Here is a 72,089-nt window from a genome sequence, read left to right as displayed (position 1 = left end):
ATTGGGGGCGGCATGCGGCCCATGGGTTTGACACCCCTGCCCTAGAGTATCAAAATTTGTTTCACGGCACCCCTAGGCCAAAGTTTTTTTTATTGAGAAATTCAGAAAAAAATATAAAATTAAGTAAATTGTGTTTATAGCATGTCATCCTCAGGTTCAGTTATGTTGTGAGGGAATGGTTTTGCCAATTTAATAAAGTATAAATAATTTTAATTGGTCCTGGACCACCAAACTATGCTACCAGTGCAAGAACCCCAGTTTGGAAACTACTGCCATAAAATAAACCTTTTTTGTTTTTTTTAAACTACATGTAATACACCTTAGAGCTCAGTTCCTAAAAGGTTTTAAACCCTTGCATACAGTAAACTACACATATTTAAAAATCCTACACCGGGCACAAGTGCTCACGGGCCAATTTCATGGCAGTCTCGGATAGGAGGGCATTGTGGATTCACCAAGGGAATGCTGATGCTGACTCCAAGAAGAAAGGGAGTCTCTTCCCTATGAAGGTGAAGCCTTGTTTGGCGACGGCCTAGTTAATTTGATCTCGGCAGCTCCCGCAGGTAAGTCATCCTTCTTGCCCTATGTTCCCTCTCAACGGATGAAGACGCATCATTATCTGACGCAGTCATTTCGGCCCAATAGATATGCAAGAAGTTAAGATTCCCCTTTCTTTGCAGGTAGAGGAAGGAAAAGAGGGAAGAGGTCTGTAGCCTCTTCAAGATCGCAGGAGCAGAGATCGTCCTCTGCTGCCAAATCCACTGCATGACGCTGGGGCTCTCTTGCAGGAGCCCGCACCAGTGGGGGGCACGTCTAAAACTCTTCAGTCAGTTCTGGATTCATTCGGACCTGGACTCGTGGGTTTTACAAATAGTGTCCCAAGGGTACAAACTGGGGTTTCAAGACGTTCCCCCTCACCGATTGTTCAAATCAGCCTTAGTCAGCAGGGAGAAGGTTTTTATTCAAGCCTCTTCGTGGTCCCGAAGCCGGACGGCTCAGTCAGACCAATCTTAAATCTGAAATCCCTTAATTTCTACCTAAAGAAATTCAATTTCAAGATGGAATCTCTCAGGGTAGTGATCTCCAGTCCGGGGGATAAAGGAGATTTCATGGTTTTGGTAGACATAAAGGATGCCTACTTATATGTTCCCATTTAGCCACTGCATCAAGCTACCTGAGGTTTGCAATTCAGGATTGTCATTACCAATTTCAGACGTTGCCGTTTGGTCTGTCCACGGCTCCGAGGATTTTCACCAGGGTGATGGCGGAAATGATGGTTCTCCTTCGCAAGCAAGGAGTCACAATTATCCCGTACTTGGATGATCTCCTGATAAAGGCGAGATCCAGGGACCAGTTGGTGCAAAACATCTACTCTCCCTGACAGTTCTTCAACAACATGGTTGGCTCCTAAACTTGCCAAAATCGCAGTTGGTCCCAATGACGCGGTTGTTGTTTTTGGGAGTGATACTGGACACAGAAGAGGTTTTCTTCTAGTGGAAAGGCTCTGGAGATCCAGAGTCTGGTCAAACAAATTCTGAAACCAGCAAGAGTGTTAATCCATCAATGCATTCAGTTGCTGGGGAAGATGGTTGCGGCCTACGAGGCCATTCAGTTTGGCAGGTTCCATGCCAGAGTGTTCCAGTGGGACCTGTTGGACAAGTGGTCCGGATCCCACCTACACATGCACCGGAGGATAATCCTGTCTTCCAAGACCAGAATCTCACTCCATTGGTGGCTGCACAGTTCTCACCACCTAGAGGGGCGATGGTTCGGGATCCAGGACGGGATCCTAGGGACCACGGATGCAACCCTCCGAGGCTGGAGAGCAGTCACACAGGGGGAAAACATCCAAGGAAGATGGTCAAGTCTTCCTTGGATGTTTTCATCTCCACATAAATGTTCTGGAGTTAAGGGCCATTTAATAACTGCAGACACAGTACGCACTGGGACGGGTGCCCAGCATCCTCTACGGACTAAGAGAAAAGGATTTACCGGTAGGTATTAAAATCCTATTTTCTCTAACGTCCTAGAGGATGCTGTGGACTCCGTAAGGACCATGGGGATAGACGGGCTCCGCAGGAGACATGGGCACTTTAAGAAAGACTTTAGTTCTGGGTGTGCACTGGCTCCTCCCTCTATGCCCCTCCTCCAGAACTCCAGAATCCTCCAAGTTCCGAGTAGCCGCAGGCACCACAATAGGTTGGTTCAAATGAAACGCTGAAACCACCTTAGGCAGAAATTGGGGATGAGTCCTCAATTCCGCCCTATCCATATGGAAAATCACATAAGGGCTTTTACATGACAAAGCCGCCAACTCTGACACACGCCTGGCCGAAGCCAGGGCCAATAGCATGACCACTTTCGACGTGAGATATTTTAACTCCACGGTTTTAAGTGGCTCAAACCAATGTGATTTAAGGAAATCCAACACCACGTTGAGATCCCAAGGTGCCACTGGAGGCACAAAAGGAGGCTGAATATGCAGCACTCCTTTAACAAAAGTCTGAACTTCCGGCAGGGAAGCCAGTTCTTTTTGGAAGAAAATCGACAGAGCCGAAATCTGGACCTTAATGGACCCCAATTTGAGGCCCATATTCACCCCTGACTGTAGGAAGTGCAGGAATCGACCCAGTTGAAATTCCTCCGTTGGGGCCTTCCTGTCCTCACACCAAGCAACATATTTTCGCCATATGTGGTGATAATGTTTTGCGGTCACGTCCTTCCTGGCTTTGATCAGCGTAGGAATGACTTCCTCCGGAATGCCCTTTTCCTTCAGGATCCGGTGTTCAACAGCCATGCCGTCAAACGCAGCCGCGGTAAGTCTTGGAACAGACAAGGCCCCTGCTGCAGCAGGTCTTGTCTGAGCGGTAGAGGCCATGGGTCCTCCGAGATCATTTCTTGAAGTTCTGGGTACCAAGCTCTTCTTGGCCAATCCGGAATAATTAGTATAGTTCTTACTCTTCTCCTTCTTATTATCCTCAGCACCCTTGGTATGAGAGGAAGAGGAGGAAACACATAAACCGACCGGTACACCCACGGTGTCACTAGAGCGACCAACGCTATCGCCTGAGGGTCCCTTGACCTGGCGCAATAGTTTTCTAGCTTTTTGTTGAGGCGGGACGCCATCATGTCCACCTGTGGCCATTCCCATCGGTTTGTAATCAGCCGGAAGACTTCTGGATGAAGTCCCCACTCTCCCGTATCTGCTGAGGAAGTCTGCTTCCCAGTTGTCCACTCCCGGAATAAACACTGCCGACAGTGCTAACACGTGATTTTCCGCCCATCGGAGAATCTTCGTGGCTTCTGCCATCGCCATCCTGCTTCTCGTGCCGCCTTGTCGGTTTACATGGGCGACCGCCGTGATGTTGTCTGACTGAATCAGTACTGGCTGACTTTGAAGCAGGGGTCTTGCCTGACTTAGGGCATTGTAAATAGCTCTTAGTTCCAGAATATTTATGTGTAGGGACATTTCCTGGCTTGACCATAGTCCCTGGAAATTTCTTCCCTGTGTGACTGCTCCCCAGCCTCGAAGGCTGGCGTCCGTGGTTACCAGGACCCAGTCCTGTATGCCGAATCTGCGGCCCTCCAGAAGATGAGCACTCTGCAGCCACCACAGTAGAGACACCCTGGTCCTTGCAGACAGGGTTATCCTCTGATGCATCTGAAGATGCGATCCGGACCACTTGTCCAACAGATCCCACTGAAAGATCCGTGCATGGAACCTTCCGAACGGAATTGCTTCGTAAGAAGCTACCATCTTTCCCAGGACTCGCGTGCAGTGGTGCACCGACACCTGTTTTGGTCTTAGGAGGTCTCTGACTAGCGATGACAACTCCTTGTCCTTCTCCTCCGGGAGAAACACCCTTTTCTGTTCTGTGTCCAGAACCATCCCCAGGAACAATAGACGTGTTGCAGGAACCAGCTGCGACTTTGGAATATTCAGGATCCAGCCGTGCTGTTGTAGCACCTGCCGAGCAAGTGCTACTCCGATCAACAACTGTTCCTTGGAACTCGCCTTTATCAGGAGATCGTCCAAGTACGGGATAATTATAACTCCCTTTTTTCGCAGGAGTATCATCATCTCGGCCATTACCTTGGTAAACACCCTCGGTGCTGTGGACAGACCAAACGGCAGCGTCTGGAATTGGTAATGACAGTCCTGTACCACAAATCTGAGGTACTCCTGGTGAGGAGAGTAAATGGGGACATGCAGGTAAGCATCCTTGATGTCCAGTGATACCATGTAATCCCCTTCCTCCAGGCTTGAGATAACCGCCCTGAGCGATTCCATCTTGAACTTGAACCGTTTTATATACGTGTTCAAAGATTTAAAATTTAAAATGGGTCTCACCGAACCGTCCGGTTTCGGTACCACAAACATTGTGGAATAGTAACCCCTTCCTTGTTGAAGGAGGGGTACCTTGACTATCACCTGCTGCAAATACAGCTTGTGAATTTGCCTCTATCACAGCCTCCCTGTCCAAGGGAGATGTTGGCAAGGCAGATTTTAGGAAACGGCGAGGGGGAGACGTCTCGAATTCCAGCTTGAATCCCTGAGACACTACTTGTAGAATCCAGGGATCCACCTGTGAGCAAGCCCACTGATTGCTGAAGCACTTGAGACGGGCCCCCACCGCACCTGGCTCCACCAGTGGAGCCCCAGCGTCATGCTGTGGACTTAGCGGAAGCTGGGGAGGACTTTTGTTCCTGGGAACTGGCTGTATATATATATATATATATATGCACACACACTCATGTATATACATGTATACACAAATACACGTATGTACATGTTTATGTATGTATAATACACTGATAGAGTACATTGTATTTATGAATTAATTGCTTCCCGATTCTGCAGCAGCATCATCAGCACCATCAGTGTTACACACAGTCACTTCACACTGACTGCTGCACAACACATCACTTAATTTCCGGGCCGCCCGCCACCTGGTGAAGAGACATGGGAGATGAAGGACCAGCAGTGCCACGTTGAGCGGAAGTATTGTGAATTAGTTACCCACACACTCCTTGTGACACCTGCTCCCCGTCTGCCCTCCCACCCGCCGCCTGCCATCCGGAACCCGCACTGACAAGTAAGTCTCAGCAGAATGTGTCTGCCGGCGGCTCCCAGTCCCCCCTAGAGGAACACTGCCAGTGGTGTGGCAGCCGCGGCAAACTAGGACTGAGAGACCGCAGCGGGAGGAAAGCACGGGTGGGCGGGAGGAGAGCATAGGCGGACATCACCACGTCACATTGCAAGGTGACACCAGTCCCCCCAGTGAGGCCGCCGACGAATGCACTCAGCATAGTATTAGCAGCAGGCAGAGGGGGGGCGGGCGCAGCGGTGGTGGGAGGTACGGAAATGAGCTACAGGCTAGGCTCCACCGATCACACACTCAGCGATCACTGTGCCACAGCAAGCGTGGCGTGCAGCGGTGCTGGACATTAGGGAGTGCCTGTGCGCACCAGGCACCCCCTGTACGCACGCCTATGCGCTACCACCCCCCATATGCCACACTACATCACTATGCTATAGCCCTCCCATATGCTGCACTTCATAGTTACACTATACCCCCCATACAACATACTACATCACCACCCTACACTACTCACAATAAAATTAAAACATCCCAGTTCCTCTTTCTTAATGAGCTCACGTGAGTTCTCTCCCCAACGGAGCTCCAGACCAAGTAACAATGAAGACACCAGCAGCGTGTAGGGGGCAGGCCTGGTCCACTTGTCAGGAGAGAGCAGTCACTGGAGGGTAAGAAGGGGGCGGGGCCTAGTCCTACAGACGGGAGAGAGCACAGACAGGAGAGAGCAAGGTACAGGGGTAGAAGGGGACGGCTGATGTGAAGAAGGGGGCGGGGCCTATTCTGCATCCTTTCAAAATTCGACTTTTTAAAATTCGACATTTGACAAATTCGACTTTTCTGCAATGGTACAAATGCGGCAATTCAACAAAAGTATATTCAATTGAAGTTTGTAAATTCGACAACAGTGCTTTTAAACAGTAAATTCGTCATTTTCAATCCGCCACACTTTGCAGGCGGAATCTAATAAAAAAAATTTAAAACATGTTTTTTTTGGGGTAATAGCATATCTATTTATATTAGAAGGGATTAGGTACTTGGTTTGTCTTTTTTGGAGGCACAAGTATTAAAAACCCGGAAAAGAAAAATTGCGTGGGGTCCCCCCTCCAAAGCATAACCAGCCTCGGGCTCTTCGAGCCGGTCCTGGTTCTAAAAATCCGGGGGAAAAACGGACAGGGGATCCCCCGTATTTTTAAAACCAGCTCCGGGCTCTGCGCCTGGTGCAAAAAATACGGGGGACAAAAAGAGTAGGGTCCCCCATTATTTTTACACCAGCATCGGGCTCCACTAGCTGGACAGATAATGCCACAGCCGGGGGTCACTTTTATACAGTGCCCTGCGGCCGTGGCATTAAATATCCAACTAGTCACCCCTGGCCGGGGTACCCTGGGGGAGTGGGGACCCCTTCAATCAAGGGGTCCCCCCCCAGCCACCCAAGGGCCAGGGGTGAAGCCCGAGGCTGTCCCCCCCATCCAAGGGCTGCGGATGGGAGGCTGATAGCCTTGAGAAAATTGAAAGAATATTGTTTTTTCCAGTAGTACTACAAGTCCCAGCAAGCCTCCCCCGCAATCTGGTACTTTGAGAACCACAAGTACCAGCATGCGGGAGAAAAACGGGCCCGCTGGTACCTGTAGTTCTACTGGGGAAAAAATACCCAAATAAAAACAGGACACAGACACCGTGAAAGTATAACTTTATTTCACACCTGCCGACACACACATACTTACCTATGTTGACACGAAGCAGTCGGTCCTCTTCTCCAAGTAGAATCCACGGGTACCTGAAAATAAAAGATAATTATACTCACCTGATCCAGGTTCCAGATTAAATCCACGTACTTGGCAAAACAACAAACCGAACACCCGGACCAGACGGACTGAAAGGGGTCCCATGTTTACACATGGGACCCCTTTCCACGAATGCAGACATCCGAATCTCGCGGGAATCCGACAGCGGGATGATGACGTTCGGGCGCGCTCGGGTTAGCCGAGCAAGGCGGGAAGGTTCGAACCTGCCTCGGACCCATGTAAAATGGGTGAAGTTCGGGGGGTCCGGATTCCGACGAACCGAACCCACTCATCACTAGTATGTACGTGTGTGTCAGGTGTCGTGCGCGTACGTGTACGTGTGTGTGTGTCAGGTGGCGCGTACCTACATGTGTGTATGTCAGGTGCTGTGCATGTGTGTACGTACACGCGTGTATGTGTCAGGTGCCGCGCGTGTGCGTGTGTGTGTGTGTGTGTGTGTGCCAGGAGCCACGCGTGTACATGCGTGAGGGTGTCAGGAGCCGCGCGTATACGTACATACGTGTAGGTTTCAGGTGCCGGGCGTATACACACGTGTGTGTGTCAGGAGCCGAGCGTGTACGTACATGTGTGTGTGTCAGGAGCAACGCGCGTGTGTGTCAGGAGCCACACGTGTGCATACGTGTGTGTCAGGTGCCACACATGTACGTACGTACGTACGTACGTACGTACGTATGTACGTACGTACGTACGTACGTGTGTGTGTGTGTCAGGTGACGCGCGTGTACGTGTGTGTGTCAAGTGCCGCGTGTGTACGTACGTATGTGTGTGCCTGGAGCGTGTGTGTGTGTGTGTGTGTGTCAGGTGCCGCGCGTGTACGTGTGTGTGTCAAATGCCGCGCGTGTACATACATGTAAGGCTTTAAAATTTTCTTTGCAAAAGAGAGATATTGGCAAGGAAAAGCTGTCTTGTACCTTTGCATTTTTCTCCCAAACGAAGGACACTAGAATTAAAATTTTAAAGCCTCCTGTTAGGCCATCATCTACACGACATAGCCCTGAATTTTCCAATGCGCAGCTCTTTGCAAAAGAGAGATATTGGCAAGGAAAAGCTGTCTTGTACCTTTGCATTTTTCTCCCAAACGAAGGACACTAGAAAGATAATTTTAAAGCCTCCTGTTAGGCCATCATCTACACGACATAGCTCTGAATTTTCCAATGCGCAGCTCTTTGCAAAAGAGAGATATTGGCAAGGAAAAGCTGTCTTGTACCTTTGCATTTTTCTCCCAAACGAAGGACACTAGAAAGAAAATTTTAAAGCCTCCTGTTAGGCCATCATCTACACGACATAGCCCTGAATTTTCCAATGCGCAGCTCTTTGCAAAAGAGAGATATTGGCAAGGAAAAGCTGTCTTGTACCTTTGCATTTTTCTCCCAAACGAAGGACACTAGAAAGAAAATTTGAAAGCCTCCTGTTAGGCCATCATCTACACGACATAGCCCTGAATTTTCCAATGCGCAGCTCTTTGCAAAAGAGAGATATTGGCAAGGAAAAGCTGTCTTGTACCTTTGCATTTTTCTCCCAAACGAAGGACACTAGAATTAAAATTTTAAAGCCTCCTGTTAGTGCTTCATCTACACGGCATAGCCCTGAATTTTCCAATGCGTAGCTCTTTGCAATAGAGAGATATTGGCAAGGAAAAGCTGTCTTGTACCTTTGCATTTTTCTCCCAAACGAAGGACACTAGAATTAAAATTTTAAAGCCTCCTGTTAGGACATCATCTACACGACATAGCCCTGAATTTTCCAATGCGCAGCTCTTTGCAAAAGAGAGATATTGGCAAGGAAAAGCTGTCTTGTACCTTTGCATTTTTCTCCCAAACGAAGGACACTAGAATTAAAATTTTAAAGCCTCCTGTTAGGCCATCATCTACACGACATAGCCCTGAATTTTCCAATGCGCAGCTCTTTGCAAAAGAGAGATATTGGCAAGGAAAAGCTGTCTTGTACCTTTGCATTTTTCTCCCAAACGAAGGACACTAGAATTAAAATTTTAAAGCCTCCTGTTAGGCCATCATCTACACGACATAGCCCTGAATTTTCCAATGCGCAGCTCTTTGCAAAAGAGAGATATTGGCAAGGAAAAGCTGTCTTGTACCTTTGCATTTTTCTCCCAAACGAAGGACACTAGAAAGATAATTTTAAAGCCTCCTGTTAGGCCATCATCTACACGACATAGCCCTGAATTTTCCAATGCGCAGCTCTTTGCAAAAGAGAGATATTGGCAAGGAAAAGCTGTCTTGTACCTTTGCATTTTTCTCCCAAACGAAGGACACTAGAAAGATAATTTTAAAGCCTCCTGTTAGGCCATCATCTACACGACATAGCCCTGAATTTTCCAATGCGCAGCTCTTTGCAAAAGAGAGATATTGGCAAGGAAAAGCTGTCTTGTACCTTTGCATTTTTCTCCCAAACGAAGGACACTAGAAAGAAAATTTTAAAGCCTCCTGTTAGGCCATCATCTACACGACATAGCCCTGAATTTTCCAATGCGCAGCTCTTTGCAAAAGAGAGATATTGGCAAGGAAAAGCTGTCTTGTACCTTTGCATTTTTCTCCCAAACGAAGGACACTAGAATTAAAATTTTAAAGCCTCCTGTTAGGCCATCATCTACACGACATAGCCCTGAATTTTCCAATGCGCAGCTCTTTGCAAAAGAGAGATATTGGCAAGGAAAAGCTGTCTTGTACCTTTGCATTTTTCTCCCAAACGAAGGACACTAGAATTAAAATTTTAAAGCCTCCTGTTAGGCCATCATCTACACGACATAGCCCTGAATTTTCCAATGCGCAGCTCTTTGCAAAAGAGAGATATTGGCAAGGAAAAGCTGTCTTGTACCTTTGCATTTTTCTCCCAAACGAAGGACACTAGAAAGATAATTTTAAAGCCTCCTGTTAGGCCATCATCTACACGACATAGCTCTGAATTTTCCAATGCGCAGCTCTTTGCAAAAGAGAGATATTGGCAAGGAAAAGCTGTCTTGTACCTTTGCATTTTTCTCCCAAACGAAGGACACTAGAAAGAAAATTTTAAAGCCTCCTGTTAGGCCATCATCTACACGACATAGCCCTGAATTTTCCAATGCGCAGCTCTTTGCAAAAGAGAGATATTGGCAAGGAAAAGCTGTCTTGTACCTTTGCATTTTTCTCCCAAACGAAGGACACTAGAAAGATAATTTTAAAGCCTCCTGTTAGGCCATCATCTACACGACATAGCTCTGAATTTTCCAATGCGCAGCTCTTTGCAAAAGAGAGATATTGGCAAGGAAAAGCTGTCTTGTACCTTTGCATTTTTCTCCCAAACGAAGGACACTAGAATTAAAATTTTAAAGCCTCCTGTTAGGCAATCATCTACACGACATAGCCCGGAATTTTCCAATGCGCAGCTCTTTGCAAAAGAGAGATATTGGCAAGGAAAACCTGTCTTGTACCTTTGCATTTTTCTCCCAAACGAAGGACACTAGAAAGAAAATTTTAAAGCCTCCTGTTAGGCCATCATCTACACGACATAGCCCTGAATTTTCCAATGCGCAGCTCTTTGCAAAAGAGAGATATTGGCAAGGAAAAGCTGTCTTGTACCATTGCATTTTTCACCCAAACGAAGGACACTAGAAAGAAAATTTTAAAGCCTCCTGTTAGACCATCATCTACACGGCATAGCTATGAATTTTCCAATGCGCAGCTCTTTGCAAAAGAGAGATATTGGCAAGGAAAAGCTGTCTTGTACCATTGCATTTTTCACCCAAACGAAGGACACTAGAAAGAAAATTTTAAAGCCTCCTGTTAGGCCATCATCTACACGACATAGCCCTGAATTTTCCAATGCGCAGCTCTTTGCAAAAGAGAGATATTGGCAAGGAAAAGCTGTCTTGTACCATTGCATTTTTCACCCAAACGAAGGACACTAGAAAGAAAATTTTAAAGCCTCCTGTTAGACCATCATCTACACGGCATAGCTATGAATTTTCCAATGCGCAGCTCTTTGCAAAAGAGAGATATTGGCAAGGAAAAGCTGTCTTGTACCTTTGCATTTTTCTCCCAAACGAAGGTCACTAGAAAGAAAATTTTAAAGCCTCCTGTTAGGCCATCATCTACACGACATAGCCCTGAATTTTCCAATGCGTAGCTCTTTGCAAAAGAGAGATATTGGCAAGGAAAAGCTGTCTTGTACCTTTGCATTTTTCTCCCAAACGAAGGACACTAGAAAGAAAATTTTAAAGCCTCCTGTTAGGCCATCATCTACACGACATAGCCCTGAATTTTCCAATGCGCAGCTCTTTGCAAAAGAGAGATATTGGCAAGGAAAAGCTGTCTTGTACCTTTGCATTTTTCTCCCAAACGAAGGACACTAGAATTAAAATTTTAAAGCCTCCTGTTAGTGCTTTATCTACAAGGCATAGCCCTGAATTTTCCAATGCGTAGCTCTTTGCAATAGAGAGATATTGGCAAGGAAAAGCTGTCTTGTACCTTTGCATTTTTCTCCCAAACGAAGGACACTAGAATTAAAATTTTAAAGCCTCCTGTTAGGCCATCATCTACACGACATAGCCCTGAATTTTCCAATGCGCAGCTCTTTGCAAAAGAGAGATATTGGCAAGGAAAAGCTGTCTTGTACCTTTGCATTTTTCTCCCAAACGAAGGACACTAGAATTAAAATTTTAAAGCCTCCTGTTAGGCCATCATCTACACGACATAGCCCTGAATTTTCCAATGCGCAGCTCTTTGCAAAAGAGAGATATTGGCAAGGAAAAGCTGTCTTGTACCTTTGCATTTTTCTCCCAAACGAAGGACACTAGAATTAAAATTTTAAAGCCTCCTGTTAGGCCATCATCTACACGACATAGCCCTGAATTTTCCAATGCGCAGCTCTTTGCAAAAGAGAGATATTGGCAAGGAAAAGCTGTCTTGTACCTTTGCATTTTTCTCCCAAACGAAGGACACTAGAATTAAAATTTTAAAGCCTCCTGTTAGGCCATCATCTACACGACATAGCCCTGAATTTTCCAATGCGCAGCTCTTTGCAAAAGAGAGATATTGGCAAGGAAAAGCTGTCTTGTACCTTTGCATTTTTCTCCCAAACGAAGGACACTAGAAATAAAATTTTAAAGCCTCCTGTTAGGCCATCATCTACACGACATAGCCCTGAATTTTCCAATGCGCAGCTCTTTGCAAAAGAGAGATATTGGCAAGGAAAAGCTGTCTTGTACCTTTGCATTTTTCTCCCAAACGAAGGACACTAGAATTAAAATTTTAAAGCCTCCTGTTAGTGCTTTATCTACAAGGCATAGCCCTGAATTTTCCAATGCGTAGCTCTTTGCAATAGAGAGATATTGGCAAGGAAAAGCTGTCTTGTACCTTTGCATTTTTCTCCCAAACGAAGGACACTAGAATTAAAATTTTAAAGCCTCCTGTTAGGCCATCATCTACACGACATAGCCCTGAATTTTCCAATGCGCAGCTCTTTGCAAAAGAGAGATATTGGCAAGGAAAAGCTGTCTTGTACCTTTGCATTTTTCTCCCAAACGAAGGACACTAGAATTAAAATTTTAAAGCCTCCTGTTAGGCCATCATCTACACGACATAGCCCTGAATTTTCCAATGCGCAGCTCTTTGCAAAAGAGAGATATTGGCAAGGAAAAGCTGTCTTGTACCTTTGCATTTTTCTCCCAAACGAAGGACACTAGAATTAAAATTTTAAAGCCTCCTGTTAGGCCATCATCTACACGACATAGCCCTGAATTTTCCAATGCGCAGCTCTTTGCAAAAGAGAGATATTGGCAAGGAAAAGCTGTCTTGTACCTTTGCATTTTTCTCCCAAACGAAGGACACTAGAATTAAAATTTTAAAGCCTCCTGTTAGGCCATCATCTACACGACATAGCCCTGAATTTTCCAATGCGCAGCTCTTTGCAAAAGAGAGATATTGGCAAGGAAAAGCTGTCTTGTACCTTTGCATTTTTCTCCCAAACGAAGGACACTAGAAATAAAATTTTAAAGCCTCCTGTTAGGCCATCATCTACACGACATAGCCCTGAATTTTCCAATGCGCAGCTCTTTGCAAAAGAGAGATATTGGCAAGGAAAAGCTGTCTTGTACCTTTGCATTTTTCTCCCAAACGAAGGACACTAGAAAGATAATTTTAAAGCCTCCTGTTAGGCCATCATCTACACGACATAGCCCTGGATTTTCCAATGCGCAGCTCTTTGCAAAAGAGAGATATTGGCAAGGAAAAGCTGTCTTGTACCTTTGCATTTTTCTCCCAAACGAAGGACACTAGAAAGAAAATTTTAAAGCCTGCTGTTAGGCCATCATCTACACGACATAGCCCTGAATTTTCCAATGCGCAGCTCTTTGCAAAAGAGAGATATTGGCAAGGAAAAGCTGTCTTGTACCTTTGCATTTTTCTCCCAAACGAAGGACACTAGAATTAAAATTTTAAAGCCTCCTGTTAGAACATCATCTACACGACATAGCCCTGAATTTTCCAATGCGCAGCTCTTTGCAAAAGAGAGATATTGGCAAGGAAAAGCTGTCTTGTACCTTTGCATTTTTCTCCCAAACGAAGGACACTAGAATTAAAATTTTAAAGCCTCCTGTTAGGCCATCATCTACACGACATAGCCCTGAATTTTCCAATGCGCAGCTCTTTGCAAAAGAGAGATATTGGCAAGGAAAAGCTGTCTTGTACCTTTGCATTTTTCTCCCAAACGAAGGACACTAGAAAGATAATTTTAAAGCCTCCTGTTAGGCCATCATCTACACGACATAGCCCTGAATTTTCCAATGCGCAGCTCTTTGCAAAAGAGAGATATTGGCAAGGAAAAGCTGTCTTGTACCTTTGCATTTTTCTCCCAAACGAAGGACACTAGAAAGAAAATTTTAAAGCCTCCTGTTAGGCCATCATCTACACGACATAGCCCTGAATTTTCCAATGCGCAGCTCTTTGCAAAAGAGAGATATTGGCAAGGAAAAGCTGTCTTGTACCTTTGCATTTTTCTCCCAAACGAAGGTCACTAGAAAGAAAATTTTAAAGCCTCCTGTTAGGCCATCATCTACACGACATAGCCCTGAATTTTCCAATGCGCAGCTCTTTGCAAAAGAGAGATATTGGCAAGGAAAAGCTGTCTTGTACCTTTGCATTTTTCTCCCAAACGAAGGACACTAGAATTAAAATTTTAAAGCCTCCTGTTAGGCCATCATCTACACGACATAGCCCTGAATTTTCCAATGCGCAGCTCTTTGCAAAAGAGAGATATTGGCAAGGAAAAGCTGTCTTGTACCTTTGCATTTTTCTCCCAAACGAAGGACACTAGAAAGAACATTTTAAAGCCTCCTGTTAGGCCATCATCTACACGACATAGCCCTGAATTTTCCAATGCGCAGCTCTTTGCAAAAGAGAGATATTGGCAAGGAAAAGCTGTCTTGTACCTTTGCATTTTTCTCCCAAACGAAGGACACTAGAAATAAAATTTTAAAGCCTCCTGTTAGGCCATCATCTACACGACATAGCCCTGAATTTTCCAATGCACAGCTCTTTGCAAAAGAGAGATATTGGCAAGGAAAAGCTGTCTTGTACCATTGCATTTTTCTCCCAAACGAAGGACACTAGAAAGAAAATTTTAAAGCCTCCTGTTAGGCCATCATCTACACGACATAGCCCTGAATTTTCCAATGCGCAGCTCTTTGCAAAAGAGAGATATTGGCAAGGAAAAGCTGTCTTGTACCTTTGCATTTTTCTCCCAAACGAAGGTCACTAGAAAGAAAATTTTAAAGCCTCCTGTTAGGCCATCATCTACACGACATAGCCCTGAATTTTCCAATGCGCAGCTCTTTGCAAAAGAGAGATATTGGCAAGGAAAAGCTGTCTTGTACCTTTGCATTTTTCTCCCAAAAGAAGGACTCTAGAATTAAAATTTTAAAGCCTCCTGTTAGACCATCATCTACACGGCATAGCCATGAATTTTCCAATGCGCAGCTCTTTGCAAAAGATAGATATTGGCAAGGAAAAGCTGTCTTGTACCTTTGCATTTTTCTCCCAAACGAAGGTCACTAGAAAGAAAATTTTAAAGCCTCCTGTTAGGCCATCATCTACACGACATAGCCCTGAATTTTCCAATGCGCAGCTCTTTGCAAAAGAGAGATATTGGCAAGGAAAAGCTGTCTTGTACCTTTGCATTTTTCTCCCAAACGAAGGTCACTAGAAAGAAAATTTTAAAGCCTCCTGTTAGGCCATCATCTACACGGCATAGCCATGAATTTTCCAATGCGCAGCTCTTTGCAAAAGAGAGATATTGGCAAGGAAAAGCTGTCTTGTACCTTTGCATTTTTCTCCCAAACGAAGGACACTAGAATTAAAATTTTAAAGCCTTCTGTTAGGCCATCATCTACACGACATAGCCCTGAATTTTCCAATGCGCAGCTCTTTGCAAAAGAGAGATATTGGCAAGGAAAAGCTGTCTTGTACCTTTGCATTTTTCTCCCAAACGAAGGACACTAGAAAGAACATTTTAAAGCCTCCTGTTAGGCCATCATCTACACGACATAGCCCTGAATTTTCCAATGCGCAGCTCTTTGCAAAAGAGAGATATTGGCAAGGAAAAGCTGTCTTGTACCTTTGCATTTTTCTCCCAAACGAAGGACACTAGAAAGAAAATTTTAAAGCCTCCTGTTAGGCCATCATCTACACGACATAGCCCTGAATTTTCCAATGCGCAGCTCTTTGCAAAAGAGAGATATTGGCAAGGAAAAGCTGTCTTGTACCTTTGCATTTTTCTCCCAAACGAAGGTCACTAGAAAGAAAATTTTAAAGCCTCCTGTTAGGCCATCATCTACACGACATAGCCCTGAATTTTCCAATGCGTAGCTCTTTGCAAAAGAGAGATATTGGCAAGGAAAAGCTGTCTTGTACCTTTGCATTTTTCTCCCAAACGAAGGACACTAGAAAGAAAATTTTAAAGCCTCCTGTTAGGCCATCATCTACACGACATAGCCCTGAATTTTCCAATGCGCAGCTCTTTGCAAAAGAGAGATATTGGCAAGGAAAAGCTGTCTTGTACCTTTGCATTTTTCTCCCAAACGAAGGACACTAGAATTAAAATTTTAAAGCCTCCTGTTAGGCCATCATCTACACGACATAGCCCTGAATTTTCCAATGCGCAGCTCTTTGCAAAAGAGAGATATTGGCAAGGAAAAGCTGTCTTGTACCTTTGCATTTTTCTCCCAAACGAAGGTCACTAGAAAGAAAATTTTAAAGCCTCCTGTTAGGCCATCATCTACACGACATAGCCCTGAATTTTCCAATGCGTAGCTCTTTGCAAAAGAGAGATATTGGCAAGGAAAAGCTGTCTTGTACCTTTGCATTTTTCTCCCAAACGAAGGACACTAGAAAGAAAATTTTAAAGCCTCCTGTTAGGCCATCATCTACACGACATAGCCCTGAATTTTCCAATGCGCAGCTCTTTGCAAAAGAGAGATATTGGCAAGGAAAAGCTGTCTTGTACCTTTGCATTTTTCTCCCAAACGAAGGACACTAGAATTAAAATTTTAAAGCCTCCTGTTAGGCCATCATCTACACGACATAGCCCTGAATTTTCCAATGCGCAGCTCTTTGCAAAAGAGAGATATTGGCAAGGAAAAGCTGTCTTGTACCTTTGCATTTTTCTCCCAAACGAAGGACACTAGAATTAAAATTTTAAAGCCTCCTGTTAGGCCATCATCTACACGACATAGCCCTGAATTTTCCAATGCGCAGCTCTTTGCAAAAGAGAGATATTGGCAAGGAAAAGCTGTCTTGTACCTTTGCATTTTTCTCCCAAACGAAGGACACTAGAATTAAAATTTTAAAGCCTCCTGTTAGGCCATCATCTACACGACATAGCCCTGAATTTTCCAATGCGCAGCTCTTTGCAAAAGAGAGATATTGGCAAGGAAAAGCTGTCTTGTACCTTTGCATTTTTCTCCCAAACGAAGGACACTAGAATTAAAATTTTAAAGCCTCCTGTTAGGCCATCATCTACACGACATAGCCCTGAATTTTCCAATGCGCAGCTCTTTGCAAAAGAGAGATATTGGCAAGGAAAAGCTGTCTTGTACCTTTGCATTTTTCTCCCAAACGAAGGACACTAGAAAGATAATTTTAAAGCCTCCTGTTAGGCCATCATCTACACGACATAGCCCTGAATTTTCCAATGCGCAGCTCTTTGCAAAAGAGAGATATTGGCAAGGAAAAGCTGTCTTGTACCTTTGCATTTTTCTCCCAAACGAAGGACACTAGAAAGAAAATGTTAAAGCCTCCTGTTAGGCCATCATCTACACGACATAGCCCTGAATTTTCCAATGCGTAGCTCTTTGCAAAAGAGAGATATTGGCAAGGAAAAGCTGTCTTGTACCTTTGCATTTTTCTCCCAAACGAAGGACACTAGAAAGAAAATGTTAAAGCCTCCTGTTAGGCCATCATCTACACGACATAGCCCTGAATTTTCCAATGCGCAGCTCTTTGCAAAAGAGAGATATTGGCAAGGAAAAGCTGTCTTGTACCTTTGCATTTTTCTCCCAAACGAAGGACACTAGAAAGAAAATTTTAAAGCTTCCTGTTAGGCCATCATCTACACGACATAGCCCTGAATTTTCCAATGCGCAGCTCTTTGCAAAAGAGAGATATTGGCAAGGAAAAGCTGTCTTGTACCTTTGCATTTTTCTCCCAAACGAAGGACACTAGAATTAAAATTTTAAAGCCTCCTGTTAGTGCTTCATCTACACGGCATAGCCCTGAATTTTCCAATGCGTAGCTCTTTGCAATAGAGAGATATTGGCAAAGAAAAGCTGTCTTGTACCTTTGCATTTTTCTCCCAAACGAAGGACACTAGAATTAAAATTTTAAAGCCTCCTGTTAGGCCATCATCTACACGACATAGCCCTGAATTTTCCAATGCGCAGCTCTTTGCAAAAGAGAGATATTGGCAAGGAAAAGCTGTCTTGTACCTTTGCATTTTTCTCCCAAACGAAGGACACTAGAAAGAAAATTTTAAAGCCTCCTGTTAGGCCATCATCTACACGACATAGCCCTGAATTTTCCAATGCGCAGCTCTTTGCAAAAGAGAGATATTGGCAAGGAAAAGCTGTCTTGTACCTTTGCATTTTTCTCCCAAACGAAGGTCACTAGAAAGAAAATTTTAAAGCCTCCTGTTAGGCCATCATCTACACGACATAGCCCTGAATTTTCCAATGCGCAGCTCTTTGCAAAAGAGAGATATTGGCAAGGAAAAGCTGTCTTGTACCTTTGCATTTTTCTCCCAAACGAAGGACACTAGAATTAAAATTTTAAAGCCTCCTGTTAGGCCATCATCTACACGACATAGCCCTGAATTTTCCAATGCGCAGCTCTTTGCAAAAGAGAGATATTGGCAAGGAAAAGCTGTCTTGTACCTTTGCATTTTTCTCCCAAACGAAGGACACTAGAAAGATAATTTTAAAGCCTCCTGTTAGGCCATCATCTACACGACATAGCTCTGAATTTTCCAATGCGCAGCTCTTTGCAAAAGAGAGATATTGGCAAGGAAAAGCTGTCTTGTACCTTTGCATTTTTCTCCCAAACGAAGGACACTAGAAAGAAAATTTTAAAGCCTCCTGTTAGGCCATCATCTACACGACATAGCCCTGAATTTTCCAATGCGCAGCTCTTTGCAAAAGAGAGATATTGGCAAGGAAAAGCTGTCTTGTACCTTTGCATTTTTCTCCCAAACGAAGGACACTAGAAAGAAAATTTGAAAGCCTCCTGTTAGGCCATCATCTACACGACATAGCCCTGAATTTTCCAATGCGCAGCTCTTTGCAAAAGAGAGATATTGGCAAGGAAAAGCTGTCTTGTACCTTTGCATTTTTCTCCCAAACGAAGGACACTAGAATTAAAATTTTAAAGCCTCCTGTTAGTGCTTCATCTACACGGCATAGCCCTGAATTTTCCAATGCGTAGCTCTTTGCAATAGAGAGATATTGGCAAGGAAAAGCTGTCTTGTACCTTTGCATTTTTCTCCCAAACGAAGGACACTAGAATTAAAATTTTAAAGCCTCCTGTTAGGACATCATCTACACGACATAGCCCTGAATTTTCCAATGCGCAGCTCTTTGCAAAAGAGAGATATTGGCAAGGAAAAGCTGTCTTGTACCTTAGCATTTTTCTCCCAAACGAAGGACACTAGAATTAAAATTTTAAAGCCTCCTGTTAGGCCATCATCTACACGACATAGCCCTGAATTTTCCAATGCGCAGCTCTTTGCAAAAGAGAGATATTGGCAAGGAAAAGCTGTCTTGTACCTTTGCATTTTTCTCCCAAACGAAGGACACTAGAATTAAAATTTTAAAGCCTCCTGTTAGGCCATCATCTACACGACATAGCCCTGAATTTTCCAATGCGCAGCTCTTTGCAAAAGAGAGATATTGGCAAGGAAAAGCTGTCTTGTACCTTTGCATTTTTCTCCCAAACGAAGGACACTAGAAAGATAATTTTAAAGCCTCCTGTTAGGCCATCATCTACACGACATAGCCCTGAATTTTCCAATGCGCAGCTCTTTGCAAAAGAGAGATATTGGCAAGGAAAAGCTGTCTTGTACCTTTGCATTTTTCTCCCAAACGAAGGACACTAGAATTAAAATTTTAAAGCCTCCTGTTAGGCCATCATCTACACGACATAGCCCTGAATTTTCCAATGCGCAGCTCTTTGCAAAAGAGAGATATTGGCAAGGAAAAGCTGTCTTGTACCTTTGCATTTTTCTCCCAAACGAAGGACACTAGAAAGATAATTTTAAAGCCTCCTGTTAGGCCATCATCTACACGACATAGCCCTGAATTTTCCAATGCGCAGCTCTTTGCAAAAGAGAGATATTGGCAAGGAAAAGCTGTCTTGTACCTTTGCATTTTTCTCCCAAACGAAGGACACTAGAAAGAAAATTTTAAAGCCTCCTGTTAGGCCATCATCTACACGACATAGCCCTGAATTTTCCAATGCGCAGCTCTTTGCAAAAGAGAGATATTGGCAAGGAAAAGCTGTCTTGTACCTTTGCATTTTTCTCCCAAACGAAGGACACTAGAATTAAAATTTTAAAGCCTCCTGTTAGGCCATCATCTACACGACATAGCCCTGAATTTTCCAATGCGCAGCTCTTTGCAAAAGAGAGATATTGGCAAGGAAAAGCTGTCTTGTACCTTTGCATTTTTCTCCCAAACGAAGGACACTAGAATTAAAATTTTAAAGCCTCCTGTTAGGCCATCATCTACACGACATAGCCCTGAATTTTCCAATGCGCAGCTCTTTGCAAAAGAGAGATATTGGCAAGGAAAAGCTGTCTTGTACCTTTGCATTTTTCTCCCAAACGAAGGACACTAGAAAGATAATTTTAAAGCCTCCTGTTAGGCCATCATCTACACGACATAGCCCTGAATTTTCCAATGCGCAGCTCTTTGCAAAAGAGAGATATTGGCAAGGAAAAGCTGTCTTGTACCTTTGCATTTTTCTCCCAAACGAAGGACACTAGAATTAAAATTTTAAAGCCTCCTGTTAGGCCATCATCTACACGACATAGCCCTGAATTTTCCAATGCGCAGCTCTTTGCAAAAGAGAGATATTGGCAAGGAAAAGCTGTCTTGTACCTTTGCATTTTTCTCCCAAACGAAGGACACTAGAAAGATAATTTTAAAGCCTCCTGTTAGGCCATCATCTACACGACATAGCCCTGAATTTTCCAATGCGCAGCTCTTTGCAAAAGAGAGATATTGGCAAGGAAAAGCTGTCTTGTACCTTTGCATTTTTCTCCCAAACGAAGGACACTAGAAAGAAAATTTTAAAGCCTCCTGTTAGGCCATCATCTACACGACATAGCCCTGAATTTTCCAATGCGCAGCTCTTTGCAAAAGAGAGATATTGGCAAGGAAAAGCTGTCTTGTACCTTTGCATTTTTCTCCCAAACGAAGGACACTAGAATTAAAATTTTAAAGCCTCCTGTTAGGCCATCATCTACACGACATAGCCCTGAATTTTCCAATGCGCAGCTCTTTGCAAAAGAGAGATATTGGCAAGGAAAAGCTGTCTTGTACCTTTGCATTTTTCTCCCAAACGAAGGACACTAGAATTAAAATTTTAAAGCCTCCTGTTAGGCCATCATCTACACGACATAGCCCTGAATTTTCCAATGCGCAGCTCTTTGCAAAAGAGAGATATTGGCAAGGAAAAGCTGTCTTGTACCTTTGCATTTTTCTCCCAAACGAAGGACACTAGAAAGATAATTTTAAAGCCTCCTGTTAGGCCATCATCTACACGACATAGCCCTGAATTTTCCAATGCGCAGCTCTTTGCAAAAGAGAGATATTGGCAAGGAAAAGCTGTCTTGTACCTTTGCATTTTTCTCCCAAACGAAGGACACTAGAAAGAAAATTTTAAAGCCTCCTGTTAGGCCATCATCTACACGACATAGCCCTGAATTTTCCAATGCGCAGCTCTTTGCAAAAGAGAGATATTGGCAAGGAAAAGCTGTCTTGTACCTTTGCATTTTTCTCCCAAACGAAGGACACTAGAATTTAAATTTTAAAGCCTCCTGTTAGGCCATCATCTACACGACATAGCCCTGAATTTTCCAATGCGCAGCTCTTTGCAAAAGAGAGATATTGGCAAGGAAAAGCTGTCTTGTACCTTTGCATTTTTCTCCCAAACGAAGGACACTAGAATTAAAATTTTAAAGCCTCCTGTTAGGCCATCATCTACACGACATAGCCCTGAATTTTCCAATGCGCAGCTCTTTGCAAAAGAGAGATATTGGCAAGGAAAAGCTGTCTTGTACCTTTGCATTTTTCTCCCAAACGAAGGACACTAGAAAGATAATTTTAAAGCCTCCTGTTAGGCCATCATCTACACGACATAGCTCTGAATTTTCCAATGCGCAGCTCTTTGCAAAAGAGAGATATTGGCAAGGAAAAGCTGTCTTGTACCTTTGCATTTTTCTCCCAAACGAAGGACACTAGAAAGAAAATTTTAAAGCCTCCTGTTAGGCCATCATCTACACGACATAGCCCTGAATTTTCCAATGCGCAGCTCTTTGCAAAAGAGAGATATTGGCAAGGAAAAGCTGTCTTGTACCTTTGCATTTTTCTCCCAAACGAAGGTCACTAGAAAGAAAATTTTAAAGCCTCCTGTTAGGCCATCATCTACACGACATAGCCCTGAATTTTCCAATGCGCAGCTCTTTGCAAAAGAGAGATATTGGCAAGGAAAAGCTGTCTTGTACCTTTGCATTTTTCTCCCAAACGAAGGACACTAGAATTAAAATTTTAAAGCCTCCTGTTAGGCCATCATCTACACGACATAGCCCTGAATTTTCCAATGCGCAGCTCTTTGCAAAAGAGAGATATTGGCAAGGAAAAGCTGTCTTGTACCTTTGCATTTTTCTCCCAAACGAAGGACACTAGAATTAAAATTTTAAAGCCTCCTGTTAGGCCATCATCTACACGACATAGCCCTGAATTTTCCAATGCGCAGCTCTTTGCAAAAGAGAGATATTGGCAAGGAAAAGCTGTCTTGTACCTTTGCATTTTTCTCCCAAACGAAGGACACTAGAAAGATAATTTTAAAGCCTCCTGTTAGGCCATCATCTACACGACATAGCTCTGAATTTTCCAATGCGCAGCTCTTTGCAAAAGAGAGATATTGGCAAGGAAAAGCTGTCTTGTACCTTTGCATTTTTCTCCCAAACGAAGGACACTAGAATTAAAATTTTAAAGCCTCCTGTTAGGCAATCATCTACACGACATAGCCCGGAATTTTCCAATGCGCAGCTCTTTGCAAAAGAGAGATATTGGCAAGGAAAACCTGTCTTGTACCTTTGCATTTTTCTCCCAAACGAAGGACACTAGAAAGAAAATTTTAAAGCCTCCTGTTAGGCCATCATCTACACGACATAGCCCTGAATTTTCCAATGCGCAGCTCTTTGCAAAAGAGAGATATTGGCAAGGAAAAGCTGTCTTGTACCATTGCATTTTTCACCCAAACGAAGGACACTAGAAAGAAAATTTTAAAGCCTCCTGTTAGACCATCATCTACACGGCATAGCTATGAATTTTCCAATGCGCAGCTCTTTGCAAAAGAGAGATATTGGCAAGGAAAAGCTGTCTTGTACCTTTGCATTTTTCTCCCAAACGAAGGACACTAGAAATAAAATTTTAAAGCCTCCTGTTAGGCCATCATCTACACGACATAGCCCTGAATTTTCCAATGCGCAGCTCTTTGCAAAAGAGAGATATTGGCAAGGAAAAGCTGTCTTGTACCTTTGCATTTTTCTCCCAAACGAAGGACACTAGAAAGATAATTTTAAAGCCTCCTGTTAGGCCATCATCTACACGACATAGCCCTGAATTTTCCAATGCGCAGCTCTTTGCAAAAGAGAGATATTGGCAAGGAAAAGCTGTCTTGTACCTTTGCATTTTTCTCCCAAACGAAGGACACTAGAAAGAAAATTTTAAAGCCTCCTGTTAGGCCATCATCTACACGACATAGCCCTGAATTTTCCAATGCGCAGCTCTTTGCAAAAGAGAGATATTGGCAAGGAAAAGCTGTCTTGTACCTTTGCATTTTTCTCCCAAACGAAGGTCACTAGAAAGAAAATTTTAAAGCCTCCTGTTAGAACATCATCTACACGACATAGCTCTGAATTTTCCAATGCGCAGCTCTTTGCAAAAGAGAGATATTGGCAAGGAAAAGCTGTCTTGTACCTTTGCATTTTTCTCCCAAACGAAGGACACTAGAATTAAAATTTTAAAGCCTCCTGTTAGGCAATCATCTACACGACATAGCCCGGAATTTTCCAATGCGCAGCTCTTTGCAAAAGAGAGATATTGGCAAGGAAAACCTGTCTTGTACCTTTGCATTTTTCTCCCAAACGAAGGACACTAGAAAGAAAATTTTAAAGCCTCCTGTTAGGCCATCATCTACACGACATAGCCCTGAATTTTCCAATGCGCAGCTCTTTGCAAAAGAGAGATATTGGCAAGGAAAAGCTGTCTTGTACCATTGCATTTTTCACCCAAACGAAGGACACTAGAAAGAAAATTTTAAAGCCTCCTGTTAGACCATCATCTACACGGCATAGCTATGAATTTTCCAATGCGCAGCTCTTTGCAAAAGAGAGATATTGGCAAGGAAAAGCTGTCTTGTACCTTTGCATTTTTCTCCCAAACGAAGGACACTAGAAATAAAATTTTAAAGCCTCCTGTTAGGCCATCATCTACACGACATAGCCCTGAATTTTCCAATGCGCAGCTCTTTGCAAAAGAGAGATATTGGCAAGGAAAAGCTGTCTTGTACCTTTGCATTTTTCTCCCAAACGAAGGACACTAGAAAGATAATTTTAAAGCCTCCTGTTAGGCCATCATCTACACGACATAGCCCTGAATTTTCCAATGCGCAGCTCTTTGCAAAAGAGAGATATTGGCAAGGAAAAGCTGTCTTGTACCTTTGCATTTTTCTCCCAAACGAAGGACACTAGAAAGAAAATTTTAAAGCCTCCTGTTAGGCCATCATCTACACGACATAGCCCTGAATTTTCCAATGCGCAGCTCTTTGCAAAAGAGAGATATTGGCAAGGAAAAGCTGTCTTGTACCTTTGCATTTTTCTCCCAAACGAAGGTCACTAGAAAGAAAATTTTAAAGCCTCCTGTTAGAACATCATCTACACGACATAGCCCTGAATTTTCCAATGCGCAGCTCTTTGCAAAAGAGAGATATTGGCAAGGAAAAGCTGTCTTGTACCTTTGCATTTTTCTCCCAAACGAAGGACACTAGAATTAAAATTTTAAAGCCTCCTGTTAGGCCATCATCTACACGACATAGCCCTGAATTTTCCAATGCGCAGCTCTTTGCAAAAGAGAGATATTGGCAAGGAAAAGCTGTCTTGTACCTTTGCATTTTTCTCCCAAACGAAGGACACTAGAAAGATAATTTTAAAGCCTCCTGTTAGGCCATCATCTACACGACATAGCCCTGAATTTTCCAATGCGCAGCTCTTTGCAAAAGAGAGATATTGGCAAGGAAAAGCTGTCTTGTACCTTTGCATTTTTCTCCCAAACGAAGGACACTAGAAAGAAAATTTTAAAGCCTCCTGTTAGGCCATCATCTACACGACATAGCCCTGAATTTTCCAATGCGCAGCTCTTTGCAAAAGAGAGATATTGGCAAGGAAAAGCTGTCTTGTACCTTTGCATTTTTCTCCCAAACGAAGGTCACTAGAAAGAAAATTTTAAAGCCTCCTGTTAGGCCATCATCTACACGACATAGCCCTGAATTTTCCAATGCGCAGCTCTTTGCAAAAGAGAGATATTGGCAAGGAAAAGCTGTCTTGTACCTTTGCATTTTTCTCCCAAACGAAGGACACTAGCATTAAAATTTTAAAGCCTCCTGTTAGGCCATCATCTACACGACATAGCCCTGAATTTTCCAATGCGCAGCTCTTTGCAAAAGAGAGATATTGGCAAGGAAAAGCTGTCTTGTACCTTTGCATTTTTCTCCCAAACGAAGGACACTAGAAAGAACATTTTAAAGCCTCCTGTTAGGCCATCATCTACACGACATAGCCCTGAATTTTCCAATGCGCAGCTCTTTGCAAAAGAGAGATATTGGCAAGGAAAAGCTGTCTTGTACCTTTGCATTTTTCTCCCAAACGAAGGTCACTAGAAAGAAAATTTTAAAGCCTCCTGTTAGGCCATCATCTACACGGCATAGCCATGAATTTTCCAATGCGCAGCTCTTTGCAAAAGAGAGATATTGGCAAGGAAAAGCTGTCTTGTACCATTGCATTTTTCTCCCAAACGAAGGACACTAGAAAGAAAATTTTAAAGCCTCCTGTTAGGCCATCATCTACACGACATAGCCCTGAATTTTCCAATGCGCAGCTCTTTGCAAAAGAGAGATATTGGCAAGGAAAAGCTGTCTTGTACCTTTGCATTTTTCTCCCAAACGAAGGTCACTAGAAAGAAAATTTTAAAGCCTCCTGTTAGGCCATCATCTACACGGCATAGCCATGAATTTTCCAATGCGCAGCTCTTTGCAAAAGAGAGATATTGGCAAGGAAAAGCTGTCTTGTACCTTTGCATTTTTCTCCCAAACGAAGGACACTAGAATTAAAATTTTAAAGCCTTCTGTTAGGCCATCATCTACACGACATAGCCCTGAATTTTCCAATGCGCAGCTCTTTGCAAAAGAGAGATATTGGCAAGGAAAAGCTGTCTTGTACCTTTGCATTTTTCTCCCAAACGAAGGTCACTAGAAAGAAAATTTTAAAGCCTCCTGTTAGGCCATCATCTACACGACATAGCCCTGAATTTTCCAATGCGCAGCTCTTTGCAAAAGAGAGATATTGGCAAGGAAAAGCTGTCTTGTACCTTTGCATTTTTCTCCCAAACGAAGGACACTAGAATTAAAATTTTAAAGCCTCCTGTTAGAACATCATCTACACGACATAGCCCTGAATTTTCCAATGCGCAGCTCTTTGCAAAAGAGAGATATTGGCAAGGAAAAGCTGTCTTGTACCTTTGCATTTTTCTCCCAAACGAAGGACACTAGAATTAAAATTTTAAAGCCTCCTGTTAGGCCATCATCTACACGACATAGCCCTGAATTTTCCAATGCGCAGCTCTTTGCAAAAGAGAGATATTGGCAAGGAAAAGCTGTCTTGTACCTTTGCATTTTTCTCCCAAACGAAGGACACTAGAATTAAAATTTTAAAGCCTCCTGTTAGGCCATCATCTACACGACATAGCCCTGAATTTTCCAATGCGCAGCTCTTTGCAAAAGAGAGATATTGGCAAGGAAAAGCTGTCTTGTACCTTTGCATTTTTCTCCCAAACGAAGGACACTAGAAAGATAATTTTAAAGCCTCCTGTTAGGCCATCATCTACACGACATAGCCCTGAATTTTCCAATGCGCAGCTCTTTGCAAAAGAGAGATATTGGCAAGGAAAAGCTGTCTTGTACCTTTGCATTTTTCTCCCAAACGAAGGTCATTAGAAAGAAAATTTTAAAGCCTCCTGTTAGGCCATCATCTACACGACATAGCCCTGAATTTTCCAATGCGCAGCTCTTTGCAAAAGAGAGATATTGGCAAGGAAAAGCTGTCTTGTACCTTTGCATTTTTCTCCCAAACGAAGGACACTAGAATTAAAATTTTAAAGCCTCCTGTTAGGCCATCATCTACACGACATAGCCCTGAATTTTCCAATGCGCAGCTCTTTGCAAAAGAGAGATATTGGCAAGGAAAAGCTGTCTTGTACCTTTGCATTTTTCTCCCAAACGAAGGACACTAGAAAGAACATTTTAAAGCCTCCTGTTAGGCCATCATCTACACGACATAGCCCTGAATTTTCCAATGCGCAGCTCTTTGCAAAAGAGAGATATTGGCAAGGAAAAGCTGTCTTGTACCTTTGCATTTTTCTCCCAAACGAAGGACACTAGAAATAAAATTTTAAAGCCTCCTGTTAGGCCATCATCTACACGACATAGCCCTGAATTTTCCAATGCACAGCTCTTTGCAAAAGAGAGATATTGGCAAGGAAAAGCTGTCTTGTACCATTGCATTTTTCTCCCAAACGAAGGACACTAGAAAGAAAATTTTAAAGCCTCCTGTTAGGCCATCATCTACACGACATAGCCCTGAATTTTCCAATGCGCAGCTCTTTGCAAAAGAGAGATATTGGCAAGGAAAAGCTGTCTTGTACCTTTGCATTTTTCTCCCAAACGAAGGTCACTAGAAAGAAAATTTTAAAGCCTCCTGTTAGGCCATCATCTACACGACATAGCCCTGAATTTTCCAATGCGCAGCTCTTTGCAAAAGAGAGATATTGGCAAGGAAAAGCTGTCTTGTACCTTTGCATTTTTCTCCCAAACGAAGGACACTAGAATTAAAATTTTAAAGCCTCCTGTTAGACCATCATCTACACGGCATAGCCATGAATTTTCCAATGCGCAGCTCTTTGCAAAAGAGAGATATTGGCAAGGAAAAGCTGTCTTGTACCTTTGCATTTTTCTCCCAAACGAAGGTCACTAGAAAGAAAATTTTAAAGCCTCCTGTTAGGCCATCATCTACACGACATAGCCCTGAATTTTCCAATGCGCAGCTCTTTGCAAAAGAGAGATATTGGCAAGGAAAAGCTGTCTTGTACCTTTGCATTTTTCTCCCAAACGAAGGTCACTAGAAAGAAAATTTTAAAGCCTCCTGTTAGGCCATCATCTACACGGCATAGCCATGAATTTTCCAATGCGCAGCTCTTTGCAAAAGAGAGATATTGGCAAGGAAAAGCTGTCTTGTACCTTTGCATTTTTCTCCCAAACGAAGGTCACTAGAAAGAAAATTTTAAAGCCTCCTGTTAGGCCATCATCTACACGGCATAGCCATGAATTTTCCAATGCGCAGCTCTTTGCAAAAGAGAGATATTGGCAAGGAAAAGCTGTCTTGTACCATTGCATTTTTCTCCCAAACGAAGGACACTAGAAAGAAAATTTTAAAGCCTCCTGTTAGGCCATCATCTACACGACATAGCCCTGAATTTTCCAATGCGCAGCTCTTTGCAAAAGAGAGATATTGGCAAGGAAAAGCTGTCTTGTACCTTTGCATTTTTCTCCCAAACGAAGGTCACTAGAAAGAAAATTTTAAAGCCTCCTGTTAGGCCATCATCTACACGGCATAGCCATGAATTTTCCAATGCGCAGCTCTTTGCAAAAGAGAGATATTGGCAAGGAAAAGCTGTCTTGTACCTTTGCATTTTTCTCCCAAACGAAGGACACTAGAATTAAAATTTTAAAGCCTTCTGTTAGGCCATCATCTACACGACATAGCCCTGAATTTTCCAATGCGCAGCTCTTTGCAAAAGAGAGATATTGGCAAGGAAAAGCTGTCTTGTACCTTTGCATTTTTCTCCCAAACGAAGGTCACTAGAAAGAAAATTTTAAAGCCTCCTGTTAGGCCATCATCTACACGACATAGCCCTGAATTTTCCAATGCGCAGCTCTTTGCAAAAGAGAGATATTGGCAAGGAAAAGCTGTCTTGTACCTTTGCATTTTTCTCCCAAACGAAGGACACTAGAATTAAAATTTTAAAGCCTCCTGTTAGAACATCATCTACACGACATAGCCCTGAATTTTCCAATGCGCAGCTCTTTGCAAAAGAGAGATATTGGCAAGGAAAAGCTGTCTTGTACCTTTGCATTTTTCTCCCAAACGAAGGACACTAGAATTAAAATTTTAAAGCCTCCTGTTAGGCCATCATCTACACGACATAGCCCTGAATTTTCCAATGCGCAGCTCTTTGCAAAAGAGAGATATTGGCAAGGAAAAGCTGTCTTGTACCTTTGCATTTTTCTCCCAAACGAAGGACACTAGAATTAAAATTTTAAAGCCTCCTGTTAGGCCATCATCTACACGACATAGCCCTGAATTTTCCAATGCGCAGCTCTTTGCAAAAGAGAGATATTGGCAAGGAAAAGCTGTCTTGTACCTTTGCATTTTTCTCCCAAACGAAGGACACTAGAAAGATAATTTTAAAGCCTCCTGTTAGGCCATCATCTACACGACATAGCCCTGAATTTTCCAATGCGCAGCTCTTTGCAAAAGAGAGATATTGGCAAGGAAAAGCTGTCTTGTACCTTTGCATTTTTCTCCCAAACGAAGGTCATTAGAAAGAAAATTTTAAAGCCTCCTGTTAGGCCATCATCTACACGACATAGCCCTGAATTTTCCAATGCGCAGCTCTTTGCAAAAGAGAGATATTGGCAAGGAAAAGCTGTCTTGTACCTTTGCATTTTTCTCCCAAACGAAGGACACTAGAATTAAAATTTTAAAGCCTCCTGTTAGGCCATCATCTACACGACATAGCCCTGAATTTTCCAATGCGCAGCTCTTTGCAAAAGAGAGATATTGGCAAGGAAAAGCTGTCTTGTACCTTTGCATTTTTCTCCCAAACGAAGGACACTAGAAAGAACATTTTAAAGCCTCCTGTTAGGCCATCATCTACACGACATAGCCCTGAATTTTCCAATGCGCAGCTCTTTGCAAAAGAGAGATATTGGCAAGGAAAAGCTGTCTTGTACCTTTGCATTTTTCTCCCAAACGAAGGACACTAGAAATAAAATTTTAAAGCCTCCTGTTAGGCCATCATCTACACGACATAGCCCTGAATTTTCCAATGCACAGCTCTTTGCAAAAGAGAGATATTGGCAAGGAAAAGCTGTCTTGTACCATTGCATTTTTCTCCCAAACGAAGGACACTAGAAAGAAAATTTTAAAGCCTCCTGTTAGGCCATCATCTACACGACATAGCCCTGAATTTTCCAATGCGCAGCTCTTTGCAAAAGAGAGATATTGGCAAGGAAAAGCTGTCTTGTACCTTTGCATTTTTCTCCCAAACGAAGGTCACTAGAAAGAAAATTTTAAAGCCTCCTGTTAGGCCATCATCTACACGACATAGCCCTGAATTTTCCAATGCGCAGCTCTTTGCAAAAGAGAGATATTGGCAAGGAAAAGCTGTCTTGTACCTTTGCATTTTTCTCCCAAACGAAGGACACTAGAATTAAAATTTTAAAGCCTCCTGTTAGACCATCATCTACACGGCATAGCCATGAATTTTCCAATGCGCAGCTCTTTGCAAAAGAGAGATATTGGCAAGGAAAAGCTGTCTTGTACCTTTGCATTTTTCTCCCAAACGAAGGTCACTAGAAAGAAAATTTTAAAGCCTCCTGTTAGGCCATCATCTACACGACATAGCCCTGAATTTTCCAATGCGCAGCTCTTTGCAAAAGAGAGATATTGGCAAGGAAAAGCTGTCTTGTACCTTTGCATTTTTCTCCCAAACGAAGGTCACTAGAAAGAAAATTTTAAAGCCTCCTGTTAGGCCATCATCTACACGGCATAGCCATGAATTTTCCAATGCGCAGCTCTTTGCAAAAGAGAGATATTGGCAAGGAAAAGCTGTCTTGTACCTTTGCATTTTTCTCCCAAACGAAGGACACTAGAATTAAAATTTTAAAGCCTTCTGTTAGGCCATCATCTACACGACATAGCCCTGAATTTTCCAATGCGCAGCTCTTTGCAAAAGAGAGATATTGGCAAGGAAAAGCTGTCTTGTACCTTTGCATTTTTCTCCCAAACGAAGGACACTAGAAAGAACATTTTAAAGCCTCCTGTTAGGCCATCATCTACACGACATAGCCCTGAATTTTCCAATGCGCAGCTCTTTGCAAAAGAGAGATATTGGCAAGGAAAAGCTGTCTTGTACCTTTGCATTTTTCTCCCAAACGAAGGTCACTAGAAAGAAAATTTTAAAGCCTCCTGTTAGGCCATCATCTACACGACATAGCCCTGAATTTTCCAATGCGTAGCTCTTTGCAAAAGAGAGATATTGGCAAGGAAAAGCTGTCTTGTACCTTTGCATTTTTCTCCCAAACGAAGGACACTAGAAAGAAAATTTTAAAGCCTCCTGTTAGGCCATCATCTACACGACATAGCCCTGAATTTTCCAATGCGCAGCTCTTTGCAAAAGAGAGATATTGGCAAGGAAAAGCTGTCTTGTACCTTTGCATTTTTCTCCCAAACGAAGGACACTAGAATTAAAATTTTAAAGCCTCCTGTTAGGCCATCATCTACACGACATAGCCCTGAATTTTCCAATGCGCAGCTCTTTGCAAAAGAGAGATATTGGCAAGGAAAAGCTGTCTTGTACCTTTGCATTTTTCTCCCAAACGAAGGTCACTAGAAAGAAAATTTTAAAGCCTCCTGTTAGGCCATCATCTACACGACATAGCCCTGAATTTTCCAATGCGTAGCTCTTTGCAAAAGAGAGATATTGGCAAGGAAAAGCTGTCTTGTACCTTTGCATTTTTCTCCCAAACGAAGGACACTAGAAAGAAAATTTTAAAGCCTCCTGTTAGGCCATCATCTACACGACATAGCCCTGAATTTTCCAATGCGCAGCTCTTTGCAAAAGAGAGATATTGGCAAGGAAAAGCTGTCTTGTACCTTTGCATTTTTCTCCCAAACGAAGGACACTAGAATTAAAATTTTAAAGCCTCCTGTTAGGCCATCATCTACACGACATAGCCCTGAATTTTCCAATGCGCAGCTCTTTGCAAAAGAGAGATATTGGCAAGGAAAAGCTGTCTTGTACCTTTGCATTTTTCTCCCAAACGAAGGACACTAGAATTAAAAATTTAAAGCCTCCTGTTAGGCCATCATCTACACGACATAGCCCTGAATTTTCCAATGCGCAGCTCTTTGCAAAAGAGAGATATTGGCAAGGAAAAGCTGTCTTGTACCTTTGCATTTTTCTCCCAAACGAAGGTCACTAGAAAGAAAATTTTAAAGCCTCCTGTTAGGCCATCATCTACACGACATAGCCCTGAATTTTCCAATGCGTAGCTCTTTGCAAAAGAGAGATATTGGCAAGGAAAAGCTGTCGTACAAGACCTTTGCATTTTTCTCCCAAACGAAGGACACTAGAAAGAAAATTTTAAAGCCTCCTGTTAGGCCATCATCTACACGACATAGCCCTGAATTTTCCAATGCGCAGCTCTTTGCAAAAGAGAGATATTGGCAAGGAAACGCTGTCTTGTACCATTGCATTTTTCTCCCAAACGAAGGACACTAGAAAGACAATTTTAAAGCCTCCTGTTAGACCATCATCTACACGGCATAGCCATGAATTTTCCAATGCGCAGCTCTTTGCAAAAGAGAGATATTGGCAAGGAAAAGCTGTCTTGTACCTTTGCATTTTTCTCCCAAACGAAGGACACTAGAATTAAAATTTTAAAGCCTCCTGTTAGGCCATCATCTACACGACATAGCCCTGAATTTTCCAATGCGCAGCTCTTTGCAAAAGAGAGATATTGGCAAGGAAAAGCTGTCTTGTACCTTTGCATTTTTCTCCCAAACGAAGGACACTAGAAAGAACATTTTAAAGCCTCCTGTTAGGCCATCATCTACACGACATAGCCCTAAATTTTCCAATGCGCAGCTCTTTGCAAAAGAGAGATATTGGCAAGGAAAAGCTGTCTTGTACCTTTGCATTTTTCTCCCAAACGAAGGACACTAGAAAGAAAATTTTAAAGCCTCCTGTTAGGCCATCATCTACACGACATAGCCCTGAATTTTCCAATGCGCAGCTCTTTGCAAAAGAGAGATATTGGCAAGGAAAAGCTGTCTTGTACCTTTGCATTTTTCTCCCAAACGAAGGACACTAGAATTAAAATTTTAAAGCCTCCTGTTAGGCCATCATCTACACGACATAGCCCTGAATTTTCCAATGCGCAGCTCTTTGCAAAAGAGAGATATTGGCAAGGAAAAGCTGTCTTGTACCATTGCATTTTTCTCCCAAACGAAGGACACTAGAAAGACAATGTTAAAGCCTCCTGTTAGACCATCATCTACACGGCATAGCCATGAATTTTCCAATGCGCAGCTCTTTGCAAAAGAGAGATATTGGCAAGGAAAAGCTGTCTTGTACCTTTGCATTTTTCTCCCAAACGAAGGACACTAGAATTAAAATTTTAAAGCCTCCTGTTAGGCCATCATCTACACGACATAGCCCTGAATTTTCCAATGCGCAGCTCTTTGCAAAAGAGAGATATTGGCAAGGAAAAGCTGTCTTGTACCTTTGCATTTTTCTCCCAAACGAAGGACACTAGAAAGAACATTTTAAAGCCTCCTGTTAGGCCATCATCTACACGACATAGCCCTAAATTTTCCAATGCGCAGCTCTTTGCAAAAGAGAGATATTGGCAAGGAAAAGCTGTCTTGTACCTTTGCATTTTTCTCCCAAACGAAGGACACTAGAATTAAAATTTTAAAGCCTCCTGTTAGACCATCATCTACACGGCATAGCCCTGAATTTTCCAATGCGCAGCTCTTTGCAAAAGAGAGATATTGGCAAGGAAAAGCTGTCTTGTACCTTTGCATTTTTCTCCCAAACGAAGGACACTAGAATTAAAATTTTAAAGCCTCCTGTTAGGCCATCATCTACACGACATAGCCCTGAATTTTCCAATGCGCAGCTCTTTGCAAAAGAGAGATATTGGCAAGGAAAAGCTGTCTTGTACCTTTGCATTTTTCTCCCAAACGAAGGACACTAGAATTAAAATTTTAAAGCCTCCTGTTAGGCCATCATCTACACGACATAGCCCTGAATTTTCCAATGCGCAGCTCTTTGCAAAAGAGAGATATTGGCAAGGAAAAGCTGTCTTGTACCTTTGCATTTTTCTCCCAAACGAAGGACACTAGAAAGATAATTTTAAAGCCTCCTGTTAGGCCATCATCTACACGACATAGCCCTGAATTTTCCAATGCGCAGCTCTTTGCAAAAGAGAGATATTGGCAAGGAAAAGCTGTCTTGTACCTTTGCATTTTTCTCCCAAACGAAGGACACTAGAAAGAAAATGTTAAAGCCTCCTGTTAGGCCATCATCTACACGACATAGCCCTGAATTTTCCAATGCGTAGCTCTTTGCAAAAGAGAGATATTGGCAAGGAAAAGCTGTCTTGTACCTTTGCATTTTTCTCCCAAACGAAGGACACTAGAAAGAAAATGTTAAAGCCTCCTGTTAGGCCATCATCTACACGACATAGCCCTGAATTTTCCAATGCGCAGCTCTTTGCAAAAGAGAGATATTGGCAAGGAAAAGCTGTCTTGTACCTTTGCATTTTTCTCCCAAACGAAGGTCACTAGAAAGAAAATTTTAAAGCCTCCTGTTAGGCCATCATCTACACGACATAGCCCTGAATTTTCCAATGCGTAGCTCTTTGCAAAAGAGAGATATTGGCAAGGAAAAGCTGTCTTGTACCTTTGCATTTTTCTCCCAAACGAAGGACACTAGAAAGAAAATTTTAAAGCTTCCTGTTAGGCCATCATCTACACGACATAGCCCTGAATTTTCCAATGCGCAGCTCTTTGCAAAAGAGAGATATTGGCAAGGAAAAGCTGTCTTGTACCTTTGCATTTTTCTCCCAAACGAAGGACACTAGAATTAAAATTTTAAAGCCTCCTGTTAGTGCTTCATCTACACGGCATAGCCCTGAATTTTCCAATGCGTAGCTCTTTGCAATAGAGAGATATTGGCAAAGAAGAGCTGTCTTGTACCTTTGCATTTTTCTCCCAAACGAAGGACACTAGAATTAAAATTTTAAAGCCTCCTGTTAGGCCATCATCTACACGACATAGCCCTGAATTTTCCAATGCGCAGCTCTTTGCAAAAGAGAGATATTGGCAAGGAAAAGCTGTCTTGTACCTTTGCATTTTTCTCCCAAACGAAGGACACTAGAATTAAAATTTTAAAGCCTCCTGTTAGACCATCATCTACAAGGCATAGCCATGAATTTTCCAATGCGCAGCTCTTTGCAAAAGAGAGATATTGGCAAGGAAAAGCTGTCTTGTACCTTTGCATTTTTCTCCCAAACGAAGGATACTAGAATTAAAATTTTAAAGCCTCCTGTTAGGCCATCATCTACACGACATAGCCCTGAATTTTCCAATGCGCAGCTCTTTGCAAAAGAGAGATATTGGCAAGGAAAAGCTGTCTTGTACCTTTGCATTTTTCTCCCAAACGAAGGACACTAGAAAGATAATTTTAAAGCCTCCTGTTAGGCCATCATCTACACGACATAGCCCTGAATTTTCCAATGCGCAGCTCTTTGCAAAAGAGAGATATTGGCAAGGAAAAGCTGTCTTGTACCTTTGCATTTTTCTCCCAAACGAAGGACACTAGAGCTGCGCATTGGAAAATTCAGGGCTATGTCGTGTAGATGATGGCCTAACAGGAGGCTTTAACATTTTCTTTCTAGTGACCTTCGTTTGGGAGAAAAAATGCAAAGGTACAAGACAGCTTTTCCTTGCCAATATCTCTCTTTTGCAAAGAGCTGCGCATTGGAAAATTCATGGCTATGCCGTGTAGATGATGGTCTAACAGGAGGCTTTAAAATTTTAATTCTAGTGTCCTTCGTTTGGGAGAAAAATGCAAAGGTACAAGACAGCTTTTCCTTGCCAATATCTCTCTTTTGCAAAGAGCTGCGCATTGGAAAATTCATGGCTATGCCGTGTAGATGATGGTCTAACAGGAGGCTTTAAAATTTTAATTCTAGTGTCCTTCGTTTGGGAGAAAAATGCAAAGGTACAAGACAGCTTTTCCTTGCCAATATCTCTCTTTTGCAAAGAGCTGCGCATTGGAAAATTCAGGGCTATGTCGTGTAGATGATGGCCTAACAGGAGGCTTTAAAATTTTCTTTCTAGTGTCCTTCGTTTGGGAGAAAAATGCAAAGGTACAAGACAGCTTTTCCTTGCCAATATCTCTCTTTTGCAAAGAGCTGCGCATTGGAAAATTCAGGGCTATGTCGTGTAGATGATGGCCTAACAGGAGGCTTTAAAATTTTCTTTCTAGTGTCCTTCGTTTGGGAGAAAAATGCAATGGTACAAGACAGATTTTCCTTGCCAATATCTCTCTTTTGCAAAGAGCTGCGCATTGGAAAATTCAGGGCTATGTCGTGTAGATGATGGCCTAACAGGAGGCTTTAAAATTTTCTTTCTAGTGTCCTTCGTTTGGGAGAAAAATGCAAAGGTACAAGACAGCTTTTCCTTGCCAATATCTCTCTTTTGCAAAGAGCTGCGCATTGGAAAATTCAGGGCTATGTCGTGTAGATGATGGCCTAACAGGAGGCTTTAAAATTTTAATTCTAGTGTCCTTCGTTTGGGAGAAAAATGCAAAGGTACAAGACAGCTTTTCCTTGCCAATATCTCTCTTTTGCAAAGAGCTGCGCATTGGAAAATTCATGGCTATGCCGTGTAGATGATGGTCTAACAGGAGGCTTTAAAATTTTAATTCTAGTGTCCTTCGTTTGGGAGAAAAATGCAAAGGTACAAGACAGCTTTTCCTTGCCAATATCTCTCTTTTGCAAAGAGCTGCGCATTGGAAAATTCAGGGCTATGTCGTGTAGATGATGGCCTAACAGGAGGCTTTAAAATTTTCTTTCTAGTGTCCTTCGTTTGGGAGAAAAATGCAAAGGTACAAGACAGCTTTTCCTTGCCAATATCTCTCTTTTGCAAAGAGCTGCGCATTGGAAAATTCAGGGCTATGTCGTGTAGATGATAGCCTAACAGGAGGCTTTAAAATTTTCTTTCTAGTGTCCTTCGTTTGGGAGAAAAATGCAAAGGTACAAGACAGCTTTTCCTTGCCAATATCTCTCTTTTGCAAAGAGCTGCGCATTGGAAAATTCAGGGCTATGTCGTGTAGATGATGGCCTAACAGGAGGCTTTAAAATTTTCTTTCTAGTGTCCTTCGTTTGGGAGAAAAATACAAAGGTACAAGACAGCTTTTCCTTGCCAATATCTCTCTTTTGCAAAGAGCTACGCATTGGAAAATTCAGGGCTATGTCGTGTAGATGATGGCCTAACAGAAGGCTTTAAAATGTTCTTTCTAGTGACCTTCGTTTGGGAGAAAAATGCAAAGGTTCAAGACAGCTTTTCCTTGCCAATATCTCTCTTTTGCAAAGAGCTGCGCATTGGAAAATTCAGGGCTATGTCGTGTAGATGATGGCCTAACAGGAGGCTTTAAAATTTTCTTTCTAGTGACCTTCGTTTGGGAGAAAAATGCAAAGGTACAAGACAGCTTTTCCTTGCCAATATCTCTCTTTTGCAAAGAGCTGCGCTTTGGAAAATTCAGGGCTATGTCGTGTAGATGATGGCCTAACAGGAGGCTTTAAAATTTTCTTTCTAGTGTCCTTCGTTTGGGAGAAAAATGCAATGGTACAAGACAGCTTTTCCTTGCCAATATCTCTCTTTTGCAAAGAGCTGCGCATTGGAAAATTCAGGGCTATGTCGTGTAGATGATGGCCTAACAGGAGGCTTTAAAATTTTCTTTCTAGTGTCCTTCGTTTGGGAGAAAAATGCAAAGGTACAAGACAGCTTTTCCTTGCCAATATCTCTCTTTTGCAAAGAGCTGCGCATTGGAAAATTCAGGGCTATGTCGTGTAGATGATGGCCTAACAGGAGGCTTTAAAATGTTCTTTCTAGTGTCCTTCGTTTGGGAGAAAAATGCAATGGTACAAGACAGCTTTTCCTTGCCAATATCTCTCTTTTGCAAAGAGCTGCGCATTGGAAAATTCAGGGCTATGTCGTGTAGATGATGGCCTAACAGGAGGCTTTAAAATTTTCTTTCTAGTGTCCTTCGTTTGGGAGAAAAATGCAAAGGTACAAGACAGCTTTTCCTTGCCAATATCTCTCTTTTGCAAAGAGCTGCGCATTGGAAAATTCAGGGCTATGTCGTGTAGATGATGGCCTAACAGGAGGCTTTAAAATTTTAATTCTAGTGTCCTTCGTTTGGGAGAAAAATGCAAAGGTACAAGACAACTTTTCCTTGCCAATATCTCTCTATTGCAAAGAGCTACGCATTGGAAAATTCAGGGCTATGCCGTGTAGATGAAGCACTAACAGGAGGCTTTAAAATTTTATTTCTAGTGTCCTTCGTTTGGGAGAAAAATGCAAAGGTACAAGACAGCTTTTCCTTGCCAATATCTCTCTTTTGCAAAGAGCTGCGCATTGGAAAATTCAGGGCTATGTCGTGTAGATGATGGCCTAACAGGAGGCTTTAAAATTTTCTTTCTAGTGTCCTTCGTTTGGGAGAAAAATGCAAAGGTACAAGACAGCTTTTCCTTGCCAATATCTCTCTTTTGCAAAGAGCTACGCATTGGAAAATTCAGGGCTATGTCGTGTAGATGATGGCCTAACAGGAGGCTTTAACATTTTCTTTCTAGTGTCCTTCGTTTGGGAGAAAAATGCAAAGGTACAAGACAGCTTTTCCTTGCCAATATCTCTCTTTTGCAAAGAGCTGCGCATTGGAAAATTCAGGGCTATGTCGTGTAGATGATGGCCTAACAGGAGGCTTTAAAATTATCTTTCTAGTGTCCTTCGTTTGGGAGAAAAATGCAAAGGTACAAGACAGCTTTTCCTTGCCAATATCTCTCTTTTGCAAAGAGCTGCGCATTGGAAAATTCAGGGCTATGTCGTGTAGATGATGGCCTAACAGGAGGCTTTAAAATTTTAATTCTAGTGTCCTTCGTTTGGGAGAAAAATGCAAAGGTACAAGACAGCTTTTCCTTGCCAATATCTCTCTTTTGCAAAGAGCTGCGCATTGGAAAATTCATGGCTATGCCGTGTAGATGATGGTCTAACAGGAGGCTTTAAAATTTTAATTCTAGTGTCCTTCGTTTGGGAGAAAAATGCAAAGGTACAAGACAGCTTTTCCTTGCCAATATCTCTCTTTTGCAAAGAGCTGCGCATTGGAAAATTCAGGGCTATGTCGTGTAGATGATGGCCTAACAGGAGGCTTTAAAATTTTCTTTCTAGTGTCCTTCGTTTGGGAGAAAAATGCAAAGGTACAAGACAGCTTTTCCTTGCCAATATCTCTCTTTTGCAAAGAGCTGCGCATTGGAAAATTCATAGCTATGCCGTGTAGATGATGGTCTAACAGGAGGCTTTAAAATTTTCTTTCTAGTGTCCTTCGTTTGGGAGAAAAATGCAATGGTACAAGACAGATTTTCCTTGCCAATATCTCTCTTTTGCAAAGAGCTGCGCATTGGAAAATTCAGGGCTATGTAGTGTAGATGATGGCCTAACAGGAGGCTTTAAAATTTTAATTCTAGTGTCCTTCGTTTGGGAGAAAAATGCAAAGGTACAAGACAGCTTTTCCTTGCCAATATCTCTCTTTTGCAAAGAGCTGCGCATTGGAAAATTCAGGGCTATGTCGTGTAGATGATGGCCTAACAGGAGGCTTTAAAATTTTCTTTCTAGTGTCCTTCGTTTGGGAGAAAAATGCAAAGGTACAAGACAGCTTTTCCTTGCCAATATCTCTTTTGCAAAGAGCTACGCATTGGAAAATTCAGGGCTATGTCGTGTAGATGATGGCCTAACAGAAGGCTTTAAAATGTTCTTTCTAGTGACCTTCGTTTGGGAGAAAAATGCAAAGGTACAAGACAGCTTTTCCTTGCCAATATCTCTCTTTTGCAAAGAGCTGCGCATTGGAAAATTCAGGGCTATGTCGTGTAGATGATGGCCTAACAGGAGGCTTTAAAATTTTCTTTCTAGTGACCTTCGTTTGGGAGAAAAATGCAAAGGTACAAGACAGCTTTTCCTTGCCAATATCTCTCTTTTGCAAAGAGCTGCGCATTGGAAAATTCAGGGCTATGTCGTGTAGATGATGGCCTAACAGGAGGCTTTAAAATTTTCTTTCTAGTGTCCTTCGTTTGGGAGAAAAATGCAATGGTACAAGACAGCTTTTCCTTGCCAATATCTCTCTTTTGCAAAGAGCTGCGCATTGGAAAATTCAGGGCTATGTCGTGTAGATGATGGCCTAACAGGAGGCTTTAAAATTTTCTTTCTAGTGTCCTTCGTTTGGGAGAAAAATGCAAAGGTACAAGACAGCTTTTCCTTGCCAATATCTCTCTTTTGCAAAGAGCTGCGCATTGGAAAATTCAGGGCTATGTCGTGTAGATGATGGCCTAACAGGAGGCTTTAAAATGTTCTTTCTAGTGTCCTTCGTTTGGGAGAAAAATGCAATGGTACAAGACAGCTTTTCCTTGCCAATATCTCTCTTTTGCAAAGAGCTGCGCATTGGAAAATTCAGGGCTATGTCGTGTAGATGATGGCCTAACAGGAGGCTTTAAAATTTTAATTCTAGTGTCCTTCGTTTGGGAGAAAAATGCAAAGGTACAAGACAGCTTTTCCTTGCCAATATCTCTCTATTGCAAAGAGCTACGCATTGGAAAATTCAGGGCTATGCCGTGTAGATGAAGCACTAACAGGAGGCTTTAAAATTTTATTTCTAGTGTCCTTCGTTTGGGAGAAAAATGCAAAGGTACAAGACAGCTTTTCCTTGCCAATATCTCTCTTTTGCAAAGAGCTGCGCATTGGAAAATTCAGGGCTATGTCGTGTAGATGATGGCCTAACAGGAGGCTTTAAAATTTTCTTTCTAGTGTCCTTCGTTTGGGAGAAAAATGCAAAGGTACAAGACAGCTTTTCCTTGCCAATATCTCTCTTTTGCAAAGAGCTACGCATTGGAAAATTCAGGGCTATGTCGTGTAGATGATGGCCTAACAGGAGGCTTTAAAATTTTCTTTCTAGTGACCTTCGTTTGGGAGAAAAATGCAAAGGTACAAGACAGCTTTTCCTTGCCAATATCTCTCTTTTGCAAAGAGCTGCGCATTGGAAAATTCAGGGCTATGTCGTGTAGATGATGGCCTAACAGGAGGCTTTAACATTTTCTTTCTAGTGTCCTTCGTTTGGGAGAAAAATGCAAAGGTACAAGACAGCTTTTCCTTGCCAATATCTCTCTTTTGCAAAGAGCTGCGCATTGGAAAATTCAGGGCTATGTCGTGTAGATGATGGCCTAACAGGAGGCTTTAAAATTATCTTTCTAGTGTCCTTCGTTTGGGAGAAAAATGCAAAGGTACAAGACAGCTTTTCCTTGCCAATATCTCTCTTTTGCAAAGAGCTGCGCATTGGAAAATTCAGGGCTATGTCGTGTAGATGATGGCCTAACAGGAGGCTTTAAAATTTTAATTCTAGTGTCCTTCGTTTGGGAGAAAAATGCAAAGGTACAAGACAGCTTTTCCTTGCCAATATCTCTCTTTTGCAAAGAGCTGCGCATTGGAAAATTCAGGGCTATGTCGTGTAGATGATGGCCTAACAGGAGGCTTTAAAATTTTAATTCTAGTATCCTTCGTTTGGGAGAAAAATGCAAAGGTACAAGACAGCTTTTCCTTGCCAATATCTCTCTTTTGCAAAGAGCTGCGCATTGGAAAATTCATGGCTATGCCTTGTAGATGATGGTCTAACAGGAGGCTTTAAAATTTTAATTCTAGTGTCCTTCGTTTGGGAGAAAAATGCAAAGGTACAAGACAGCTTTTCCTTGCCAATATCTCTCTTTTGCAAAGAGCTGCGCATTGGAAAATTCAGGGCTATGTCGTGTAGATGATGGCCTAACAGGAGGCTTTAAAATTTTATTTCTAGTGTCCTTCGTTTGGGAGAAAAATGCAAAGGTACAAGACAGCTTTTCTTTGCCAATATCTCTCTATTGCAAAGAGCTACGCATTGGAAAATTCAGGGCTATGCCGTGTAGATGAAGCACTAACAGGAGGCTTTAAAATTTTAATTCTAGTGTCCTTCGTTTGGGAGAAAAATGCAAAGGTACAAGACAGCTTTTCCTTGCCAATATCTCTCTTTTGCAAAGAGCTGCGCATTGGAAAATTCAGGGCTATGTCGTGTAGATGATGGCCTAACAGGAGGCTTTAAAATTTTCTTTCTAGTGTCCTTCGTTTGGGAGAAAAATGCAAAAGTACAAGACAGCTTTTCCTTGCCAATATCTCTCTTTTGCAAAGAGCTACGCATTGGAAAATTCAGGGCTATGTCGTGTAGATGATGGCCTAACAGGAGGCTTTAAAATTTTCTTTCTAGTGACCTTCGTTTGGGAGAAAAATGCAAAGGTACAAGACAGCTTTTCCTTGCCAATATCTCTCTTTTGCAAAGAGCTGCGCATTGGAAAATTCAGGGCTATGTCGTGTAGATGATGGCCTAACAGGAGGCTTTAACATTTTCTTTCTAGTGTCCTTCGTTTGGGAGAAAAATGCAAAGGTACAAGACAGCTTTTCCTTGCCAATATCTCTCTTTTGCAAAGAGCTACGCATTGGAAAATTCAGGGCTATGTCGTGTAGATGATGGCCTAACAGGAGGCTTTAACATTTTCTTTCTAGTGTCCTTCGTTTGGGAGAAAAATGCAAAGGTACAAGACAGCTTTTCCTTGCCAATATCTCTCTTTTGCAAAGAGCTGCGCATTGGAAAATTCAGGGCTATGTCGTGTAGATGATGGCCTAACAGGAGGCTTTAAAATTATCTTTCTAGTGTCCTTCGTTTGGGAGAAAAATGCAAAGGTACAAGACAGCTTTTCCTTGCCAATATCTCTCTTTTGCAAAGAGCTGCGCATTGGAAAATTCAGGGCTATGTCGTGTAGATGATGGCCTAACAGGAGGCTTTAAAATTTTAATTCTAGTGTCCTTCGTTTGGGAGAAAAATGCAAAGGTACAAGACAGCTTTTCCTTGCCAATATCTCTCTTTTGCAAAGAGCTGCGCATTGGAAAATTCAGGGCTATGTCGTGTAGATGATGGCCTAACAGGAGGCTTTAAAATTTTAATTCTAGTGTCCTTCGTTTGGGAGAAAAATGCAAAGGTACAAGACAGCTTTTCCTTGCCAATATCTCTCTTTTGCAAAGAGCTGCGCATTGGAAAATTCATGGCTATGCCGTGTAGATGATGGTCTAACAGGAGGCTTTAAAATTTTAATTCTAGTGTCCTTCGTTTGGGAGAAAAATGCAAAGGTACAAGACAGCTTTTCCTTGCCAATATCTCTCTTTTGCAAAGAGCTGCGCATTGGAAAATTCAGGGCTATGTCGTGTAGATGATGGCCTAACAGGAGGCTTTAAAATTTTATTTCTAGTGTCCTTCGTTTGGGAGAAAAATGCAAAGGTACAAGACAGCTTTTCCTTGCCAATATCTCTCTTTTGCAAAGAGCTGCGCATTGGAAAATTTAGGGCTATGTCGTGTAGATGATGGCCTAACAGGAGGCTTTAAAATTTTAATTCTAGTGTCCTTCGTTTGGGAGAAAAATGCAAAGGTACAAGACAGCTTTTCCTTGCCAATATCTCTCTTTTGCAAAGAGCTGCGCATTGGAAAATTCAGGGCTATGTCGTGTAGATGATGGCCTAACAGGAGGCTTTAAAATTTTAATTCTAGTGTCCTTCGTTTGGGAGAAAAATGCAAAGGTACAAGACAGCTTTTCCTTGCCAATATCTCTCTTTTGCAAAGAGCTGCGCATTGGAAAATTCAGGGCTATGTCGTGTAGATGATGGCCTAACAGGAGGCTTTAAAATTTTCTTTCTAGTGACCTTCGTTTGGGAGAAAAATGCAAAGGTACAAGACAGCTTTTCCTTGCCAATATCTCTCTTTTGCAAAGAGCTGCGCATTGGAAAATTCAGGGCTATGTCGTGTAGATGATGGCCTAACAGGAGGCTTTAAAATTTTCTTTCTAGTGTCCTTCGTTTGGGAGAAAAATGCAAAGGTACAAGACAGCTTTTCCTTGCCAATATCTCTCTTTTGCAAAGAGCTGCGCATTGGAAAATTCAGGGCTATGTCGTGTAGATGATGGCCTAACAGGAGGCTTTAAAATTTTCTTTCTAGTGTCCTTCGTTTGGGAGAAAAATGCAATGGTACAAGACAGCTTTTCCTTGCCAATATCTCTCTTTTGCAAAGAGCTGCGCATTGGAAAATTCAGGGCTATGTCGTGTAGATGATGGCCTAACAGGAGGCTTTAAAATTTTCTTTCTAGTGTCCTTCGTTTGGGAGAAAAATGCAAAGGTACAAGACAGCTTTTCCTTGCCAATATCTCTCTTTTGCAAAGAGCTGCGCATTGGAAAATTCAGGGCTATGTCGTGTAGATGATGGCCTAACAGGAGGCTTTAAAATTTTCTTTCTAGTGTCCTTCGTTTGGGAGAAAAATGCAAAGGTACAAGACAGCTTTTCCTTGCCAATATCTCTCTTTTGCAAAGAGCTGCGCATTGGAAAATTCAGGGCTATGTCGTGTAGATGATGGCCTAACAGGAGGCTTTAAAATTTTAATTCTAGTGTCCTTCGTTTGGGAGAAAAATGCAATGGTACAAGACAGCTTTTCCTTGCCAATATCTCTCTTTTGCAAAGAGCTGCGCATTGGAAAATTCAGGGCTATGTCGTGTAGATGATGGCCTAACAGGAGGCTTTAAAATTTTCTTTCTAGTGTCCTTCGTTTGGGAGAAAAATGCAAAGGTACAAGACAGCTTTTCCTTGCCAATATCTCTCTTTTGCAAAGAGCTGCGCATTGGAAAATTCAGGGCTATGTCGTGTAGATGATGGCCTAACAGGAGGCTTTAACATTTTCTTTCTAGTGTCCTTCGTTTGGGAGAAAAATGCAAAGGTACAAGACAGCTTTTCCTTGCCAATATCTCTCTTTTGCAAAGAGCTACGCATTGGAAAATTCAGGGCTATGTCGTGTAGATGATGGCCTAACAGGAGTCTTTAACATTTTCTTTCTAGTGTCCTTCGTTTGGGAGAAAAATGCAAAGGTACAAGACAGCTTTTCCTTGCCAATATCTCTCTTTTGCAAAGAGCTGCGCATTGGAAAATTCAGGGCTATGTCGTGTAGATGATGGCCTAACAGGAGGCTTTAAAATTATCTTTCTAGTGTCCTTCGTTTGGGAGAAAAATGCAAAGGTACAAGACAGCTTTTCCTTGCCAATATCTCTCTTTTGCAAAGAGCTGCGCATTGGAAAATTCAGGGCTATGTCGTGTAGATGATGGCCTAACAGGAGGCTTTAAAATTTTAATTCTAGTGTCCTTCGTTTGGGAGAAAAATGCAAAGGTACAAGACAGCTTTTCCTTGCCAATATCTCTCTTTTGCAAAGAGCTGCGCATTGGAAAATTCAGGGCTATGTCGTGTAGATGATGGCCTAACAGGAGGCTTTAAAATTTTAATTCTAGTGTCCTTCGTTTGGGAGAAAAATGCAAAGGTACAAGACAGCTTTTCCTTGCCAATATCTCTCTTTTGCAAAGAGCTGCGCATTGGAAAATTCAGGGCTATGTCGTGTAGATGATGGCCCAACAGGAGGCTTTAAAATTTTCTTTCTAGTGACCTTCGTTTGGGAGAAAAATGCAAAGGTACAAGACAGCTTTTCCTTGCCAATATCTCTCTTTTGCAAAGAGCTGCGCATTGGAAAATTCAGGGCTATGTCGTGTAGATGATGGCCTAACAGGAGGCTTTAAAATTTTCTTTCTAGTGTCCTTCGTTTGGGAGAAAAATGCAAAGGTACAAGACAGCTTTTCCTTGCCAATATCTCTCTTTTGCAAAGAGCTGCGCATTGGAAAATTCAGGGCTATGTCGTGTAGATGATGGCCTAACAGGAGGCTTTAACATTTTCTTTCTAGTGTCCTTCGTTTGGGAGAAAAATGCAAAGGTACAAGACAGCTTTTCCTTGCCAATATCTCTCTTTTGCAAAGAGCTACGCATTGGAAAATTCAGGGCTATGTCGTGTAGATGATGGCCTAACAGGAGTCTTTAACATTTTCTTTCTAGTGTCCTTCGTTTGGGAGAAAAATGCAAAGGTACAAGACAGCTTTTCCTTGCCAATATCTCTCTTTTGCAAAGAGCTGCGCATTGGAAAATTCAGGGCTATGTCGTGTAGATGATGGCCTAACAGGAGGCTTTAAAATTATCTTTCTAGTGTCCTTCGTTTGGGAGAAAAATGCAAAGGTACAAGACAGCTTTTCCTTGCCAATATCTCTCTTTTGCAAAGAGCTGCGCATTGGAAAATTCAGGGCTATGTCGTGTAGATGATGGCCTAACAGGAGGCTTTAAAATTTTAATTCTAGTGTCCTTCGTTTGGGAGAAAAATGCAAAGGTACAAGACAGCTTTTCCTTGCCAATATCTCTCTTTTGCAAAGAGCTGCGCATTGGAAAATTCAGGGCTATGTCGTGTAGATGATGGCCTAACAGGAGGCTTTAAAATTTTAATTCTAGTGTCCTTCGTTTGGGAGAAAAATGCAAAGGTACAAGACAGCTTTTCCTTGCCAATATCTCTCTTTTGCAAAGAGCTGCGCATTGGAAAATTCAGGGCTATGTCGTGTAGATGATGGCCCAACAGGAGGCTTTAAAATTTTCTTTCTAGTGACCTTCGTTTGGGAGAAAAATGCAAAGGTACAAGACAGCTTTTCCTTGCCAATATCTCTCTTTTGCAAAGAGCTGCGCATTGGAAAATTCAGGGCTATGTCGTGTAGATGATGGCCTAACAGGAGGCTTTAAAATTTTCTTTCTAGTGTCCTTCGTTTGGGAGAAAAATGCAAAGGTACATGACAGCTTTTCCTTGCCAATATCTCTCTTTTGCAAAGAGCTGCGCATTGGAAAATTCAGGGCTATGTCGTGTAGATCATGGTCTAACAGGAGGCTTTAAAATTTTCTTTCTAGTGTCCTTCGTTTGGGAGAAAAATGCAATGGTACAAGACAGCTTTTCCTTGCCAATATCTCTCTTTTGCAAAGAGCTGCGCATTGGAAAATTCAGGGCTATGTCGTGTAGATGATGGCCTAACAGGAGGCTTTAAAATTTTCTTTCTAGTGTCCTTCGTTTGGGAGAAAAATGCAAAGGTACAAGACAGCTTTTCCTTGCCAATATCTCTCTTTTGCAAAGAGCTACGCATTGGAAAATTCAGGGCTATGTCGTGTAGATGATGGCCTAACAGGTGGCTTTAAAATTTTCTTTCTAGTGACCTTCGTTTGGGAGAAAAATGCAAAGGTACAAGACAGCTTTTCCTTGCCAATATCTCTCTTTTGCAAAGAGCTGCGCATTGGAAAATTCAGGGCTATGTCGTGTAGATGATGGCCTAACAGGAGGCTTTAAAATTTTCTTTCTAGTGACCTTCTTTTGGGAGAAAAATGCAAAGGTACAAGACAGCTTTTCCTTGCCAATATCTCTCTTTTGCAAAGAGCTGCGCATTGGAAAATTCAGGGCTATGTCGTGTAGATGATGGCCTAACAGGAGGCTTTAAAATTTTCTTTCTAGTGTCCTTCGTTTGGGAGAAAAATGCAAAGGTACAAGACAGCTTTTCCTTGCCAATATCTCTCTTTTGCAAAGAGCTGCGCATTGGAAAATTCATAGCTATGCCGTGTAGATGATGGTCTAACAGGAGGCTTTAAAATTTTCTTTCTAGTGTCCTTCGTTTGGGAGAAAAATGCAATGGTACAAGACAGATTTTCCTTGCCAATATCTCTCTTTTGCAAAGAGCTGCGCATTGGAAAATTCAGGGCTATGTCGTGTAGATGATGGCCTAACAGGAGGCTTTAAAATTTTCTTTCTAGTGTCCTTCGTTTGGGAGAAAAATGCAAAGGTACAAGACAGCTTTTCCTTGCCAATATCTCTCTTTTGCAAAGAGCTGCGCATTGGAAAATTCAGGGCTATGTCGTGTAGATGATGGCCTAACAGGAGGCTTTAAAATTTTCTTTCTAGTGTCCTTCGTTTGGGAGAAAAATGCAAAGGTACAAGACAGCTTTTCCTTGCCAATATCTCTCTTTTGCAAAGAGCTACGCATTGGAAAATTCAGGGCTATGTCGTGTAGATGATGGCCTAACAGGAGGCTTTAAAATTTTCTTTCTAGTGACCTTAGTTTGGGAGAAAAATGCAAAGGTACAAGACAGCTTTTCCTTGCCAATATCTCTCTTTTGCAAAGAGCTGCGCATTGGAAAATTCAGGGCTATGTAGTGTAGATGATGGCCTAACAGGAGGCTTTAAAATTTTAATTCTAGTGTCCTTCGTTTGGGAGAAAAATGCAAAGGTACAAGACAGCTTTTCCTTGCCAATATCTCTCTTTTGCAAAGAGCTGCGCATTGGAAAATTCAGGGCTATGTCGTGTAGATGATGGCCTAACAGGAGGCTTTAAAATTTTCTTTCTAGTGTCCTTCGTTTGGGAGAAAAATGCAAAGGTACAAGACAGCTTTTCCTTGCCAATATCTCTCTTTTGCAAAGAGCTACGCATTGGAAAATTCAGGGCTATGTCGTGTAGATGATGGCCTAACAGAAGGCTTTAAAATGTTCTTTCTAGTGACCTTCGTTTGGGAGAAAAATGCAAAGGTACAAGACAGCTTTTCCTTGCCAATATCTCTCTTTTGCAAAGAGCTGCGCATTGGAAAATTCAGGGCTATGTCGTGTAGATGATGGCCTAACAGGAGGCTTTAAAATTTTCTTTCTAGTGACCTTCGTTTGGGAGAAAAATGCAAAGGTACAAGACAGCTTTTCCTTGCCAATATCTCTCTTTTGCAAAGAGCTGCGCATTGGAAAATTCAGGGCTATGTCGTGTAGATGATGGCCTAACAGGAGGCTTTAAAATTTTCTTTCTAGTGTCCTTCGTTTGGGAGAAAAATGCAATGGTACAAGACAGCTTTTCCTTGCCAATATCTCTCTTTTGCAAAGAGCTGCGCATTGGAAAATTCAGGGCTATGTCGTGTAGATGATGGCCTAACAGGAGGCTTTAAAATTTTCTTTCTAGTGTCCTTCGTTTGGGAGAAAAATGCAAAGGTACAAGACAGCTTTTCCTTGCCAATATCTCTCTTTTGCAAAGAGCTGCGCATTGGAAAATTCAGGGCTATGTCGTGTAGATGATGGCCTAACAGGAGGCTTTAAAATGTTCTTTCTAGTGTCCTTCGTTTGGGAGAAAAATGCAATGGTACAAGACAGCTTTTCCTTGCCAATATCTCTCTTTTGCAAAGAGCTGCGCATTGGAAAATTCAGGGCTATGTCGTGTAGATGATGGCCTAACAGGAGGCTTTAAAATTTTAATTCTAGTGTCCTTCGTTTGGGAGAAAAATGCAAAGGTACAAGACAGCTTTTCCTTGCCAATATCTCTCTATTGCAAAGAGCTACGCATTGGAAAATTCAGGGCTATGCCGTGTAGATGAAGCACTAACAGGAGGCTTTAAAATTTTATTTCTAGTGTCCTTCGTTTGGGAGAAAAATGCAAAGGTACAAGACAGCTTTTCCTTGCCAATATCTCTCTTTTGCAAAGAGCTGCGCATTGGAAAATTCAGGGCTATGTCGTGTAGATGATGGCCTAACAGGAGGCTTTAAAATTTTCTTTCTAGTGTCCTTCGTTTGGGAGAAAAATGCAAAGGTACAAGACAGCTTTTCCTTGCCAATATCTCTCTTTTGCAAAGAGCTACGCATTGGAAAATTCAGGGCTATGTCGTGTAGATGATGGCCTAACAGGAGGCTTTAAAATTTTCTTTCTAGTGACCTTCGTTTGGGAGAAAAATGCAAAGGTACAAGACAGCTTTTCCTTGCCAATATCTCTCTTTTGCAAAGAGCTGCGCATTGGAAAATTCAGGGCTATGTCGTGTAGATGATGGCCTAACAGGAGGCTTTAACATTTTCTTTCTAGTGTCCTTCGTTTGGGAGAAAAATGCAAAGGTACAAGACAGCTTTTCCTTGCCAATATCTCTCTTTTGCAAAGAGCTGCGCATTGGAAAATTCAGGGCTATGTCGTGTAGATGATGGCCTAACAGGAGGCTTTAAAATTATCTTTCTAGTGTCCTTCGTTTGGGAGAAAAATGCAAAGGTACAAGACAGCTTTTCCTTGCCAATATCTCTCTTTTGCAAAGAGCTGCGCATTGGAAAATTCAGGGCTATGTCGTGTAGATGATGGCCTAACAGGAGGCTTTAAAATTTTAATTCTAGTATCCTTCGTTTGGGAGAAAAATGCAAAGGTACAAGACAGCTTTTCCTTGCCAATATCTCTCTTTTGCAAAGAGCTGCGCATTGGAAAATTCATGGCTATGCCTTGTAGATGATGGTCTAACAGGAGGCTTTAAAATTTTAATTCTAGTGTCCTTCGTTTGGGAGAAAAATGCAAAGGTACAAGACAGCTTTTCCTTGCCAATATCTCTCTTTTGCAAAGAGCTGCGCATTGGAAAATTCAGGGCTATGTCGTGTAGATGATGGCCTAACAGGAGGCTTTAAAATTTTAATTCTAGTGTCCTTCGTTTGGGAGAAAAATGCAAAGGTACAAGACAGCTTTTCTTTGCCAATATCTCTCTATTGCAAAGAGCTACGCATTGGAAAATTCAGGGCTATGCCGTGTAGATGAAGCACTAACAGGAGGCTTTAAAATTTTAATTCTAGTGTCCTTCGTTTGGGAGAAAAATGCAAAGGTACAAGACAGCTTTTCCTTGCCAATATCTCTCTTTTGCAAAGAGCTGCGCATTGGAAAATTCAGGGCTATGTCGTGTAGATGATGGCCTAACAGGAGGCTTTAAAATTTTCTTTCTAGTGTCCTTCGTTTGGGAGAAAAATGCAAAAGTACAAGACAGCTTTTCCTTGCCAATATCTCTCTTTTGCAAAGAGCTACGCATTGGAAAATTCAGGGCTATGTCGTGTAGATGATGGCCTAACAGGAGGCTTTAAAATTTTCTTTCTAGTGACCTTCGTTTGGGAGAAAAATGCAAAGGTACAAGACAGCTTTTCCTTGCCAATATCTCTCTTTTGCAAAGAGCTGCGCATTGGAAAATTCAGGGCTATGTCGTGTAGATGATGGCCTAACAGGAGGCTTTAACATTTTCTTTCTAGTGTCCTTCGTTTGGGAGAAAAATGCAAAGGTACAAGACAGCTTTTCCTTGCCAATATCTCTCTTTTGCAAAGAGCTACGCATTGGAAAATTCAGGGCTATGTCGTGTAGATGATGGCCTAACAGGAGGCTTTAACATTTTCTTTCTAGTGTCCTTCGTTTGGGAGAAAAATGCAAAGGTACAAGACAGCTTTTCCTTGCCAATATCTCTCTTTTGCAAAGAGCTGCGCATTGGAAAATTCAGGGCTATGTCGTGTAGATGATGGCCTAACAGGAGGCTTTAAAATTATCTTTCTAGTGTCCTTCGTTTGGGAGAAAAATGCAAAGGTACAAGACAGCTTTTCCTTGCCAATATCTCTCTTTTGCAAAGAGCTGCGCATTGGAAAATTCAGGGCTATGTCGTGTAGATGATGGCCTAACAGGAGGCTTTAAAATTTTCTTTCTAGTGTCCTTCGTTTGGGAGAAAAATGCAAAGGTACAAGACAGCTTTTCCTTGCCAATATCTCTCTTTTGCAAAGAGCTACGCATTGGAAAATTCAGGGCTATGTCGTGTAGATGATGGCCTAACAGGAGGCTTTAAAATTTTCTTTCTAGTGACCTTAGTTTGGGAGAAAAATGCAAAGGTACAAGACAGCTTTTCCTTGCCAATATCTCTCTTTTGCAAAGAGCTGCGCATTGGAAAATTCAGGGCTATGTAGTGTAGATGATGGCCTAACAGGAGGCTTTAAAATTTTAATTCTAGTGTCCTTCGTTTGGGAGAAAAATGCAAAGGTACAAGACAGCTTTTCCTTGCCAATATCTCTCTTTTGCAAAGAGCTGCGCATTGGAAAATTCAGGGCTATGTCGTGTAGATGATGGCCTAACAGGAGGCTTTAAAATTTTCTTTCTAGTGTCCTTCGTTTGGGAGAAAAATGCAAAGGTACAAGACAGCTTTTCCTTGCCAATATCTCTCTTTTGCAAAGAGCTACGCATTGGAAAATTCAGGGCTATGTCGTGTAGATGATGGCCTAACAGAAGGCTTTAAAATGTTCTTTCTAGTGACCTTCGTTTGGGAGAAAAATGCAAAGGTACAAGACAGCTTTTCCTTGCCAATATCTCTCTTTTGCAAAGAGCTGCGCATTGGAAAATTCAGGGCTATGTCGTGTAGATGATGGCCTAACAGGAGGCTTTAAAATTTTCTTTCTAGTGACCTTCGTTTGGGAGAAAAATGCAAAGGTACAAGACAGCTTTTCCTTGCCAATATCTCTCTTTTGCAAAGAGCTGCGCATTGGAAAATTCAGGGCTATGTCGTGTAGATGATGGCCTAACAGGAGGCTTTAAAATTTTCTTTCTAGTGTCCTTCGTTTGGGAGAAAAATGCAATGGTACAAGACAGCTTTTCCTTGCCAATATCTCTCTTTTGCAAAGAGCTGCGCATTGGAAAATTCAGGGCTATGTCGTGTAGATGATGGCCTAACAGGAGGCTTTAAAATTTTCTTTCTAGTGTCCTTCGTTTGGGAGAAAAATGCAAAGGTACAAGACAGCTTTTCCTTGCCAATATCTCTCTTTTGCAAAGAGCTGCGCATTGGAAAATTCAGGGCTATGTCGTGTAGATGATGGCCTAACAGGAGGCTTTAAAATGTTCTTTCTAGTGTCCTTCGTTTGGGAGAAAAATGCAATGGTACAAGACAGCTTTTCCTTGCCAATATCTCTCTTTTGCAAAGAGCTGCGCATTGGAAAATTCAGGGCTATGTCGTGTAGATGATGGCCTAACAGGAGGCTTTAAAATTTTAATTCTAGTGTCCTTCGTTTGGGAGAAAAATGCAAAGGTACAAGACAGCTTTTCCTTGCCAATATCTCTCTATTGCAAAGAGCTACGCATTGGAAAATTCAGGGCTATGCCGTGTAGATGAAGCACTAACAGGAGGCTTTAAAATTTTATTTCTAGTGTCCTTCGTTTGGGAGAAAAATGCAAAGGTACAAGACAGCTTTTCCTTGCCAATATCTCTCTTTTGCAAAGAGCTGCGCATTGGAAAATTCAGGGCTATGTCGTGTAGATGATGGCCTAACAGGAGGCTTTAAAATTTTCTTTCTAGTGTCCTTCGTTTGGGAGAAAAATGCAAAGGTACAAGACAGCTTTTCCTTGCCAATATCTCTCTTTTGCAAAGAGCTACGCATTGGAAAATTCAGGGCTATGTCGTGTAGATGATGGCCTAACAGGAGGCTTTAAAATTTTCTTTCTAGTGACCTTCGTTTGGGAGAAAAATGCAAAGGTACAAGACAGCTTTTCCTTGCCAATATCTCTCTTTTGCAAAGAGCTGCGCATTGGAAAATTCAGGGCTATGTCGTGTAGATGATGGCCTAACAGGAGGCTTTAACATTTTCTTTCTAGTGTCCTTCGTTTGGGAGAAAAATGCAAAGGTACAAGACAGCTTTTCCTTGCCAATATCTCTCTTTTGCAAAGAGCTGCGCATTGGAAAATTCAGGGCTATGTCGTGTAGATGATGGCCTAACAGGAGGCTTTAAAATTATCTTTCTAGTGTCCTTCGTTTGGGAGAAAAATGCAAAGGTACAAGACAGCTTTTCCTTGCCAATATCTCTCTTTTGCAAAGAGCTGCGCATTGGAAAATTCAGGGCTATGTCGTGTAGATGATGGCCTAACAGGAGGCTTTAAAATTTTAATTCTAGTATCCTTCGTTTGGGAGAAAAATGCAAAGGTACAAGACAGCTTTTCCTTGCCAATATCTCTCTTTTGCAAAGAGCTGCGCATTGGAAAATTCATGGCTATGCCTTGTAGATGATGGTCTAACAGGAGGCTTTAAAATTTTAATTCTAGTGTCCTTCGTTTGGGAGAAAAATGCAAAGGTACAAGACAGCTTTTCCTTGCCAATATCTCTCTTTTGCAAAGAGCTGCGCATTGGAAAATTCAGGGCTATGTCGTGTAGATGATGGCCTAACAGGAGGCTTTAAAATTTTAATTCTAGTGTCCTTCGTTTGGGAGAAAAATGCAAAGGTACAAGACAGCTTTTCTTTGCCAATATCTCTCTATTGCAAAGAGCTACGCATTGGAAAATTCAGGGCTATGCCGTGTAGATGAAGCACTAACAGGAGGCTTTAAAATTTTAATTCTAGTGTCCTTCGTTTGGGAGAAAAATGCAAAGGTACAAGACAGCTTTTCCTTGCCAATATCTCTCTTTTGCAAAGAGCTGCGCATTGGAAAATTCAGGGCTATGTCGTGTAGATGATGGCCTAACAGGAGGCTTTAAAATTTTCTTTCTAGTGTCCTTCGTTTGGGAGAAAAATGCAAAAGTACAAGACAGCTTTTCCTTGCCAATATCTCTCTTTTGCAAAGAGCTACGCATTGGAAAATTCAGGGCTATGTCGTGTAGATGATGGCCTAACAGGAGGCTTTAAAATTTTCTTTCTAGTGACCTTCGTTTGGGAGAAAAATGCAAAGGTACAAGACAGCTTTTCCTTGCCAATATCTCTCTTTTGCAAAGAGCTGCGCATTGGAAAATTCAGGGCTATGTCGTGTAGATGATGGCCTAACAGGAGGCTTTAACATTTTCTTTCTAGTGTCCTTCGTTTGGGAGAAAAATGCAAAGGTACAAGACAGCTTTTCCTTGCCAATATCTCTCTTTTGCAAAGAGCTACGCATTGGAAAATTCAGGGCTATGTCGTGTAGATGATGGCCTAACAGGAGGCTTTAACATTTTCTTTCTAGTGTCCTTCGTTTGGGAGAAAAATGCAAAGGTACAAGACAGCTTTTCCTTGCCAATATCTCTCTTTTGCAAAGAGCTGCGCATTGGAAAATTCAGGGCTATGTCGTGTAGATGATGGCCTAACAGGAGGCTTTAAAATTATCTTTCTAGTGTCCTTCGTTTGGGAGAAAAATGCAAAGGTACAAGACAGCTTTTCCTTGCCAATATCTCTCTTTTGCAAAGAGCTGCGCATTGGAAAATTCAGGGCTATGTCGTGTAGATGATGGCCTAACAGGAGGCTTTAAAATTTTAATTCTAGTGTCCTTCGTTTGGGAGAAAAATGCAAAGGTACAAGACAGCTTTTCCTTGCCAATATCTCTCTTTTGCAAAGAGCTGCGCATTGGAAAATTCAGGGCTATGTCGTGTAGATGATGGCCTAACAGGAGGCTTTAAAATTTTAATTCTAGTGTCCTTCGTTTGGGAGAAAAATGCAAAGGTACAAGACAGCTTTTCCTTGCCAATATCTCTCTTTTGCAAAGAGCTGCGCATTGGAAAATTCATGGCTATGCCGTGTAGATGATGGTCTAACAGGAGGCTTTAAAATTTTAATTCTAGTGTCCTTCGTTTGGGAGAAAAATGCAAAGGTACAAGACAGCTTTTCCTTGCCAATATCTCTCTTTTGCAAAGAGCTGCGCATTGGAAAATTCAGGGCTATGTCGTGTAGATGATGGCCTAACAGGAGGCTTTAAAATTTTCTTTCTAGTGTCCTTCGTTTGGGAGAAAAATGCAAAGGTACAAGACAGCTTTTCCTTGCCAATATCTCTCTTTTGCAAAGAGCTGCGCATTGGAAAATTTAGGGCTATGTCGTGTAGATGATGGCCTAACAGGAGGCTTTAAAATTTTAATTCTAGTGTCCTTCGTTTGGGAGAAAAATGCAAAGGTACAAGACAGCTTTTCCTTGCCAATATCTCTCTTTTGCAAAGAGCTGCGCATTGGAAAATTCAGGGCTATGTCGTGTAGATGATGGCCTAACAGGAGGCTTTAAAATTTTAATTCTAGTGTCCTTCGTTTGGGAGAAAAATGCAAAGGTACAAGACAGCTTTTCCTTGCCAATATCTCTCTTTTGCAAAGAGCTGCGCATTGGAAAATTCAGGGCTATGTCGTGTAGATGATGGCCTAACAGGAGGCTTTAAAATTTTCTTTCTAGTGACCTTCGTTTGGGAGAAAAATGCAAAGGTACAAGACAGCTTTTCCTTGCCAATATCTCTCTTTTGCAAAGAGCTGCGCATTGGAAAATTCAGGGCTATGTCGTGTAGATGATGGCCTAACAGGAGGCTTTAAAATTTTCTTTCTAGTGTCCTTCGTTTGGGAGAAAAATGCAAAGGTACAAGACAGCTTTTCCTTGCCAATATCTCTCTTTTGCAAAGAGCTGCGCATTGGAAAATTCAGGGCTATGTCGTGTAGATGATGGCCTAACAGGAGGCTTTAAAATTTTCTTTCTAGTGTCCTTCGTTTGGGAGAAAAATGCAATGGTACAAGACAGCTTTTCCTTGCCAATATCTCTCTTTTGCAAAGAGCTGCGCATTGGAAAATTCAGGGCTATGTCGTGTAGATGATGGCCTAACAGGAGGCTTTAAAATTTTCTTTCTAGTGTCCTTCGTTTGGGAGAAAAATGCAAAGGTACAAGACAGCTTTTCCTTGCCAATATCTCTCTTTTGCAAAGAGCTGCGCATTGGAAAATTCAGGGCTATGTCGTGTAGATGATGGCCTAACAGGAGGCTTTAAAATTTTCTTTCTAGTGTCCTTCGTTTGGGAGAAAAATGCAAAGGTACAAGACAGCTTTTCCTTGCCAATATCTCTCTTTTGCAAAGAGCTGCGCATTGGAAAATTCAGGGCTATGTCGTGTAGATGATGGCCTAACAGGAGGCTTTAAAATTTTAATTCTAGTGTCCTTCGTTTGGGAGAAAAATGCAATGGTACAAGACAGCTTTTCCTTGCCAATATCTCTCTTTTGCAAAGAGCTGCGCATTGGAAAATTCAGGGCTATGTCGTGTAGATGATGGCCTAACAGGAGGCTTTAAAATTTTCTTTCTAGTGTCCTTCGTTTGGGAGAAAAATGCAATGGTACAAGACAGCTTTTCCTTGCCAATATCTCTCTTTTGCAAAGAGCTGCGCATTGGAAAATTCAGGGCTATGTCGTGTAGATGATGGCCTAACAGGAGGCTTTAAAATTTTCTTTCTAGTGTCCTTCGTTTGGGAGAAAAATGCAAAGGTACAAGACAGCTTTTCCTTGCCAATATCTCTTTTGCAAAGAGCTGCGCATTGGAAAATTCAGGGCTATGTCGTGTAGATGATGGCCTAACAGGAGGCTTTAACATTTTCTTTCTAGTGTCCTTCGTTTGGGAGAAAAATGCAAAGGTACAAGACAGCTTTTCCTTGCCAATATCTCTCTTTTGCAAAGAGCTACGCATTGGAAAATTCAGGGCTATGTCGTGTAGATGATGGCCTAACAGGAGTCTTTAACATTTTCTTTCTAGTGTCCTTCGTTTGGGAGAAAAATGCAAAGGTACAAGACAGCTTTTCCTTGCCAATATCTCTCTTTTGCAAAGAGCTGCGCATTGGAAAATTCAGGGCTATGTCGTGTAGATGATGGCCTAACAGGAGGCTTTAAAATTATCTTTCTAGTGTCCTTCGTTTGGGAGAAAAATGCAAAGGTACAAGACAGCTTTTCCTTGCCAATATCTCTCTTTTGCAAAGAGCTGCGCATTGGAAAATTCAGGGCTATGTCGTGTAGATGATGGCCTAACAGGAGGCTTTAAAATTTTAATTCTAGTGTCCTTCGTTTGGGAGAAAAATGCAAAGGTACAAGACAGCTTTTCCTTGCCAATATCTCTCTTTTGCAAAGAGCTGCGCATTGGAAAATTCAGGGCTATGTCGTGTAGATGATGGCCTAACAGGAGGCTTTAAAATTTTAATTCTAGTGTCCTTCGTTTGGGAGAAAAATGCAAAGGTACAAGACAGCTTTTCCTTGCCAATATCTCTCTTTTGCAAAGAGCTGCGCATTGGAAAATTCAGGGCTATGTCGTGTAGATGATGGCCCAACAGGAGGCTTTAAAATTTTCTTTCTAGTGACCTTCGTTTGGGAGAAAAATGCAAAGGTACAAGACAGCTTTTCCTTGCCAATATCTCTCTTTTGCAAAGAGCTGCGCATTGGAAAATTCAGGGCTATGTCGTGTAGATGATGGCCTAACAGGAGGCTTTAAAATTTTCTTTCTAGTGTCCTTCGTTTGGGAGAAAAATGCAAAGGTACATGACAGCTTTTCCTTGCCAATATCTCTCTTTTGCAAAGAGCTGCGCATTGGAAAATTCAGGGCTATGTCGTGTAGATGATGGCCTAACAGGAGGCTTTAAAATTTTCTTTCTAGTGTCCTTCGTTTGGGAGAAAAATGCAAAGGTACAAGACAGCTTTTCCTTGCCAATATCTCTCTTTTGCAAAGAGCTGCGCATTGGAAAATTCAGGGCTATGTCGTGTAGATGATGGCCTAACAGGAGGCTTTAAAATTTTCTTTCTAGTGTCCTTCGTTTGGGAGAAAAATGCAAAGGTACAAGACAGCTTTTCCTTGCCAATATCTCTCTTTTGCAAAGAGCTGCGCATTGGAAAATTCAGGGCTATGTCGTGTAGATGATGGCCTAACAGGAGGCTTTAAAATTTTCTTTCTAGTGACCTTCGTTTGGGAGAAAAATGCAAAGGTACAAGACAGCTTTTCCTTGCCAATATCTCTCTTTTGCAAAGAGCTGCGCATTGGAAAATTCAGGGCTATGTCGTGTAAATGATGGCCTAACAGGAGGCTTTAAAATTTTCTTTCTAGTGACCTTCGTTTGGGAAAAAAATGCAAAGGTACAAGACAGCTTTTCCTTGCCAATATCTCTCTTTTGCAAAGAGCTGCGCATTGGAAAATTCAGGGCTATGTCGTGTAGATGATGGCCTAACAGGAGGCTTTAAAATTTTCTTTCTAGTGTCCTTCGTTTGGGAGAAAAATGCAAAGGTACAAGACAGCTTTTCCTTGCCAATATCTCTCTTTTGCAAAGAGCTGCGCATTGGAAAATTCAGGGCTATGTCGTGTAGATGATGGCCTAACAGGAGGCTTTAAAATTTTCTTTCTAGTGTCCTTCGTTTGGGAGAAAAATGCAAAGGTACGAGACAGATTTTCCTTGCCAATATCTCTCTTTTGCAAAGAGCTGCGCATTGGAAAATTCAGGGCTATGTCGTGTAGATGATGGCCTAACAGGAGGCTTTAAAATGTTCTTTCTAGTGTCCTTCGTTTGGGAGAAAAATGCAAAGGTACAAGACAGCTTTTCCTTGCCAATATCTCTCTTTTGCAAAGAGCTGCGCATTGGAAAATTCAGGGCTATGTCGTGTAGATGATGGCCTAACAGGAGGCTTTAAAATTTTAATTCTAGTGTCCTTCGTTTGGGAGAAAAATGCAAAGGTACAAGACAGCTTTTCCTTGCCAATATCTCTCTTTTGCAAAGAGCTGCGCATTGGAAAATTCATGGCTATGCCGTGTAGATCATGGTCTAACAGGAGGCTTTAAAATTTTCTTTCTAGTGTCCTTCGTTTGGGAGAAAAATGCAATGGTACAAGACAGCTTTTCCTTGCCAATATCTCTCTTTTGCAAAGAGCTGCGCATTGGAAAATTCAGGGCTATGTCGTGTAGATGATGGCCTAACAGGAGGCTTTAAAATTTTCTTTCTAGTGTCCTTCGTTTGGGAGAAAAATGCAAAGGTACAAGACAGCTTTTCCTTGCCAATATCTCTCTTTTGCAAAGAGCTACGCATTGGAAAATTCAGGGCTATGTCGTGTAGATGATGGCCTAACAGGTGGCTTTAAAATTTTCTTTCTAGTGACCTTCGTTTGGGAGAAAAATGCAAAGGTACAAGACAGCTTTTCCTTGCCAATATCTCTCTTTTGCAAAGAGCTGCGCATTGGAAAATTCAGGGCTATGTCGTGTAGATGATGGCCTAACAGGAGGCTTTAAAATGTTCTTTCTAGTGTCCTTCGTTTGGGAGAAAAATGCAAAGGTACAAGACAGCTTTTCCTTGCCAATATCTCTCTTTTGCAAAGAGCTGCGCATTGGAAAATTCAGGGCTATGTCGTGTAGATGATGGCCTAACAGGAGGCTTTAAAATTTTAATTCTAGTGTCCTTCGTTTGGGAGAAAAATGCAAAGGTACAAGACAGCTTTTCCTTGCCAATATCTCTCTTTTGCAAAGAGCTGCGCATTGGAAAATTCATGGCTATGCCGTGTAGATGATGGTCTAACAGGAGGCTTTAAAATTTTCTTTCTAGTGTCCTTCGTTTGGGAGAAAAATGCAAAGGTACAAGACAGCTTTTCCTTGCCAATATCTCTCTTTTGCAAAGAGCTGCGCATTGGAAAATTCATGGCTATGCCGTGTAGATGATGGTCTAACAGGAGGCTTTAAAATTTTCTTTCTAGTGTCCTTCGTTTGGGAGAAAAATGCAATGGTACAAGACAGCTTTTCCTTGCCAATATCTCTCTTTTGCAAAGAGCTGCGCATTGGAAAATTCAGGGCTATGTCGTGTAGATGATGGCCTAACAGGAGGCTTTAAAATTTTCTTTCTAGTGTCCTTCGTTTGGGAGAAAAATGCAAAGGTACAAGACAGCTTTTCCTTGCCAATATCTCTCTTTTGCAAAGAGCTACGCATTGGAAAATTCAGGGCTATGTCGTGTAGATGATGGCCTAACAGGAGGCTTTAAAATTTTCTTTCTAGTGACCTTCGTTTGGGAGAAAAATGCAAAGGTACAAGACAGCTTTTCCTTGCCAATATCTCTCTTTTGCAAAGAGCTGCGCATTGGAAAATTCAGGGCTATGTCGTGTAGATGATGGCCTAACAGGAGGCTTTAAAATTTTAATTCTAGTGTCCTTCGTTTGGGAGAAAAATGCAAAGGTACAAGACAGCTTTTCCTTGCCAATATCTCTCTTTTGCAAAGAGCTGCGCATTGGAAAATTCATGGCTATGCCGTGTAGATGATGGTCTAACAGGAGGCTTTAAAATTTTAATTCTAGTGTCCTTCGTTTGGGAGAAAAATGCAAAGGTACAAGACAGCTTTTCCTTGCCAATATCTCTCTTTTGCAAAGAGCTGCGCATTGGAAAATTCATGGCTATGCCGTGTAGATGATGGTCTAACAGGAGGCTTTAAAATTTTAATTCTAGTGTCCTTCGTTTGGGAGAAAAATGCAAAGGTACAAGACAGCTTTTCCTTGCCAATATCTCTCTTTTGCAAAGAGCTGCGCATTGGAAAATTCAGGGCTATGTCGTGTAGATGATGGCCTAACAGGAGGCTTTAAAATTTTCTTTCTAGTGTCCTTCGTTTGGGAGAAAAATGCAAAGGTACAAGACAGCTTTTCCTTGCCAATATCTCTCTTTTGCAAAGAGCTGCGCATTGGAAAATTCAGGGCTATGTCGTGTAGATGATGGCCTAACAGGAGGCTTTAAAATTTTCTTTCTAGTGTCCTTCGTTTTGGAGAAAAATGCAATGGTACAAGACAGATTTTCCTTGCCAATATCTCTCTTTTGCAAAGAGCTGCGCATTGGAAAATTCAGGGCTATGTCGTGTAGATGATGGCCTAACAGGAGGCTTTAAAATTTTCTTTCTAGTGTCCTTCGTTTGGGAGAAAAATGCAAAGGTACAAGACAGCTTTTCCTTGCCAATATCTCTCTTTTGCAAAGAGCTGCGCATTGGAAAATTCAGGGCTATGTCGTGTAGATGATGGCCTAACAGGAGGCTTTAAAATTTTAATTCTAGTGTCCTTCGTTTGGGAGAAAAATGCAAAGGTACAAGACAGCTTTTCCTTGCCAATATCTCTCTTTTGCAAAGAGCTGCGCATTGGAAAATTGATGGCTATGCCGTGTAGATGATGGTCTAACAGGAGGCTTTAAAATTTTAATTCTAGTGTCCTTCGTTTGGGAGAAAAATGCAAAGGTACAAGACAGCTTTTCCTTGCCAATATCTCTCTTTTGCAAAGAGCTGCGCATTGGAAAATTCATGGCTATGCCGTGTAGATGATGGTCTAACAGGAGGCTTTAAAATTTTCTTTCTAGTGTCCTTCGTTTGGGAGAAAAATGCAATGGTACAAGACAGCTTTTCCTTGCCAATATCTCTCTTTTGCAAAGAGCTGCGCATTGGAAAATTCAGGGCTATGTCGTGTAGATGATGGCCTAACAGGAGGCTTTAAAATTTTCTTTCTAGTGTCCTTCGTTTGGGAGAAAAATGCAAAGGTACAAGACAGCTTTTCCTTGCCAATATCTCTCTTTTGCAAAGAGCTACGCATTGGAAAATTCAGGGCTATGTCGTGTAGATGATGGCCTAACAGGAGGCTTTAAAATTTTCTTTCTAGTGACCTTCGTTTGGGAGAAAAATGCAAAGGTACAAGACAGCTTTTCCTTGCCAATATCTCTCTTTTGCAAAGAGCTGCGCATTGGAAAATTCATGGCTATGCCGTGTAGATGATGGTCTAACAGGAGGCTTTAAAATTTTAATTCTAGTGTCCTTCGTTTGGGAGAAAAATGCAAAGGTACAAGACAGCTTTTCCTTGCCAATATCTCTCTTTTGCAAAGAGCTGCGCATTGGAAAATTCAGGGCTATGTCGTGTAGATGATGGCCTAACAGGAGGCTTTAAAATTTTCTTTCTAGTGTCCTTCGTTTGGGAGAAAAATGCAAAGGTACAAGACAGCTTTTCCTTGCCAATATCTCTCTTTTGCAAAGAGCTGCGCATTGGAAAATTCAGGGCTATGTCGTGTAGATGATAGCCTAACAGGAGGCTTTAAAATTTTCTTTCTAGTGTCCTTCGTTTGGGAGAAAAATGCAAAGGTACAAGACAGCTTTTCCTTGCCAATATCTCTCTTTTGCAAAGAGCTACGCATTGGAAAATTCAGGGCTATGTCGTGTAGATGATGGCCTAACAGGAGGCTTTAAAATTTTCTTTCTAGTGACCTTCGTTTGGGAGAAAAATGCAAAGGTACAAGACAGCTTTTCCTTGCCAATATCTCTCTTTTGCAAAGAGCTGCGCATTGGAAAATTCAGGGCTATGTCGTGTAGATGATGGCCTAACAGGAGGCTTTAAAATTTTAATTCTAGTGTCCTTCGTTTGGGAGAAAAATGCAAAGGTACAAGACAGCTTTTCCTTGCCAATATCTCTCTTTTGCAAAGAGCTGCGCATTGGAAAATTCATGGCTATGCCGTGTAGATGATGGTCTAACAGGAGGCTTTAAAATTTTAATTCTAGTGTCCTTCGTTTGGGAGAAAAATGCAAAGGTACAAGACAGCTTTTCCTTGCCAATATCTCTCTTTTGCAAAGAGCTGCGCATTGGAAAATTCATGGCTATGCCGTGTAGATGATGGTCTAACAGGAGGCTTTAAAATTTTAATTCTAGTGTCCTTCGTTTGGGAGAAAAATGCAAAGGTACAAGACAGCTTTTCCTTGCCAATATCTCTCTTTTGCAAAGAGCTGCGCATTGGAAAATTCAGGGCTATGTCGTGTAGATGATGGCCTAACAGGAGGCTTTAAAATTTTCTTTCTAGTGTCCTTCGTTTGGGAGAAAAATGCAAAGGTACAAGACAGCTTTTCCTTGCCAATATCTCTCTTTTGCAAAGAGCTGCGCATTGGAAAATTCAGGGCTATGTCGTGTAGATGATGGCCTAACAGGAGGCTTTAAAATTTTCTTTCTAGTGTCCTTCGTTTTGGAGAAAAATGCAATGGTACAAGACAGATTTTCCTTGCCAATATCTCTCTTTTGCAAAGAGCTGCGCATTGGAAAATTCAGGGCTATGTCGTGTAGATGATGGCCTAACAGGAGGCTTTAAAATTTTCTTTCTAGTGTCCTTCGTTTGGGAGAAAAATGCAAAGGTACAAGACAGCTTTTCCTTGCCAATATCTCTCTTTTGCAAAGAGCTGCGCATTGGAAAATTCAGGGCTATGTCGTGTAGATGATGGCCTAACAGGAGGCTTTAAAATTTTAATTCTAGTGTCCTTCGTTTGGGAGAAAAATGCAAAGGTACAAGACAGCTTTTCCTTGCCAATATCTCTCTTTTGCAAAGAGCTGCGCATTGGAAAATTCATGGCTATGCCGTGTAGATGATGGTCTAACAGGAGGCTTTAAAATTTTAATTCTAGTGTCCTTCGTTTGGGAGAAAAATGCAAAGGTACAAGACAGCTTTTCCTTGCCAATATCTCTCTTTTGCAAAGAGCTGCGCATTGGAAAATTCATGGCTATGCCGTGTAGATGATGGTCTAACAGGAGGCTTTAAAATTTTCTTTCTAGTGTCCTTCGTTTGGGAGAAAAATGCAATGGTACAAGACAGCTTTTCCTTGCCAATATCTCTCTTTTGCAAAGAGCTGCGCATTGGAAAATTCAGGGCTATGTCGTGTAGATGATGGCCTAACAGGAGGCTTTAAAATTTTCTTTCTAGTGTCCTTCGTTTGGGAGAAAAATGCAAAGGTACAAGACAGCTTTTCCTTGCCAATATCTCTCTTTTGCAAAGAGCTACGCATTGGAAAATTCAGGGCTATGTCGTGTAGATGATGGCCTAACAGGAGGCTTTAAAATTTTCTTTCTAGTGACCTTCGTTTGGGAGAAAAATGCAAAGGTACAAGACAGCTTTTCCTTGCCAATATCTCTCTTTTGCAAAGAGCTGCGCATTGGAAAATTCATGGCTATGCCGTGTAGATGATGGTCTAACAGGAGGCTTTAAAATTTTAATTCTAGTGTCCTTCGTTTGGGAGAAAAATGCAAAGGTACAAGACAGCTTTTCCTTGCCAATATCTCTCTTTTGCAAAGAGCTGCGCATTGGAAAATTCAGGGCTATGTCGTGTAGATGATGGCCTAACAGGAGGCTTTAAAATTTTCTTTCTAGTGTCCTTCGTTTGGGAGAAAAATGCAAAGGTACAAGACAGCTTTTCCTTGCCAATATCTCTCTTTTGCAAAGAGCTGCGCATTGGAAAATTCAGGGCTATGTCGTGTAGATGATAGCCTAACAGGAGGCTTTAAAATTTTCTTTCTAGTGTCCTTCGTTTGGGAGAAAAATGCAAAGGTACAAGACAGCTTTTCCTTGCCAATATCTCTCTTTTGCAAAGAGCTACGCATTGGAAAATTCAGGGCTATGTCGTGTAGATGATGGCCTAACAGGAGGCTTTAAAATTTTCTTTCTAGTGACCTTCGTTTGGGAGAAAAATGCAAAGGTACAAGACAGCTTTTCCTTGCCAATATCTCTCTTTTGCAAAGAGCTGCGCATTGGAAAATTCAGGGCTATGTCGTGTAGATGATGGCCTAACAGGAGGCTTTAAAATTTTAATTCTAGTGTCCTTCGTTTGGGAGAAAAATGCAAAGGTACAAGACAGCTTTTCCTTGCCAATATCTCTCTTTTGCAAAGAGCTGCGCATTGGAAAATTCATGGCTATGCCGTGTAGATGATGGTCTAACAGGAGGCTTTAAAATTTTAATTCTAGTGTCCTTCGTTTGGGAGAAAAATGCAAAGGTACAAGACAGCTTTTCCTTGCCAATATCTCTCTTTTGCAAAGAGCTGCGCATTGGAAAATTCATGGCTATGCCGTGTAGATGATGGTCTAACAGGAGGCTTTAAAATTTTAATTCTAGTGTCCTTCGTTTGGGAGAAAAATGCAAAGGTACAAGACAGCTTTTCCTTGCCAATATCTCTCTTTTGCAAAGAGCTGCGCATTGGAAAATTCAGGGCTATGTCGTGTAGATGATGGCCTAACAGGAGGCTTTAAAATTTTCTTTCTAGTGTCCTTCGTTTGGGAGAAAAATGCAAAGGTACAAGACAGCTTTTCCTTGCCAATATCTCTCTTTTGCAAAGAGCTGCGCATTGGAAAATTCAGGGCTATGTCGTGTAGATGATGGCCTAACAGGAGGCTTTAAAATTTTAATTCTAGTGTCCTTCGTTTGGGAGAAAAATGCAAAGGTACAAGACAGCTTTTCCTTGCCAATATCTCTCTTTTGCAAAGAGCTGCGCATTGGAAAATTCATGGCTATGCCGTGTAGATGATGGTCTAACAGGAGGCTTTAAAATTTTAATTCTAGTGTCCTTCGTTTGGGAGAAAAATGCAAAGGTACAAGACAGCTTTTCCTTGCCAATATCTCTCTTTTGCAAAGAGCTGCGCATTGGAAAATTCATGGCTATGCCGTGTAGATGATGGTCTAACAGGAGGCTTTAAAATTTTCTTTCTAGTGTCCTTCGTTTGGGAGAAAAATGCAATGGTACAAGACAGCTTTTCCTTGCCAATATCTCTCTTTTGCAAAGAGCTGCGCATTGGAAAATTCAGGGCTATGTCGTGTAGATGATGGCCTAACAGGAGGCTTTAAAATTTTCTTTCTAGTGTCCTTCGTTTGGGAGAAAAATGCAAAGGTACAAGACAGCTTTTCCTTGCCAATATCTCTCTTTTGCAAAGAGCTACGCATTGGAAAATTCAGGGCTATGTCGTGTAGATGATGGCCTAACAGGAGGCTTTAAAATGTTCTTTCTAGTGTCCTTCGTTTGGGAGAAAAATGCAAAGGTACAAGACAGCTTTTCCTTGCCAATATCTCTCTTTTGCAAAGAGCTGCGCATTGGAAAATTCATGGCTATGCCGTGTAGATGATGGTCTAACAGGAAGCTTTAAAATTTTAATTCTAGTGTCCTTCGTTTGGGAGAAAAATGCAAAGGTACAAGACAGCTTTTCCTTGCCAATATCTCTCTTTTGCAAAGAGCTGCGCATTGGAAAATTCATGGCTATGCCGTGTAGATGATGGTCTAACAGGAGGCTTTAAAATTTTAATTCTAGTGTCCTTCGTTTGGGAGAAAAATGCAAAGGTACAAGACAGCTTTTCCTTGCCAATATCTCTCTTTTGCAAAGAGCTGCGCATTGGAAAATTCAGGGCTATGTCGTGTAGATGATGGCCTAACAGGAGGCTTTAAAATTTTCTTTCTAGTGTCCTTCGTTTGGGAGAAAAATGCAAAGGTACAAGACAGCTTTTCCTTGCCAATATCTCTCTTTTGCAAAGAGCTGCGCATTGGAAAATTTAGGGCTATGTCGTGTAGATGATGGCCTAACAGGAGGCTTTAAAATGTTCTTTCTAGTGTCCTTCGTTTGGGAGAAAAATGCAAAGGTACAAGACAGCTTTTCCTTGCCAATATCTCTCTTTTGCAAAGAGCTGCGCATTGGAAAATTCAGGGCTATGTCGTGTAGATGATGGCCTAACAGGAGGCTTTAAAATTTTAATTCTAGTGTCCTTCGTTTTGGAGAAAAATGCAAAGGTACAAGACAGCTTTTCCTTGCCAATATCTCTCTTTTGCAAAGAGCTGCGCATTGGAAAATTCATGGCTATGCCGTGTAGATGATGGTCTAACAGGAGGCTTTAAAATTTTCTTTCTAGTGTCCTTCGTTTGGGAGAAAAATGCAATGGTACAAGACAGCTTTTCCTTGCCAATATCTCTCTTTTGCAAAGAGCTGCGCATTGGAAAATTCAGGGCTATGTCGTGTAGATGATGGCCTAACAGGAGGCTTTAAAATTTTCTTTCTAGTGTCCTTCGTTTGGGAGAAAAATGCAAAGGTACAAGACAGCTTTTCCTTGCCAATATCTCTCTTTTGCAAAGAGCTACGCATTGGAAAATTCAGGGCTATGTCGTGTAGATGATGGCCTAACAGGAGGCTTTAAAATTTTCTTTCACCTATTACTAAATTAAACTTGCTTCATTGGAAAGGCAGCAAGATGCATCCTCATTTCAATGTCTACTGAAATAGAACAAGTTGACACCAGGAAACATTAACGCCACTGCTTCCTTGCTGCTTTCTCATGTGGAAGTCTGTTTAATGTGAAAACAAGGTGATATCTAATTAGCACACAGGTAAGGAATTAAGAAAATCTTTATTTAAGGGTGAAGATGTTTCTCACAAATTTGTTGACCCAATGCATCATTGAAATTCAAGCTGGAAAGATGATTTTAATATATCACTTGTACATTTTGTATTGCTCTTCTGGTGACAATGTAGTTTGTTTTTGTCAATTACCATTTTAATAATAGGGTAAAGAAAATGAAGTGGATTTTTGAAAGAAAACAATACTGTCAATATACTATTAAAACAAATTAAAATGGTAAAAGTTATTGTACTTTAAGTAAAAATAAAAGAGCCATAATATCAATCCCAGTTTTGGATTACTTTAATTAACAAAAAAAAAATGCATATAGCAGAGGATAGTTTCAATCTGCCTACCTCTGGGTTATGGGCCTAGCATGCTTCCATTGCTGTACTCTGCTGCACATGTAAGTGCAAGAGATCCTGAAGCACTCACTCATCATGGGAAAGTACCAATGTGTTTCTTCGTTGGTTGATAGAAGAAACATCTTTCAAAAACGCTCCAGATTATTGACTTTTTTAAGTTTTTCTAGGAAACGTTTTAGATGAATGCTTATTAGCATTTGTCAGTATGTACTTTCGCAAAGTGTCTCTGTGGCGCAATCAGTTAGTGTGTACGGCTATTAACCAAAAGGTTGGTGGTTCAATCCCACCCAGGGACGTAATTGACCTTGTTATCAGATTTTGGTGATCTTTAAGTAGACAAGTCAAATTTCATACCCCCTGTTATGGTGTAGGGTACCTGGCCTTCTCTGATGTAATCAGAGTTAGATTTGATTCAGTGATTTTATAAAAACATCTAGGAAGCACAATTTAGCAGTGGGTTGCAGAGAAAAAGAAATATGCTGGCAAAAAAATCAAATTGCGTGATTAAACAGCTCTTCATTTTCTGGCTTTATTTTTATGCTAACAAATTTGTTCTCTGAAAAGTGTCCACAAAGCCAAGTCTCTGATTAACACCTTTGTAGGGATGGTTTTTCACCTATTACTAAAATAAACTTGCTTCATTGGAAAGGCAGCAAGATGTATCCTCATTTCAATGTCTACTGAAATAATACAGGTTGACACCAGGAAACATTAACGCCACTGCATCCTTGCTGCTTTCTCATGTGGAAGTCTGTTTAATGTGAAAACAAGGTGATATCTAATTAGCACACAGGTAAGGAATTAAGAAAATCTTTATTTAAGGGTGAAGATGTTTTCTCACAAAATCGTTGCCCCAATGCATCATTGAAATTCAAGCTGGAAAGATGATTTTAATATATCACTTGTACATTTTGTATTGCTCTTCTGGTGACAATGTAGTTTGTTTTTGTCAATTACCATTTTAATAATAGGGTAAAGAAAATGAAGTGGATTTTTGAAAGAAAACAATACTGTCAATATACTATTAAAACAAATTAAAATGGTAAAAGTTATTGTACTTTAAGTAAAAATAAAAGAGACAAAATATCAATCCCAGTTTTGGATTACTTTAATTAACAAAAAAAAAATGCATATAGCAGAGGATAGTTTCAATCTGCCTACCTCTGGGTTATGGGCCCAGCATGCTTCCATTGCAGTACTCTGCTGCACATGTAAGTGCAAGAGATCCTGAAGCACTCACTCATCATGGGAAAGTACCAATGTGTTTCTTCATTGGTTGATGGAAGAAACATCTTACAAAAACTCTCCAGATTATTGACTTTTTAAAGTTTTTCTAGGAAACGTTTTAGATGAATGCTTATTAGCCTTTGTCAGTAATGACTTTCGCATAGTGTCTCTGTGGCGCAATCAGTTAGTATGTACGGCTATTAACCATAAGGTTGGTGGTTCAATCCCACCCAGGGACCTAATTTCCCTTGTTATCAGATTTTGGTGATCTTTAAGTAGACAAGTCAAAATTTCAAACCCCCTGTTACGGTGTAGGGTACCTGGCCTTCTCTGATGTAATCAGAGTTAGATTTGATTCAGTGATTTTATAAAAACAGCTAGGAAGCACAATTTAGCAGTGGGTTGCAGAGAAAAAAAATATGCTGGCAGAAAAATCCAATTGAGTGATTAAACAGCTCTTCATTTTCTGGCTTTATTTTTATGCTAACAAATTTGTTCTCTGAAAAGTGTCCACAAAGCCAAGTCTCTGATTAACACCTTTGTAAGGATGGTTTTTCACCTATTACTAAATTAAACTTGCTTAATTGGAAAGGCAGCAAGATGCATCCTCATTTCAATGTCTACTGAAATAATACAAGTTGACACCAGGAAACATTAACGCCACTGCATCCTTGCTGCTTTCTCATGTGGAAGTCTGTTTAATATGAAAACAAGGTGATATCTAATTAGCACACAGGTAAGGAATTAAGAAAATCTTTATTTAAGGGTGAAGATGTTTCTCACAAAATCGTTGCCCCAATGCATCATTGAAATTCAAGCTGGAAATATGATTTTAATATATCACTTGTACATTTTGTATTGCTCTTCTGGTGACAATGTAGTTTGTTTTTGTCGATTACCATTTTAATAATAGGGTAAAGAAAATGAAGTGGATTTTTGAAAGAAAACAATACTGTCAATATACTATTAAAACAAATTAAAATGGTAAAAGTTGTTGTACTTTAAGTAAAAATAAAAGAGCCAAAATATCAATCCCAGTTTTGGATTACTTTAATTAACAAAAAAAAATGCATATAGCAGAAGATAGTTTCAATCTGCCTACCTCTGGGTTATGGGCCCAGCATGCTTCCATTGCTGTACTCTGCTGCACATGTAAGTGCAAGAGATCCTGAAGCACTCACTCATCATGGGAAAGTACCAATGTGTTTCTTCGTTGGTTGATGGAAGAAACATCTTACAAAAACTCTCCAGATTATTGACTTTTTAAAGTTTTTCTAGGAAACGTTTTAGATGAATGCTTATTAGCCTTTGTCAGTATATACTTTTGCAAAGTGTCTCTGTGGCGCAATCAGTTAGTATGTACGGCTATTAACCAAAAGGTTGGTGGTTCAATCCCACCCAGGGACCTAATTGACCTTGTTATCAGATTTTGGTGATCTTTAAGTAGACAAGTCAAAATTTCAAACCCCCTGTTATGGTGTAGGGTACCTGGCCTTCTCTGATGTAATCAGAGTTAGATTTGATTCAGTGATTTTATAAAAACAGCTAGGAAGCACAATTTAGCAGTGGTTTGCAGAGAAAAAAAATATGCTGGCAGAAAAATCCAATTGAGTGATTAAACAGCTCTTTATTTTCTGGCTTTATTTTTATGCTAACAAATTTGTTCTCTGAAAAGTGTCCACAAAGCCAAGTCTCTGATTAACACCTTTGTAAGGATGGTTTTTCACCTATTACTAAATTAAACTTGCTTCATTGGAAAGGCAGCAAGATGCATCCTCATTTCAATGTCTACTGAAATAATACAGGTTGACACCAGGAAACATTAACGCCACTGCATCCTTGCTGCTTTCTCATGTGGAAGTCTGTTTAATGTGAAAACAAGGTGATATCTAATTAGCACACAGGTAAGGAATTAAGAAAATCTTTATTTAAGGGTGAAGATGTTTCTCACAAAATCGTTGCCCCAATGCATCATTGAAATTCAAGCTGGAAAGATGATTTTAATATATCACTTGTACATTTTGTATTGCTCTTCTGGTGACAATGTAGTTTGCTTTTGTCAATTACCATTTTAATAATAGGGTAAAGAAAATTAAGTGGATTTTTGAAAGTAAACAATACTGTCAATATACTATTAAAACAAATTAAAATGGTAAAAGTTATTGTACTTTAAGTAAAAATAAAAGAGCCAAAATATCAATCCCAGTTTTGGATTACTTTAATTAACAAACACAAAAATGCATATAGCAGAGGATAGTTTCAATCTGCCTACCTCTGGGTTATGGGCCCAGTATGCTTCCATTGCTGTACTCTGCTGCACATGTAAGTGCAAGAGATCCTGAAGCACTCACTCATCATGGGAAAGTACCAATGTGTTTCTTCGTTGGTTGATAGAAGAAACATCTTACAAAAACTCTCCAGATTATTGACTTTTTTAAGTTTTTCTAGGAAACGTTTTAGATGAATGCTTATTAGCATTTGTCAGTATGGACTTTTGCAAAGTGTATTTGTGGCGCAATCAGTTAGTGTGTACGGCTATTAACCAAAAGGTTGGTGGTTCAATCCCACCCAGGGACGTAATTGACCTTGTTATCAGATTTTGGTGATCTTTAAGTAGACAAGTCAAATTTCATACCCCCTGTTATGGTGTAGGGTACCTGGCCTTCTCTGATGTAATCAGAGTTAGATTTGATTCAGTGATTTTATAAAAACATCTAGGAAGCACAATTTAGCAGTGGGTTG

This window comes from Pseudophryne corroboree, unplaced genomic scaffold (assembly GCF_028390025.1).
Source record: "Pseudophryne corroboree isolate aPseCor3 unplaced genomic scaffold, aPseCor3.hap2 scaffold_743, whole genome shotgun sequence".
Classification (NCBI taxonomy): domain Eukaryota; kingdom Metazoa; phylum Chordata; class Amphibia; order Anura; family Myobatrachidae; genus Pseudophryne; species Pseudophryne corroboree.
This window is presented reverse-complemented; position numbering follows the sequence as displayed.